At 41.2% G+C, this 72,089-nt stretch overlaps 2 protein-coding genes across 5 annotated transcripts in view; both read left to right on the forward strand.

Annotated features, from left to right (window-relative positions):
* The first annotated feature begins 2,460 nt into the window (after nt 1-2,460).
* On the forward strand, nt 2,461-50,647 carry vps36 (vacuolar protein sorting 36 homolog). 2 transcript variants are annotated; one of them, XM_067985877.1, is made up of 14 exons: nt 2,461-2,609; nt 5,443-5,511; nt 7,234-7,304; nt 16,670-16,784; nt 21,968-22,057; nt 26,332-26,418; nt 33,641-33,673; nt 35,267-35,344; nt 38,056-38,190; nt 41,233-41,298; nt 42,110-42,174; nt 47,411-47,495; nt 48,087-48,163; nt 48,249-50,647. In XM_067985877.1, the coding sequence occupies exons 1-14, from the start codon at nt 2,514-2,516 to the stop codon at nt 48,340-48,342; spliced, it is 1,161 nt and encodes a 386-aa protein (XP_067841978.1). In that variant the 5' UTR covers nt 2,461-2,513; the 3' UTR covers nt 48,343-50,647. The 2 variants fall into 2 exon arrangements, with proteins under 2 accessions (XP_067841978.1, XP_067841979.1); XM_067985878.1 differs by lacking the exon at nt 21,968-22,057.
* A 10,174-nt stretch (nt 50,648-60,821) lies between these two features.
* The window catches only part of LOC137322806 (thrombospondin type-1 domain-containing protein 1), a 20,625-nt gene continuing 9,357 nt past the window's right edge, over nt 60,822-72,089 (forward strand). Inside the window, exons 1-3 of one of the 3 annotated variants that reach the window (XM_067985879.1) lie at nt 60,822-61,654; nt 62,269-62,446; nt 67,905-68,861. In XM_067985879.1, the coding sequence (XP_067841980.1) occupies nt 62,377-62,446; nt 67,905-68,861 (1,027 nt within the window). In that variant the 5' untranslated portion in view covers nt 60,822-61,654; nt 62,269-62,376. Of the gene's footprint in view, nt 61,655-61,680; nt 62,077-62,268; nt 62,447-67,904; nt 68,862-72,089 lie in introns of those variants that run through there. The other 2 variants (XM_067985880.1, XM_067985881.1) reach the window with 2 other exon arrangements.

Genomic DNA, 72,089 nt, shown 5'->3' on the forward strand with positions numbered 1-72,089 from the left:
TTAGCATCACAAAGCAGCGTAGAATGGACTTGAAGACAATAGTCAGGATATCACATCGGCATCTGTGATATGATGCATAAACATCTACATAGGACATAAGACTTTAGGGTTTAATTTTCTCTGTGTTATTTTTAGCAGCCATTAACTTAGTGATGTTAAATTCTTGTCATTTGAATACAGTCAACTGTATTAAGCAGATTAATGACTAAATTGAAATAGTTCAAAGAGGGCTTTAATGCAAATGTGCTAGAATAGTGCACAGAGGAATGAAACCACATGTCTATAGTGTGTTATGTTGGTCAGTATAAATGTGGGGAGCTCTCCTTTCCCTGAGTAGACATTATAGCTCCACTCTGCTTGCTTCAAAAATGGGTCTGTATCACACCATTGTGAACAGTATACATCAGCATTAGAGAGTGAGACAAAGAAACAGAGAAAACACAACTGTTAAATTTTTTTAAAATACTTTTCCCTGAATTTTTGTCATGTTTTAGTGCTTTATCACATATTCATAAATAAAAAACATTAGTTGTTTTGCTTTATAAATCTTTGGTCTCTACAGTAATAACACAATTTCAGAGAATTTGATGGCATATAACAAGTCTATATTAAATCCAGCAGGCAGATTACTACTATTGATAGCCCCTCATTGACACATCTCCACAAGGACAGAGTATAGAAAGGGTCCAGATCACAGAGAACACGTTATGCTTATGGGATTCACTGTTAGACCATTGTTTAAAATAAAGAAAACTGTAACAATAATATTACAATATGTCTCAACGGCAGGGGCACTGCTGCATTGAAAGGATAGCACAGGTGTACCGACAGGCAAACTGAGAACAAAAACAATAACTTGCAATTATATAGCACCTTTAATGTTGTAAAATGTCCCAAGTTCCTTCACAGGTGCGTTATCAAACAAAATTTGACACTGAGCCACATTACGAGATATTAGGGTGGGTGACAAAGAGGTAGGTTTTAAGGAGCGTCTTAAAGGAAGAGAGAAAGTAGAGAGACAGAGAGGTTTAGGGAGGGAATTCCAGCACTTACGGCCTAGACAGGTGAAGGTATGGTGGAGTGATGAAAATTGGGGATGCGCAAGAGGCAAGAATTGGAGGAGCCCAGAGATCTCGGAGGGTTGTAGGGTCGGAGGAAGGGACAGAGATAGGGAAGGGCAAAGCCATGGAGGGATTTGAAAACAAGGATGAGAATTTTTAGAATTGAGGTGTTGCCAGACAGGGAGCCAATATAGGTCAGCAAGCATTGGATAGCACAGAACAGGATAGGGACATAGAGTTCAAAAGCATATGTAATGCTAAAGCTGTACACATCCTTGGTTAAGCCGTAGTTGGAATATTGGGGTAGATTTTTGTCCTTACGACCTGGTCATTAAGCATCATCTGGGTGAAACACAGAGAGGAAAATCTTGTAGGGAGGACTCGCATATCTCTTGCAGAACCCGCCAGATTTTCCTTCCATTTAAGTTAATGGAGCAAAATCAGGTGGGCTCTGTTAATAGTGTGTGATCCTCCTTGCAAGATTTTCCTCTCTGCACTCCAGTTAGGAAAGATGTTAAGGTCATTGAATGAGTAGAGAAGAGGTTTACCATGATATCATGGTTGAGAGGAGTTAGTTATGAGGAGACATTAAAGAAGCTGGGGCGCTTTCACCAGAATGGAGATGAAGGGGGGTTTTGGTATAGGCATTCAAAATTATGCAGGGACTAGTCAGTCAGTAACCAGAGGGCATAAATTTGTGAACACCAAACAAACCTAGTAAGAGATTAGAAGATAAAAACAGAAAATGCTGGAAAAGCTCAGCAAGAGAGGCAGCATCTGTGGAGAAAGAAGCAGAGTTAACGTTTCAGGTCAAAGACCTTTTGTCAGATGTTAGACATTTGACATCTTCCAGTTCTGATGAAAGGTCTTCGACCTGAAATGTTAACTCTGTTTCTTTCTCCACAAATGCTGCCTCACTTGCTGAGCTTTTCCAGCATTTTCTGTTTTTATTTCAGATTTCCAGCATCTGCATTATTTTGCTTTTGCAAGAGATTAGCAAAATTGACTTTGCACAGAGATTTGTTAGGATGTGGAGTGCCCTACCAGATACGGTGATAGAAAAAGAACCCATAGGGGCTTTTAAAATGGATAAATATTGAGAGAGAAAAAATAAAAAGACTATTTGGACAGGGGAATGTGACTAAGTGGTAACTCAGAGAGCTGGTGCACGCGTGGTGGGCACTTTCCTGTGCTGTAAAACTCCGTTAGTCTGTAAGAAACGCTGTTGCATCCAAAGAGGGAACAAGTTGAGGCAGTGTTGCAGCAACACTCTTACAGGAGCAGTGCTCTGCAATGATGATGGTTCTGTTGAAATGACGTTCCAGCAAGTGGCGGTGTTGTTGCTGTGAGGCGCACCATCCGGCAGGTGGTGGTGTCGTAGGCGTTGCTGGTACAGGAAGTGAGGCAGCCCTGCCTGGTTTGGGTCCGGGTTCGGGTCCTGGTCGGTCGGTGATGGACCGCTTCGTGTGGGCGAGCGGCCTGTTGGACATTAACGAGACTCTGGTGATACAGCAGCGCGGGGTCCGGTTGTACGACGGTGACGAAAAGGTAAAGTGAGCAGGGCTGTGCTGTGCTGTGCTCAGCGTGGCCCCCAGAGTACGCGAGTCCGGGGCAGAGTTAGGCCCGGTCCTTGAAACCTTCATCATCGTTTAATAACCCGGAGCCGTGTTATGAGGGAAATTAAAAAGATAATTTACAAAGACCACCAGCAGCTTCAAGGAAGATCTGATTCTCGTATGAATGAAATGTAATAAAAACATTAAAAATTTCACAAAACATTTAATTTAATCTGAACGTTTTGCTATTTAAAGGGTTCATTGCCATGACATTTGCCATATTCCCTAACGGCTATGCCTGGTGAAAATGTGGGATACTGTAACCTGGGGGCGGGGGGGAGATGCTCTCCAAGGCGAGGCAGTGTCGAAGGCATCAAATTAAAAGATGCTTTTATATTGTTTTTTGGTCATTGGCTCCAGCTACCTGATGAAGCTAAAACTGCCAGATTTGGTTAGATCTGTGGCCAGGGCGAACTGTTTTCCTGTAGCCCATCTACCTGTGCCTTGTAAAGGCACTGGTGGCAGTGCCAGCTAGGCACGTCCCCTCTTGATGTCATCATGGCACATACCCATGTCCCGTGTGCATTTTGTGTGTTGTAGCGTCATTAATTGCTTATGCATGTGTGCCAGTGGCCAATTCGTCCTGGCAACTTTGCACTTGTGCTCCACCTCTGCCGTCGATTCTCAGGGACGAAAATAAATTCTGGAGCGCGGTGTTACTAGGCCACCTTCCCTAGACCCGGCTTTTGATATAAAAAGCCCAATAAGCGCTGTTACCAGCTGCCATGTTTTCTATCGGTGGGAAAGGTGAGTGCTCAGCCTGTCCTTATGGGCCAGCAATGGGGTTTTCCCAAGCCAAACCAGCAGCTAGAAAATAAGATTGCTTTATACTGGTCTTAGAGTTATACTAGTGCTGCTGGCTCCCAAGACACAGGTCTTGTGCAGCCAGCAAGAACTCAAATATGAGCCTCCTGCATTTGCTAGTGGAAAGATTTTTTTAAAGCATTCCTCTAAGTTCAGTATAAAAGCTGCCGTAGCTGATTCTGTCTTTGTAGATACTTAAAGCATTTGTGGCAAGTAGGAGAGCCCATTATATTTGGTATGAAGGTCTCTATTTTTTCTAAGATATACAGGGTCTGGCTGGGCACTTCAAATTTTGTTGTTTGCTAGAACAGGAGAATCTATTCCCCCAGAAAGTTAAAAATACAGGTAACAAAATAACAAAAATTATTTTTTAAAAACAACTGAATAGGGCCCTTACCTCAAATTGCTGCTGTAAAGCAGTAGAGTGGTACTGCATACCCTCCCAGGCCTTGCACCTCCTAGATGCAGCCTTGGTATGGAATAAAATAAAAGTGTTTATGTCCCAGGATAACCTCTGCCGTGGAAGCATATATTACTTCTCTTTTTACCTCCCCTCACCAAACACCATTTTTCCCTCGAGAAGTTGTGAAAAGTAGCCTGCTCCTGGATCTCTGAAGATGCTGCAGTAGCCAGTCACTTGGAGATGTGTAAGAACATCCACGGGTGGTAGCTAGCATGGAAATGTGTTTTCTCCCTCCCTGCAGAAAAGTATTAAGCCTCTGCTTCGCACCCCTCCAGACAAGGTGGGAGTCGTTCTTTTAACATTTCAACTGCCCCACATTAAAGTTTTTTAAAAAAACATTGCAAAATAAAACACAAACCTGTCACCTTCAGGATTTCCTGCCCTGAAATTAGTGTTTTTAATTTATATATACTATTAAAAATCTAAGTTCTGTCATCTTTTCATTTAAAAGTACTGTCAACCTTGCCTACAGGTTTTTCAGTATTAATTGATCCAGTGATCCCTGCCCTATGGTACGATGCTTGTCATTTTTAATAGAATTTTCCATTAATGTGACAGCCTATGGCTGTTCCATGTTCTGGCCACCAGGTAGCATCATGGAACAGAATTGTCAACCTTTATATGAATATTTTTGATCTGCCATTTGATTACCTGAAATTTCTATTTCCAAAATAAGAGTTTAAACAAAATTAAAAATTCAAAAAATAACATGGTTTAATTTATCCATTGAATTGTATTTTTGTCTCTTTTAATACCTTCATTCTGGCCTCGGTCTGTCTCAAAAGCCCAGTCTTTGACTGGATATTTTAACCCACAGCAGTTAAGAGAGATCTTTCAAACACAATTGTGCATTCTGCGGTTTGCAGAAATTTCCAGAGTGAAATCTGCATATCAGGATTTGAGAGTTTCTTTGCTTTTTCCAAAAGACTTTGAAAGAAACAGAATTTTCAGAGCTTTTATTTCAGGCAAGTGATGTATTTATATAAATAAATTGTAATTGTGCTTTTCTGTTATGAACTCCTCAGAACAGAAGCAGCATGTGTGAACAGGAACAGATATTATGTGACAGACAGTAATGAGAATAAAAACAGCTGTTCGTTTTTTTTTGCTGGTTGGAAAGGAAAACAGAGATTGTTTACAGAGAATGACTTAAAAAAAATCCAATCATCTCTTTCGATTGTATATATCCAGTCAAAAAAATCTCTTCTGGACCCTTTTTGAGTTTGAATGATTTTTTAAAATAGAAATTGGAACCCTCTCCCAGAGCACCCAGACCCTGAGAGCCCACCTAAAATACTGCCAGACCCCATCCCAGTATTGCCAGATTCCAAAGTAATATTACCATTGTCCCTGGTAATACTACTTTGCATAACACCTGTCTTCATATAAAACCTCCAACGCACAATGAGCTATGCCATGGGATATCTGGTGTTGTGGAAAACATATCTATTGATGTCAATTCCTGTGCTGATAAAATGTAATTTTTTTTTTATTGCAGACAAAATTTGACTTAGGGACACTTCTTCTTAGTACACATAGATTACTTTGGAGAGACCAAAAAAAACATGTAAGTTTCTTGAAAATAGTTTCAATTGCAAGGCACTTGTTTGTCATTATGTGAAGTTAAAAGAATTATTATTTCCAATATTTTGCTAAAATAACCTATTTGACTTCTGAAAAGATTGCACACCATTTGAAACATCTATATATTTCAAATGTTGCCAATTTGACACAGGATTTAGCTGGCCTGTACAGCTCAGCTTTCACGTTGAAGGGGATAGGGTGACACTTCTGTGCAGAAGAAGTCAGGAGTACCCATTATTAGAAGGATCGGCCATAGGACTTTGCAATACTTGTACAGAACAATAACTAGAAACAAAAATTGTATTTCCACTGATCTCATCTCTCAGCGACAACGGGACATCAACAAAGCAGCTGACCATCACTATACAACTGAGAGGTTATACCTGTCAGGATAGAGTGAGCAGACTGGGGCTCTTTTCTCTAGAAAAGAGAAGACTGAGGGGCGACCTGATAGAGGTCTTCAAAATTATGAAAGGATTTGATAGGATAGACGTAGAGAAGATATTTCCACTTGTGGGGGAGACCAGAACTAGAGGCCATAAATATAAGATAGTCACTAATATAACCAATAAGGAATTCAGGAGAAACTTCTTTACCTAGAGAGTGGTTGGAATGTGGCACTCGCTACCACAAGGAGTAGTTGAGGATACTAGCATAGATGCATTTAAGGGGAAGCTAGATAAACACTTGAGGGAGAAAGGAATAGAAGGATATGCTGATAGGGTTAGATGAAGTAGGGAGGGAGGAGGCTCATGTGGAGCATTAACATCGACATAGACCATTTGGGCCGGATGCCCTGTTTCTGTGCTGTACATTCTACGTAATACTCGTGATTAGTTACTTGGTCCAACGCACTAGTGAAAATATTTATCATTTCATATGGAGGATCATGAACAGTTTTATTCATAATGCTTTATTTTTTTTCATTAGTGTAGAAAAAGATAATTTTAATGAATATTTCTAAGTTTTGTAGCCGAGGAAAATCAAGTATTGTGGACTGGGGGATATGGTTCACATTCAGCCTCAGCTGGCATAATTGTGCATCTCCTGCCTTCCACCCTCCCGCCCAGTAGTGAGTTGGTGATTTCACTTGGGTTGTCACAACACTGAATAAATGAGAAGCTTTTAGTGAATGGGAGGGACCGTTTTAACCCAGTACCCGATCTGGCTGAGAGCAAGAGTGTAGGAAGGATAGATAGCCTGAGAAAGTAGAATAAGTGGCATAAAATGTATTAAGAAAAATAAACTAAACTGACAAACGTATAAAAAAAAACTCGGTAAGAAGTGTTTGTCATTCCAGGGATGTTACTGTAAAATCTAGAATAATTTTGTTTTTTTATTATAAGTTACAGTAATCATAAGTGGGTTAAAATTCAAAAATAATATTCTCAAGCTTAACTAAAGTGAGACCGCCAGTGGGCATATTACAATGCTATTGAAAATTATAGTCACAACGTCAAAAAAAACACTGCCATCCTTCATTACTTTTTAATAGTACCTGTTCATTTTTTTTGTATGGGTTTATCTTTATCATTTGGTTGGTGCGCAGTGTGTTTTTAGCGTTTTGTTGTATAATTCTAAGTATTTTAATCTTTACTAAATTAAAATGCTGAAGATAAGTTGTTATCTACATTTTGCACTGTTCAAATTGAAAATGCTGAGGGGATTTAGCCACTAAACTACCTTCCTTTTGTTATTACTGTAGGAGTGCTGTATCACTTTACTGTTGTCGCAGATTGTTTTCTTTGAAGAACAGGCAGCTGGAATTGGAAAAAGGTCAGGCTTTACCAGCAAACGCTTCAGAAACATCACACTTCTATAAATCCATCTTCTATATCCTTTTCCCATGGTCCTGTAAAACTGATGTTCAAATCCAAACCACTGATTCTAATTCTTTATTTGATGTAATTTAAAACAAAATAGTGGGGGTGAAATTCCTCAGGTTGATAATTTTACTGGAAAAAAACAGCATTAGTACGAAACAGGAGAAATCCTAGTAAAATTATCAGAAGGCAGAATTTCATCCCAATTATACAGTACGTTAATGCTGCAATCTAATATGCCATAGAATGGTGGGATACGGGGAGTTTCAATGTCAGCTGCGCATGGGGTGGAGACGTTGGGTACTGGGAGGGGGGTGTTGTGTGGAGGTGAAGGATGAGAATGGGGAGAATGCAGAGCAAATTACACTGGGTTCTCACATAGCAGCCAGCATACTTAGCATTGGGAGAAGCCTGGGAACAATTCATTGGTCTGCATTATTGGATGGGGAATTGAGCATAATGTGGCAGGGCATCTCAATGCCAATTTCTGCAGCAAGTCCAAGAAATTCTGTAGTATGAGAATAGATTCTATTTTAAAATTTTCATCCTCATGTTCAAATCCCTCAATGGCCTCGCCCCTCCCTATCTCTGTAACCTCGTCCAGCCCGACAGTCCTCCAAGAACTCTGCATTCCTCCAACTCTCGCCTCTTGTGCATCCCCTACTTCCTTCACCCCACCATTGGTGGCCATGCCTTCAGCCATCTAGGCCCTAAACTCTGGAATTTCCTCCCCAAACCTCTTTGCCTTGGTACCTTTCTCTCCTCTTTTAAGACGCTGGCTTAAAACCTACCTCTTTAGCCAAACATTTGGTCACTTGTCCTAATGTCTCTTCCTTTGGCTCGGTGTCAATTTTTGTCTGATTCTGCTTCTGTGAAGTGCCATGGGATGTTTCTTACATTAAAGGTGCTATATAAATGTAAGTTGTTGTTGATTTGGGAACTTCTCAATCTCAGTGTAGATATTTTTAAAAATACTGTATAAAATTATACGTACAGGTGGCTGTTGTTTAGAAAATTGGGCAATTTCAAACTATCTGAAAGCATTTTACCATTTTAAGCCTTTGAGTCACCATGTAATGCTATTTGCATCAACCACTCCTTGCGGTAGCGCGTTCCACATTCTTACCACTCTGAGTAAAGAAATTTCTCCTGAATTCCCTATTGAATTTACTAGCGACGATTTTATATTTATAACCTCTAGTTTTGGACTCCCCCACAGGTGGAAACGTTTTCTCTATGTCTACCCTATCAAACCCTATCATTATCTTAAAGACCTCTATCAGGTCACCCCTCAGCCTTCTCTTTTCTAGAGAAAAGCGCCCCAGCCTGTTCAGCCTTTCCTGATGAGGATATCTTCTCAGTTATGGTATCATCCTTGAGAATCTTTTTTTGCACCCTCTCCAATGCCTCTACATCCTTTCCATAATATGGAGATCAGAACTGTGCACAATATTCCAAGTGTGGTCTAAACCAAGGTTGTATACATGTTTAACATAACTTCTTTGCTTTTCAATTCTATCCCTCTAGAAATGAACCCTTCTATTCCTTTCTCCCTCACATGTTTTTGTCTAGCTTCCCCTTAAATGCATCTATGCTATTCGCCTCAACTACTCCATGTGGTAGCAAGTTCCACATGCTAACCACTCTGGCTAAAGAAGTGCCTCCTGAATTCCTTATTGCATTTATTGGTGACTATTTTATATTTATGACCTCTAGTTTTGGACTCCCCCACAAGTGAAAATTATTTGTAATAAATATGTTGGTTAGAGAAATAAAACATAAATTACTCTCAAATGGAAAATGATAGGCAAAGTGAATTACAATATGTATGGATTGATTATTTGTTTGAAAGTTCATCCCTGTTATCGCTGTAATTCATCCTTAGTAAGGTTTTCCTTGTGAGTTCAAGCTTTTGTCTACAAATTGAAGATGAACTTTCTGGAGTTTCCTACACTCTAAGGAGTTGTATGATGTGATTGCTGCTAAGAAATATTTCATAATTCTCAATGAACATACATTCCATTGAGAAATAAAAACACCAGGGGAAAAGTGATCCATCCGTGACTAACTAAAGAAGTTAAGGCTAGTAATAGATTAAAAGAAGAGGCTTATAATGTTGCCAAGAAGAGTAGTAAGTCTGAGGATTGGGAAAGTTTTAGAAACCAGCAAAGGATGACCAAAAAATTGATGATAACGGAGAAAATAGAGTATGAGAGTAAACTAGCAAGAAATATAAAAACGGATTGTAAGAACTTCTACAAGTATACAAAAAGGAAGAGAGTAGCAAAAGTAAACGTGGGTCCTTTAGAGGCTGAAACAGGAGAAATTATAATGGGGAATAAAGAAATGGCAGAAAGGTAAACAAATATTTTGTATCTATCTTCACAGTAGAAGACACAAAAAGCATATTAGAAATAGTGGGGAGTTTTTTGAGGATGTAACTAGCAGGGTAGATAAAGGGGAACCAGTGGATGTATTATATTTGGATTTTTAAAAGGCATTCGATAAGGTGCCACACAAAAGGTTGTTACACAAGATAAGGGCTCATGGGGTCAGGGGTAACATATTAGCATGGATAGAGGATTGGTTAATGGACAGAAAGCAGAGAGTAGGAATAAACAGGTCATTTTCAGGTTGGCAGGCTGTAACTTTTTTTTATTCGTTCATGGGATGTGGGCATCGCTGGCGAGGCCAGCATTTATTGCCCATCCCTAATTGCCCTTGAGAAGGTGGTGGTGAGCCGCCTTCTTGAACCGCTGCAGTCCTGTGGTGAAGGTTCTCCCACAGTGCTGTTACGAAGGGAATTCCAGGATTTTGACCCAGCGACGATGAAGGAACGGCGATATATTTCCAAGTCGGGATGGCGTGTGACTTGGAGCGGAATGTGCAGGTGGTGTTGTTCCCATGTGCCTGCTGCTCTTGTCCTTCTAGGTGGTAGAGGTCGCAGGTTTGGGAGGTGCTGTCGAAGAAGCCTTGGCGAGTTGCTGCAGATCATCCTGTGGATGGTACACACTGCAGCCACAGTGCGCCGGTGGTGAAGGGAGTGAATGTTTAGGGTGGTGGATGGGGTGCCAATCAAGCGGGCTGCTTTGTCCTGGATGGTGTCGAGCTTCTTGAGTGTTGTTGGAGCTGCACTCATCCAGGCAAATGGAGAATATTCCATCACACTCCTGACTTGTGCCTTGTAGATGGTGGAAAGGCTTTGGGGAGTCAGGAGGTGAGTCACTCGCCGCAGAATGCCCAGCCTCTGACCTGCTCTTGTAGCCACAGTATTTATATGGCTGGTCCAGTTAAGTTTCTGGTCAATGGTGACCCCCAGGTTGTTGATGGTGGGGAAGTCAGCGATGGTAATGCCGTTGAATGTCAAGGGGAGGTAATTAGACTCTCTCTTGTTGGAGATGGTCATTGCTTGGCACTTGTCTGGCGCAAATGTTACTTGCCACTTAGCCCAAGCCTGGATGTTGTCCAGGTCTTGCTGCATGCAGGCTCGGACTGCATTATTTGAGGGGTTTCGAATGGAGCTGAACACTGTGCAATCATCAGCGAACATCCCCATTTATGACCTTATGATAGAGGGAAGGTCATTGATGAAGCAGCTGAAGATGGTTGGGCCTAGGACACTGCCCTGAGGAACTCCTGCAGCAATGTCCTGGGGCTGAGATGATTGGCCTCCAACAACCACTACCATCTTCCTTTGTGCTAGGTATGACTCCGACCATTGGAGAGTTTTCCCCCTGATTCCCATTGACTTCAATTTTACTAGGACTCCTTGATGCCACACTCGGTCAAATGCTGCCTCGATGTCAAGGGCAGTCACTCTCACCTCACCTCTGGAATTCAGCTCTTTTGTCCATGTTTGGACCAAGGCTGTAATGAGGTCTGGAGCCGAGTGATCCTGGCGGAACCCAAACTGAGCATCGGTGAGCAGGTTATTAGTGAGTAAGTGCCGCTTGATAGCACTGTCGACGACACGTTCCATCACTTTGCTGATGCTTGAGAGTAGACTGATGGGGCAGTAATTGGCCGAATTGGATTTGTCCTGCTTTTTGTGGACAGGACATACGTGGGCAATTTTCCACATTGTTGGGTAGATGCCAGTGTTGTAGCTGTACTGGAACAGCTTGGCTAGAGGCGCGGCTAGTTCTGGAGCACAAGTCTTTCAGCACTACAGCCGGGATGTGGTCGGGGCCCATAGCCTTTGCTGTATCCAGTGCACTCAGCCGTTTCTTGATATCACGTGGAGTGAATCGAATTGGCTGAAGACTGGCTTCTGTGATGGTGGGGATATCGGGAGGAGGCCGAGATGGATCATCCGCTCGACACTTCTGGCTGAAGATGGTTGCAAACGCTTCAGCCTAGTCTTTTGCACTCACATGCTGGACTCCACCATCATTGAGGATGGGGATGTTTACAGAGCCTCCTCCTCCCGTTAGTTGTTTAATTGTCCACCACCATTCACGACTGGATGTGGCAGGACTGCAGAGCTTTGATCTGATTCATTGGTTGTGGAATTGCTTAGCTCTGTCTATAGCATGTTGCTTCCACTGGTTAGCATGCATGTAGTCCTGAGTTGTAGCTTCACCAGGTTGGCACCTCATTTTTAGGTATGCCTGGTGCTGCTCCTGGCATGCTCTTTTACGCTCCTCATTGAACCAGGATTGATCCCCTGGCTTGTTGGTAATGGTAGAGTGAGGAATATGCCGGGCCATGAGGTTACAGATTGTGCTGTAATACAATTCTGCTGCTGCTGATGGCCCACAGCACCTCCTGGATGCCCAGTTTTGAGCTAGTGGGGTGCTGCAAGGATCAGTGCTTGGGCCTCAGCTATTTACAATCTATATTAATGACTTAGATGAGGGGATCTAGTGTAATGTATCCCAATTTTGCTGATGATACAAAGCTAGGTGGGAAAGTAAGCTGTGAGGAGGACACAAAGAGTCTGCAAAGGGATATAGACAGGTTACGTGAGTGGGCAAGAAGGTGGCAGATGGAGTGTAATGCAGGGAAATGTGAGGTTATTCACTTTGGTAGGAAGAATAGAAAATCAGAATATTTTTTAAATGGGGAGAAACTATTAAATGTTGGTGTTCAGAGAGATTTGGGTGTCCTTGTCCATGAAACACAGAAAATTAACATGCAGGTACAGCAAGCAATTAGGAAGGCAAATGGTATGTTGACCTTTATTGCAAGGGGGTTGGAGTACAAGAGTAAGGAAATCTTGCTACAATTGTACAGGGCTTTGGAGAGACCACACCTGGAGTACTGTGTGCAGTTTTGGTCTCCTTGCCTAAGGAAGACCCTTACTTGCCTTAGAGGCAGTGCAACGAAGGTTCACTAGATTGATTCCTGGGATGAGAGGGTTGTCCTTCGAGGAGAGATTGAGAAGAATGGGCCTATGGTTCGGTGTCAAATTTTGTTTGATAATGCTCCTGTGAAGTTTCTTGGGACATTTTACTACGTTAAAGGCGTCATATAAATGCAAGTAGTTGGAGTTTAGAAGAACGAGAGGTGATCTCATTGAAACAAATAAAATTCTTAGAGGGCTTGACAAGATAGATGCTGAGATGCTGTTTCCCCTGGCTGGAGAGTCTAGAACTAGAAGGGCCATAGTCTCAGGATAAGGGGTGGATGATTTAGGACTGAGATGAGGAGGAATTTCTTCACTCAGAGGATGGTAAATCTTTGGAATTCTCTAGCCCAGAGGGCTGTGGAGTCTCCGTTGTCGAGTATATTCAAGACTGAGATCGATAGATTTTTGGACCCAAGGGAATCAAGGGATATGGGGATCGGGCGGGAAAGTGGAGTTGAGGTTGAAGATCAGCCATGATCTTACTGAATGGCTCGAGGGGCCGTATGGCCTACTCCTGCCCCTATTTCTTATGCTCCTCTGCATGTGGAAAATCCACTCTCAGAAATGTGGTATTATTGTACTGGATGTATGGTCTGCTTCTTGTTTCTGGTTTTGCTAATTGGCACTTAGTTCTGTGGAATCAATGTGGCATTTAACTTTTATCTGAACTAATCTGACATCTGACTATATCTAGCCTCAAAGGGCCCATTTAAAAGTAATGGAAATTCCTGAAATTCATGAGAATTTCATAGTGAAATGATGAGGATAGAAATCAAAACCAGAAAAAGGCTGTCTTATTTTCAGACATATTATTTCCAATTTGGAATAGTAACTCAGGTAATATTTGTTTTTCTAAGAGATTCTATGTTTATATATTTGTCATATTTAAAAGGATAGTGTGGTGTGTTTCTCTTGGCAGTAGAAGGAACTGAAGCTTTTGTTTTGCTAGGAAGCGTGTGCTTTAACAAAGGTTTTACAGTAATTAATGAGTTTAGTTTATTATTCTTCTGGGAAGGGCCTGCAATCTTTTGGCAGTTGATCTTTTGGCTTTCCTAGATTAATGATGACTTTCTGGAACAGGAGGGAGAGATGAGGGAAAGTTGATAAAACACAGCATTGCAAAGTTGATAGTGCAGCAGGTGGTCAGCTTTGTTGTTCAAGTCTGGAATTGAGATATTTAATAATTTCCAGCGGAGTCAGATGTGAAGGATTTGTGGACAGCATCCCTATCTTTCCAGTATTTTAAAAATAATAGTCGTAACATCAACAACTGTTTGACATCAACCTAAATAAAGAGCACATTAAATATTAAAAAGCTACTTTATAGGTTTTCAATATTTGTGTTTTTAAAACAATCATAATAAAAGAGTTTTATTTGGTACAATTAAAAATGCGACACTCGGACTTGTCATTATTCTGTTGGGTTTGTACCCAATAAAGGAAGTAATTTTTAAACCTTTATTTTTGAACTTTAAGGGGCTTATAGATCGGGACATTGAAGGAAAGTTAACAGATAGAGAGTGATTGTAATGGCAGCTCAATAAACATGTAGTACAGATTTGTTTCACAAACAAGGCAGTCTACTACCTAAACCTGACCACACAACCAGAATTCAACAGCCAGGGTTCTGGTGGTATTAAAATTAATTATACACCACACTTTTCACCTATGCTTATACCTTATACTTTTCACCTATCTTTATGCCTTATACTGAGGAAAATAGCAGTTCACCTGTGCCCATCCCTGATCTCTGATATGGCAGTAAAACCCTCAATTGTAATGCTTCAGACAAGGTGTGGAGTAATGTTGTCGGGAGGTTTACCTACAACATCAAAGATGGGAATCAACGAGTGATTGCTAATGCTCCTGGATACATTATTAATCATCATTTAGAAAGGCACGGATTAAACAAGGACAGTTAGCATGGATTTGTTAAGAGGAGGTCGTGTCTGACTAACTTGATTGAATTCTTTGAGGAGGGTCGATGAGGGTAGTGCATTTGATGTAGCCTACGTGGATTTTAGCAAGGCTTTTGACAAGGTCCCAGATGGCAGACTGGTCAGAAAAGTAAAAGCCCATGGGATCCAAGGGAAAGTGGCAAGTTGGATCCAAAATTGGCTCAGTGGCAGGAAGCAAAGAATAATGGTCGGGTGTTTTTGTGACTGGAAGGCTGTTTCCAGTGGGGCTCCACAGGGCTCAATACTAAGTCCCTTGCTTTTTGTGGTATATATATCAATGATTTAGACTTAAATGTAGGGGGCATGATTAAGAAGTTTGCAGATGATACTAAAATTGGCTGTGTGGTTGATAGTGAGGAGGAAAGTTGTAGACTGCAAGAAAATATCAATGAACTGGTCAGGTGGGCAGAAAGGTGGCAAATGAAATTCAATCCAGAGAAGTATGAGGTCATGCATTTGGGGAGGGCAAACAAGGCAAGGGTGTACACAATAAATGGGGATGCTGAGAAGTGTAGAGGAAGAGAGGGACCTTGGAGTGCATGTCCACAGATCCCTGAAGATAGGGCAAGTAAATAAGGTGGTTAAGAAGGCATACGGGATATTTGCCTTTTTTAGCCGAGGTATAGAATATAAGAGCAGGGAGACTATGCTGGAACTGTATAAAACTCTAGTTAGGCCACAGCTAGAGTACTGCGTACAGTTCTGGTCACCACATTACAGGAAAGGTGTGATTGCACGAGAGGGGTACAGAGGAGATTTACAAGGATGTTGCCAGGACTGGAGAATTTTAGCTATGAGGAAAAATTGGCAGGCTGGGGTTGTTTTCTTTGGAACAGAGGAGCTGAGGGGAGATTTAATTGATGTGTATAAAATTATGAGGGGCGTAGATAGGTCCTTCCTATTCACTCTATTTCCCATAGCAAAGGGGTCAATAACCAGAGGGCATGGATTTAAAGTAATTGGTAGAAGGATTAGAGGGGAGCTGAGGAAAAATGTTTTTACTCAGAGGGCGGTAGGGGTCTGAAACTCACTGCCTGAAAGGGTGGTAGAGGCAGAAACCTTCATTGCATTTAAAAGGTGCTTGGTCTGTAACCTACAAGGCTACGGACCAAGAGCTGGAAAGTGGGATTAGGCTGGAATAGCTTTTTTAGCCGGCACAGACACAATAGGCAGAATGGCCTCCTCCTGTGCCGTAAATTTCTATGTTTCTATGGTTGGGAGACTGATCAGGTTTACTATGCCTGCTTTTGTGAATTTGGATTGAGAGAGACGTCAAAAGACATTTCTTTGTGCAGAGGACTGTTGGAGCAAGGAGTGAATTGACACAGGGAGTGGTTGAGGCAGACACCATTGCATCTTTTAAGGGAAAATTGGATAAATATTTTAAGCAGAGGAACATAGTGGGCTATAGGAAGGGAGGGGGACAGTGGGATTAGTTTTGGATTCATCTAGCAACGAGCGGGCACAGATAGGATCGGTTGACTGACCTTGTTCTGTGCTGTAAACTTCTATAGCTTATGGTTTGTGTGTTTTTTTTCCTGCTGCCACCAGGACCACACTGGAAGCAAAGGAATTCTCAGCTCTACATCCTTACTTTTCTCCTTTTAATTCATGGTTAATATCAGTTGTTCCCATCCCATGCCCCTTCTATGTCACATCCGTTCTATGCCGAGGAGAGTGGGCAAATAACATACTTCGAACACTCTTTCATTATCACCCTGTAACTACTTGTTACAAGGCTTGCAGTCTATTTTTTTCTTCCTTTTGGAGGAATGCCCAACATCATTGAGCATTTTTTGTTTCTAGAGACAACCAACACAGACTGAGGAATCAGAATTGGGGAAATTGTTCTTTAAGCCCTCATTGAATTATGTAATTTTCTGGCTAAATTTAGATGAAGGGATGTCATTGAGAACATCTGTTGTCTGTAGAGCATGTGCATTTATAACACTACACTTTGTACTTGATCAAGTGAATGTCTAAAATCAATCCCTTTTATTTTGTTTGCAGTGCCAAAATAGTCGTTCATCTTCAACCAGTTCCTCCCAACAAAGAACCTGGCCCATATCAGGGTAGCAAGTACTCTTACATCAAACTGTCTTTCAAGGAACATGGACAGATTGAGGTAACCATAACATTGACTGTTAAAATGTTGTGTAAAGCAATCCACTGATTTTTCATTTTGTATTTGTTCACGCTTTAAAGAGGGTTTCACCAATTAAATAAAAATATATTCTGTGGTTAGTGATCAAGCAGTCACTGGATGGTAGGGTTCAATTTCATAGACATGATTATCATGCATTGCAAATTCCAAATCTCTGTTGGGTTGTCAGACTGTAATGGTGAATCCCAGGGTGAGGGAGAAAAAGGTGAAAGAACAAGTCGCCCAAAAGCATGCTCATAAATTTCTTGGTGCATTGGCCAATTGGAAGTACGTCAGTCTCGTAAACTGAAAAGCGCTGGTTCAACCCCCGCCCCCCCCCCCTGCTGGTCCATGCCTGCTTTAAGCTTCAATCTTTAAAGAAATATTTTGTTTTTGGTTGCCCCAGTGTTTCATTGTTGGTTATTTTAGAAAAGGATCGTATACCACTTTGGTGGTTACAGACCAGCATTGTGAGAGGCTAGATTGTTGTTTCCATAGAAGAAATGGTTGTGCGGTTTCCAAAAGTGGAGGAGAAAAATATTTTTCAAGTCTGTGATTTGTATATTTTTCTGATTCCTTTTTACAATATTGTGTTTAAAAAATATACATAAAACCAGTTTCCATATCTATGAAGTGAAGATCACAAAAATGTCAAAGACAGTTCAGTCGTTAACAACTACAAAAGCCTGAAGGACTAGTTTAGTTTAAGATTAAGATTTTGAAATCCACCTGAGATTGTGCTTGTTTCCAGTTTGTAATTATTATCACTTAGAGTTAGTTATTTTCACCTAATCAGCACACCTAAGAACCTCATTTGGTAATTGTGGTATTTAGCGAGCAGTCCATCCACACAGCCAGACAGGATTTACGGCTCTTTTTATGTTTCATAATACTGTGCACTTCCTCTATCTGTAACACTTACATTCTAGAACACTTTTATGTCACATTAACTCTTCTGTGTTGCATATATTTCCATATTTCTTCCCAACCTCTTATTGTTCCCACATGACTGACTCACAGCCATGATCCTCCTAACTGTCTCCCCTTGCTCATGTTTTGCAATTGGTGCCTAACTGGCTCTCGTTTTTCAGTTACATTTCCATAGCTTGCATTTCTCAACTGCTGCATCTACCTGCCCTGCGTTTTTCAGCTGCGTCTAGCTGGCTTACTCTCCAGTGCTCTTTTTTAAGCTAGATGATTTTATAACCATATTTTAAAATTTCTAAACAACTCACTTGGGTCCAAACATCTCACTTGCCTGACACAACCTTGATTTCCCTGGAACTAATGGCCAGTTCTTGGCTGACTGCTAGGAAACTGCCTTCTAGCATTTTTCATTTCCTGTCCCCAATATCCCATTCAGGCTCACGATTCAGGCTTCTCTCTCTTTCCGAGCTCCTCAAATGCCAAAACTGGTCTAAAACCATCATCCTCCACCTCACCCTTCCTCTCAATCAGTCTTACTGCGCTTTTACTGTATTTTCCCACATACTTTCAGAGTGGTGAGAATGTGTAATTCACTGCCATATGGTTGAAGCAAATATCACTGATGGATTTAAGAGGGAGCTTGATACAAACGTGTCTAGAACTATTAAGAGGGTTGAGGTCTAGTGATATTAAAGGGGCAGAGGATCTGATAGTATAGAGTGGGAAGGGGAGTAGCAGAATCATTCCGTCCCCTTTCAGCTAATACTGTTGAAGTGTGCTGTGTTTTAATGAATTAACATTTGTTAGTTTATCAGTGAGCGGGGACGGAATGATTCTGCTACTCCCCTTCCCACTCTATACTATCAGATCCTCTGCCCCTTTAATATCACTAGACCTCAACCCTCTTAATAGTTCTAGACACATGTTTGTATCAAGCTTCCTCTTAAATCCATCAGTGATATTTGCTTCAACCACATGGCAGTGAATTACACATTCTCACCACTCTGTGTAAAGAAATTCCTTCTAAATTTGTTATTTGATCTGCTAGTGACTATCTTGTATTTATGCCACCTTATTCTGGCTTCGTCCGCAAGTGGAAACAGTTTCTCCACGTCCACTCTAGTGAACCCCTTCAAAATTTTAAAGACATCTATCAACTTTCCTCTTACTCTTCTCTTTTCCAGGGAAAAGAGCCCCCAGCCTGCTCAATCTTGCCTGAGAGTTCCATCCTCGCAACATCCCAGTAAATGTTCTCTGCACCCTCGTCGGTGCTTCAATGTCCTTTTTGTAGTATAGAGACCAGTACTCCCAAGTGTAGACTAACCAAGGTTCTATATACATTTAACATTACCTCCCTGCTTTCCTATTCTATTCCTCTAGAAATGGATCCTGCTTGACATTGACAGTGGCAACAGAAACCTCTTTTTTTTATGGGTCTTGTGAACTATCAACAGACTCGCTGCCTCTGCGCACCAGATGGAAAAAGTACATGGAGGGAGAGTGGCAGTGTAGCACAAATCCCAAAACTGGCATGGCAATATAAAAGCACAATTTGACAAGACTGTAGTGTGTTAAGCACAGGGAGCCTCTGTCTGCACTAATCTTCCTTTGACAGCAGAGTGTTTGAAGCTAATAGCGGAGTATACTTGTTATCTAGTGTACATTGCAAAGAGCTTTTTCTTTGCGGCTGATTTACCATATTACTCATTAGGAACAGTGTTCATTAGCTGTGGTTATAGGAATTCTTCTTCATTATAGGAGCAGTACTGTTTAATTTGCTGTTGAAATGAAACCTTGTAATCACTAAAGTTTTTCAACATATTTTTTTCTAATTATTGTGATGTTGGGCTACAAATATAATGTAATGACCATCACATGTCCAAAATTTCATTCTTTGTGCCCAGCAGAAGTGATGAAGGATTTGCCTTTCAGTTTCAATACAAAGGCATGCCGTTACACAAGTTATTATTTCTGATCTTGCCCCCACAAGAACCAAATTGTGTCTGGAAAGATCAAACAGAGATTAAAGGGTTGATTTTTAACACTGGGTGCGTGTGGGGGACAGGGCGGGAGGGACACTGTGGTGGAGACTTCAGCCTGAGGTCCAGGTCATTTTAACTCCTGGGCCTCATTTAAATAGCGCAACACTGTCTCCTAGCAGGAGTGACGTCGGATACGACACTCAATGATGCTGGGGACCCAAGTGAATGATCCCCAGCATGAAGTTAGTGTTGTGGGTGGGGGGGGGGACAGGATCCACAGGCAATGCCAGCACTAGGATGGAGAGGCAAGGCCGGGCCTGGGGAGGCTCATGGACTTGTTGTGAGCCTGGATGAGCACTCCCGGCCCACCAGGAATTCCTAGACAGTTAAACTTAAATAGTTACCATGGATTTTTCTGGCCTCTCCACTTAGTCCTGCTGTCTGGTTTGCCCCCATGTGGCCTCCAGAATTTTATAGTTAAAATGGCGTTGCGGTACCGATGCCATCATCAGGCCGCAACTTTTGAATAGAAAGTAGGTTTCCGCCTGCCTGGGCCTGTTCTGAGGTGAGTTAAGATCGGGGGGAGGCGGGAATGTGGCATGACCCCATTACCATCTGAAACTCCCTCCCCCGACCGCGCCATTCATAGAGTTATACAGCACGGATAGAGGCCCTTCGGCCCATCGTGTCCGCGCCGGCCATCAGCCCTGACTACTCTAATCCCATATTCCAGCATTTGGTCCGTAGCCTTGTATGCTATGGCATTTCAAGTGCTCATCCAAATGCTTCTTGAATGTTGTGAGGGTTCCTGCCTCCACAACCCTTTCAGGCAGTGAGTTCCAGACTCCAACCACCCTCTGGGTGAAAAAGTTCTTTCTCAAATCCCCTCTAAACCTCCCGCCTTTTACCTTGAATCTATGTCCCCTTGTTATAGTACCCTCAACGAAGGGAAAAAGCTCCTTAGTATCCATCCTATCTGTGCCCCTCATAATTTTGTACACCTCAATCATGTCCCCCCTCAGCCTCCTCTGCTCCAAGGAAAACAAACCCAATCTTCCCAGTCTCTCTTCATAGCTGAAGCGCTCCAGCCCTGGTAACATCCTGGTGGTATCGTTAAAATCGCCCCATATGTAATGATTTAAAATTGAAAGCAGATAAGAGAAACATAGGAACAGGAGTAGGCCATTCAGCTCCTCGAGCCTGTTATGTCATTGTATTGGATCATGGCTGATCTGTATTTCAACTCCATTTTCCCACCGATGTGTCATACCCCTTGGTAATCCTTAAAATTATACGTTTCTGATTTCTTATTTTTTGACATTTTTATTAGCCAGTACTGCACTTCTAAAACAGCACCACCCCAGCACAGTAATGGCAGACACTTGTATGAAAAATATTAAAACAACTAATGTAAGATTGTTTTCTGTCCCAGTTTGAAGTTCATATTGGAAATTAAAATCTGTTGGACAGCTGAGTCTCCGTTTGTTCTGATAGAATGAACCCTATTAAATTCAAGGTTCAAACTAGTGCTGGACAATGGTGGATAAGCTCGTGTGTGTGTGTGTGTGTGTGTGTGTGTGTGTGTGTGTGATTAATATTTTACTCTCCACAATTTTCTCTCTTTCTGGCATCCCATCCTGAATGTGCTGATTCTTGCCGGAATACAGTTAACTGATAGCTTCACTCCACCCATGTTGCCACTTTGTTTATATGTGAACTTGAACATAGGAACAGGAGTAGGCCATTCAGCCCCTCGTGCCTGCTCCGCCATTTGATAAGATCATGGCTGATCTGTGATCTAGCTCCATATACCTGTCTTTGGCCCATATCCCTTAAAGAGTGAGTATTAGCAGGCCATTTAACCATGGCGAAAAATCACTGCCAGCACCAATCCTGCCCTTACCCAGCATCCACACTCAGTCTCTTTCCAGCATAAGTTTAAAAAAAAAATCAGTTCTGTTGCACGGTGAGATTGACTAATACTGGGGATTAATCTGGGGAGCTCCTGGTGTGTATTTTGTTAATATTTCTGAATGGCTTTGTAAGGTATATTCAAACCTCCAAGTGCACTGTAATTTAAGTGTCTTGGGTTGCTTTACTATGTTAAAGGTGCTATATAAATGCAAGTTGTTGTTGTAATTGTGTTATAATAGTTCAAATTGAAAATTTTATGATTGCTATTGGATGTCTGAGAATAACATTAGCGAAGCTATGGATATGAACAGTGGTGTTCAATGTTTAACATTGATTTTAAAGTTTTACAGACGACTTTCAGAAGAATTGTTGCAAAAGCGTTGGGAGCGTATTTCAGTATCGCAGCCTATGCAGTCATCCAGTAGATCACAAGTAGGTATTAATGTGAGAACCTCTTCCTTGATTTATTGTGATCGTTCAAAAAGTTTAATGTAGCTAAATGTATGGGCTGTGATATAGATCTGCCTGAATCCACCATTGTCTAGTATTCCCCTGCTGTGCTACACCCATTCCCCATTTGTGCTACCTGCTTCTTTGCCCTTTTTTTGTAGCAGATTTTTTAAAAATGTTGGGGTGAGGGGTGGTGGTCGGGAAGGAGAGGAAACCCAGGGGTTTTTTTTGCTCATTGAACTGGCAAGTGTTGATCGATTTTGCACTTTTTGTGTCCATTATCAGCATGAAAGCATTCTCAGGTCTATGATAGCTTTGGCCAGATGCAACGTTAAAACTCTGTATACCCTGTTTCGATAGCGTACCTTCATTTCGACCTCAGATGACCCCTGTTTCAACACCAGTCATCCTTGTGAAATTGATAATTATAGATACTTCAGTTCTGTGTAGTCACATCCATTAGGAACTGGGTCATTTCAATTAGAGCCTTTTGCATCTGCAAGAGAAAGAACCTTTGTCCCATCTCTCTGGGCTAGGTTTGATCTAACTTCCTAAAAGTGAGAAAACAGTGCACCACCTACTTTCCCACCGCACGCTCTTTGATTTTGAACTGTAATGGTTGTGTGGAGCAGGGGTGTAAAATAATTGAAACTGGGGGAAAAGAACTACAAAACTGTTTTAAAAATGTTTACCAGTACTGTATTAATAGTTAAAGACAATTTAAACAGCATAGATGTCTTTTTATATATATATATATATTATATATATATATATATGCTGGGCTTGAGCAATTAATAATGATGGGTTAAATGACCCACTTAGATACACCCACTAGCAACCTGGTTGGAACTGCCCAATCTTATTTCAATTAGGACTTTTAAAGCTGTGAGAGAGGACCTTTTAAGATTTTAGTAAGTACATAATTGAAATTAATTGACATACATGTACAAATGTTTACATATGAATAGTTTATGTATAAATGTACACATTTTTTTCATATATAAATTATTTATTATAAATGCAGTTAGCCACATTTTTTATTTATGTATTAAAAGAATATTTAATGGTTCAGGCCATTTGGCAACAATAATAACTTGCATTTATGTAGCGCCTTTAACGTAGTAAAACGTCCCAAGTCCCAAGTGAAACATCCGTGTCGGCGTTTACCCTCCATCTGAGCAAATAGTTGCAATCACATTTGCCCACCCTGTTCCCATATCCCTTCAACCATTTTTCCTTCATCCACCCATCCAATCTAATCTTGAATGTTGATATAGTTTCTGCCTCAAGCGCTAACCCTGGAACTGATTCCCACAACCTCACAACTCTCTGTGTGAAGACTTTGTAGCATTAAAGGCAGGAAGCTTCAATTCAACAGAATAATGCATTGTGCATTACTTGGAATAACATTTCTGTAGTTATTAAACAGAATATCATCAGACTTATATAAAGTCTACAGTACAGAAACAGGGCATTTGGCCCAACCTGTCTATGATGACTTGGTATGAGCAATGCCACGGGAAGTAGCTATATGCTTAAAAAGGAAACATCTGCAGGGCTATGGGGCAAGAACAGGGGAGTGGGACTAATTGGATAGTTCTTTCAAAGTGCAGGCACAGGCATGATGGACCAAATGGCCTCCTTCCGTGCTGTAAGATTCCGTGTGCTGGTGTGCAAGCATATAGGCCTGGATTTTAATTCTACAACACCAGGTTATAGTCCAACAAATTTATTTTAAAATCACAAGCTTTCGGAGATTATCCCCTTCGTCAGATGAATGAGTGAAAAGGTTCTCAAATCGCATATCTTATACTATGTTGGGACAGCATCACACCAATCAAAAGGTGTCGTTGTTATTCAAACAGGCCAGTCACGGAGAACAGCACGTCCCAGTACACTGGATATACATTGTGTCGATTACACAGGCAGGCAGAAAGAAACTCAAAATGGCAGAGAGAGAGAGAGAGAGAATTTTAAAAAACATATAATTTTTTTCCCCCCTTTTTGCTGGTGGGGTTACGTGTAGCGTGACATGAACCCAAGATCCCGGTTGAGGCCGTCCTCATGGGTGCGGAACTTGGCTATCAACTTCTGCTCGACGATTTTGCGTTGTCGTGTGTCTCGAAGGCCGCCTTGGAGAACGCTTACCCGAAGATCGGTGGCTGAATGTCCTTGACTACTAAAGTGTTCCCCGACTGGGAGGGAACCCTCCTGTCTGGCGATTGTTGCGCGGTGTCCGTTCATCCGTTGTCGCAGTGTCTGCATGGTCTCGCCAATGTACCATGCTCCGGGGCATCCTTTCCTGCAACGTATGAGGTAGACAACGTTGGCCGAGTCACAGGAGTATGAACCATGTACCTGGTGGGTGGTGTCCTCTCGTGTGATGGTGGTATCCGTGTCGATGATCTGGCATGTCTTGCAGAGTTCCGCACCCATGAGGACGGCCTCAACCGGGATCTTGGGTTCATGTCACGCTACACGTAACCCCACCAGCAAAAAGGGGGAAAAAATTATATGTTTTTTAAAATTCTCTCTCTCTCTCTCTGCCATTTTGAGTTTCTTTCTGCCTGCCTGTGTAATCGACACAATGTATATCCAGTGTACTGGGACGTGCTGTTCTTCGTGACTGGCCTGTTTGAATAACAACGACACCTTTTGATTGGTGTGATGCTGTCCCAACATAGTATAAGATATGCGATTTGAGAACCTTTTCACTCATTCATCTGACGAAGGGGATAATCTCCGAAAGCTTGTGATTTTAAAATAAATTTGTTGGACTATAACCTGGTGTTGTAAGATTCCTTACATTTGTCCACCCCAGTCCATCACCGGCATCTCCACATCATGGATTTTAATTGGCAGCAGGTTTCCGGTGGGAAACTGCGCTGGCGAGTTAATTTCCCGCCCACAGCGGCAGAATGCCGATTTTAACAGCTGGGCCTAATTTAAATCCTGCCAGCCAACTTCCCGCTGGGCACAGATGAGAAGTGGCGGAAAATTGCGCGGCCTGGATATAGCCTGCCAGGGCCATCTCGTTTGGGTCTTGCATTCAGGAAGGGGAGGCCTAAGTTTTCCTTGTGGGGCCTGGATAAGCTCTCCTGCTCCTCCTGATCGCACAAGGAAAGTTTTTTTTTAAAGAAACATACCTGTTTGGGGCTCTTCTGGCCTCTGCTCCTCTTCCTGCTGTCTTCATCTTGCGGGAAAACTACAACGGCTTCCCTGCTCAAGCCACCAGTTAAAATTGCACTCAAGGCCCGATAACATGCGAATGTAAAGAAGTAACCTGACGGCTTTATGTAGGTGTCCTTGCCGCCTACTCAGTAGAGCAAGTTAAAATTTGTGAGTTCCTGGCAGCTTTCTGGCAGTTAAGTAACCTGGGCGATTTTAACATCCCAACCGCCTGGTTTTTGCCAGGTAGATAGGGTTAAAATCTCCCACATACAGTCTACTCCTCTTAATTCAAGTTATTTGATGATTCAAATTTTTAGTACAGAATTACCACTTTACTGTGTCATTTATGTTGCTTAGTTCAAATTATTGGATGATTCAATTTTTTTATTGCAAGAAAACAAAGTTATCAGGAGTAGACTGTATATTAAAAATGAAAACTTTTGAAATTTCATTCCATGCATAAGCCTTGTGTCTAAAAAGTATATTTGAAGCACCTCACTTTTCATGTGTAGTCTCAAGATGTCTGTCAGCAACTTTTTCTGTTAATGACCTGTGGTTGCTATTGAAAATTGCCCCTTTAAACTACTAGCCTTCTTAGTGCAATATTCATAATCTTGTCTGAACACTCGCACAACTTAGTGTCGATATGCTGCAATTCTGTTTGTCATATTGCTTTACACAGAATGAGTTCTTAATTTCAATTGTGCCAATGAGGAAAAATGCAAAGCATAGGTTTTGTACTTCCTTTAGGCAAGAAAAATCGCCTAGAGTCACTGACACAAGAGCAATGTTGCTGGAGGGTGAGGAGCAGTTTGCCTGTCAGCCCTCCCAGTCAGGGAATGGTGTGTAGCAGAAGGAAAGATGAATACATTTTAAAAAGGGACAAAAAAAGACAAAACAGCCAGACTGAGGTCTCAGCAACTGTTAGTAAAAATAACTGACTTCCCTTCAAAGTTCATTTCCTGTGGGACCTTTTAACAATCGTATGTAGTAGGAAGTATTTGTGTTTGCAAGAGAACAAAACAATTGAATATAAGATGCATCGCTTGTGGTGTGAAATTAACAAGAGCTTCCTATTTTTACAGGCAGGACGAGTGAGGGCTGTAGGAATTGTGGGTATTGAAAGGAAGCTGGAGGAAAAACGAAAGGAGACCGACAAAAACATCTCTGAAGTAAGTCATTCTAAATGTTCAAGGCCAGGCATCCGTCTGGATCCGCTGAGACAATTTCCTGTGAAATGCTGGTGTGAGTGCTGTGTCAAAACAGATCTCCGAGAGTGTTTCACCCTGACAAGCCAGGTTAGGTAGTTAGTATTTAGGAAGGAAATGTAATTTATATGCAGTACACTTTTTTAACGTTTACATTTTGTTTTATGAGTATTATAAAAGTGCAAACTAAGATAAATTTGTTGCTAACTGAGTTTGTGCATCCCTGATTTGAATATTATATTATACTATGGTACAGAGCTGTGGACAGTAAAATTAAGATACAGCTCTTTCAGTCCCTGAGACGTAGTAATTGGTGTATCTGCTTGTCCTGGATGTCTTCACATGATACTAAGGCTACAAGCAACATGAAGGTGATATTATGCATTCATAAAAAGGTACTTGCTGCACTATTTGGGCAGGGCAGCCTTGAGGAAGAGTTTATTGAGTGTATTAGGGATGGATTTCTTGAGCAGTATGTAACTGATCCTACAAGGGGGCAGGCAACCTTGGACCTGGTCCTGTGTAATGAGCCAGGATTAATTAATAATGTCCTAGTTAAGGATCCCCTTGGAATGAGTGACCATAACATGGTTACATTCCATATCCAATTAGAGGGTGAGAAGGTTGGTTCTCAAACAAGCGTACTGAGCTTGATTAAAGGAGACTATGATGGTATGAGAGCGGAATTGATTAAAGTGGACTGGGAAAATAGATTAAAGGGTAAGACAGTACATGAGCAGTGGTGTTCATTTAAGGAGTTATTTTACAACTTTCAAAAAATATATATTCCACTGAGGAAAAAAGGGTGTAAAAGAAATGACAGCCATCCATGGCTAAGTAAAGAAATTAAGGATAGTATCCGACTAAAAACAAGGACATATAAGGTAGCCAAACTTAGTGGGAGGATAGAAGATTGGGAAGTCTTCAAAAGACAGCAAGAAGTAACTAAGGGATTGATTAAGAAAGGGAAGATAGATTATGAAAATAAATTAGCAAAAAATATAAAAACAGATAGCAAGAGTTTCTATAGTTATATAAAAAGAAAAAGGGTGGCTAAGGCAAACGTAGGTCCCTTAGAGGATGAGACCGGAAAATTAATGGTGGGAAACATGGAGATGACAAAAATGCTGAACAAATATTTTGTTTCAGTCTTTACGGTAGAGGACACTAAGAATATCCCAAAACTGGACAAACAGGGGGCTCTAGGGGGGGAGGAGCTAAATACGATTAAAATCACTAAGGAATTGGTACTCAGTAAATTAATGGGACTCAAGGCAGATAAATCCCCTGGACCTGATGGCTTACATCCTAGGGTCTTGAGGGAAGTGGCAGTAGGGATTGTGGATGCTTTGGTGATAATTTTCCAAAATTCTCTGGACTCAGCAAAGGTCCCGGCAGATTGGAAAACTGCTAATGTAACACCCTTATTTAAAAAGGGTAGTAGGCAGAAGGCTGGAAATTATAGACCAGTTAGCCTGACATCTGTGGTGGGTAAAATTTTGGAGTCTATTATTGAGGAGACAGTAGCGGAGCATTTGGATAAACATAATTTAATAGGTCAAAGTCAGCATGGCTTTATGAAGGGGAAGTCATGTCTGACAAATTTGCTTGAGTTCTTTGAGGACATAACGTACAGGGTGGATAAAGGGGAACCAGTGGACGTAGTGTATTTAGACTTCCAGAAGGCACTCGACAAGGTGCCACATAAAAGATTATTGCTCAAGATAAAGAATCACTGGATTGGGGGTAATATTCTGGCATGGGTGGAGGATTGGTTATCTAACAGGAAGCTGAGAGTTGGGATAAATGGTTCATTCTCGGACTGGCAACCAGTAGCCAGTGGTGTTCCGCAGGGGTCGGTGCTGGGTCCCCAACTCTTTACAATCTATATTAACGATTTGGAGGAGGGGACCGAGTGTAACATATCAAAGTTTGCAGATGATACAAAGATGGGAGGGAAAGTAGAGAGTGAGGAGGACATAAAAAACCTACAAGGGGATATAGACAGGCTGGGTGAGTGGGCGGAGATTTGGCAGATGCAATACAATATTGGAAAATGTGAGGTTATGCACTTTGGCAGGAAAAATCAGAGAGCAAGTTATTATCTTAATGGCGAGAAACTGGAAAGTACTGCAGTACAAAGGGATCTGGGGGTCCGAGTGCAAGAAAATCAAAAAGTTAGTATGCAGGTGCAGCAGGTGATCAAGAAGCCCAACGGAATGTTGGCTTTTATTGCTAGGGGGATAGAATATAAAAACAGGGAGGTATTGCTGCAGTTATATAAGGTATTGGTGAGACCGCACCTGGAATACTGCATACAGTTTTGGTGTCCATACTTAAGAAAAGACATACTTGCTCTCGAGGCAGTACAAAGAAGGTTCACTCGGTTAATCCCGGGGATGAGGGGGTAGACATATGAGGAGAGGTTGAGTAGATTGGGACTCTCCTCATTGGAGTTCAGAAGAATGAGAGGCGATCTTATTGAAACATATAAGATTGTGAAGGGGCTTGATCGGGTGGATGCGGTAAGGATGTTCCCAAGGATGGGTGAAACTAGAACTAGGGGGCATAATCTTAGAATAAGGGGCTGCTCTTTCAAAACTGAGATGAGGAGAAACTTCTTCACTCAGAGGGTAGTAGGTCTGTGGAATTTGCTGCCCCAGGAAGCTCTGGAAGCTACATCATTAAATAAATTTAAAACAGAAATAGACCGTTTCCTAGAAGTAAAGGGAATTAGGGGTTACGGGGAGCGGGCAGGAAATTGGACATGAATTTAGATTTGAGGTTGGGATCAGATCAGCCATGATCTTATTGAATGGCGGAGCAGGCTCGAGGGGCCGATTGGCCTACTCCTGCTCCTATTTCTTATGTTCTTATGTTCTTACTATGCAGGTTGTCTTTAAGGAACTGACAAAGGTTTGCAAAGATTATGTTATTAAAAATATTTTATGGAAAGAAATATAATTTCTGGTTTATCACCCATACTATATTACAGAACTTAACACAACCAGGGAGACTTTCCAATATTACGGCAATACTACAGGTAAACCTGGGGTTAAAACAGGATGGTAAAGTGGCTCATGAGTGTCAGAGTGCTAATGCTAACTACTGTAGAGTGAATTGAGGGTAACCTGTTTTGTTCCCAATCTGCATTGAATAAAGGCCGTGGGATTTCCCTCAGAGAGGAGAGAGAGTCTCAAGGGAGGGTCAAACCTACTGATACCTACCAACTCCTGGCAGGTGGCTACAGTGGTCACTGGTAGCAGGCCAAAGTTCTACCCTTTAAGCAGCAGAGCTCTGCAGGCCAAGTGGACTTGAAAATGGAGAATAACTAGCATGGAAAGATAATAACTATATAAAAGAAAAAATAGGACTTGCTGAATCATGAATTCCAGTTATTTTTGTATTGTAAGAGATGCCAACATTTTTACGGAGTGTTTACAGAAATTGTAGAAACCATTACGGTCAGTCATAATTCTAGGTCTTATAGAAAAGGAATTGCTTAGTAGCAGAGTGCTACACTTTTAGAATTTATGCACAGGTAATGTAACATCTGTTCTTCTTTTCATGATTGAAGAGTCAGTTAACTCTTACATTCAGCACTTAGGTTACACAAGCTTGCAGAGCAAAAGGCAAATTACAATGCAAACCATGCATTGTCACATTAAAAACTTAATCCATATTTCTGTAATTTAATTTGAACTGGTATAAGCCCTTCACTGGAAGTGTTTTGGTTCTATTTTCTTTGGTTTTAAAGTGCTATAAACTCATTACTTGTTTCAGGAGTGCATAAAATTCATGCAACGCTGAAACCATAATGAGGTTGAATTCAGAAAAATAAATTGACATATTTCACTATATATTGGGACCATGTAGTCGTCTTTCCCCCTCTGCCCTCCTCAAAAACAAAACAAGTAAAACTTCAGTGCAAAAAATACTATTTTCTGAATTTCTTTTTAAGTCCTTTGGATATGACAAATTATTTTGATTTTACGGATGAATTATGTCATATTTAGTGACCCCAGGTTCTAGTAAAGGTTTCCTGCCAGCGCTGTTTGTCCCCGATAAGAATCCTGCAGTTCAATTCTGTTTATCACAGGAAGTTCCTGTTAGGTGTGTGCCCATTCCCTTTTGTTCCCAGAGTCTCTCTGAACAATTCCATCATTGGAGAAACAATGCTAAGTAGACTATTCTACTGGATGTTTTTAAAAAAAAAAGTCCTGGAATTTTCCACAGGCCCTTCAGCTTATCATCCCAAAGAGTTTTTAGTATTTTTATTTGTATTACTTTAGATCAAAAAATGTTTACACTCTACAGCACAATATGGAGTCAAAATTGGGTCTATTTAGCCACACCACTTAAAAATAGGGAAACCTTATGGCTTGTCACTATAGGTAAATGTTTTTAAAATATTAGTGTTATAGAAATATTAAGCACTGATCTTTTTCAGTGTGAGTGATTAGGAGTAATTATATCTCCAGATTACATTTACATTTTGTCTGCACTGCAACAATTTAAAGGTGCTTTTATATTGCAGTACATGTTTCGAAAGAGCTGTGCTACACTAGCCTCTCTGCACCACACTCCCCCATTTACTTTTCCATTTGCCACTGAAGTGGGACTGAGGGGATAGAGTGGTAGGGACTTCCGCCCAAAACTAACGCAAAGTGGGTGAGGCAACTGCCCCGCTCACTCAACTGTCATCAGGAGGCCCGAACCATTTTCAGGTTCAGACCTCATTTGAGTGCTGCAAGCGCCAAATGGGTGCCTTGCTGCAGCTCGCTGGTTGTTGGAGAGCGGGAAATCTGCCGACTCCCATGCTGAGCTGGCTGGCGGGTTGCGCCTGGGTGAAAGAAGCTGATTCCACAGGAGATCAAGCGTAGGCCGCAATATTTTTGTGGAACCATGAGGAGAACTCTTGCTCCTCCAGGCTCAACGAAAGTTGTTAAGAAAAATTTCTGGGCTTTTTCTTGAGCGGCTACCAGTAGTCCCTTTAAGGCCACTCACCGCCCGATACAAATGGGTGGACGGCTGTTGAAATCACCTCCATTGAGTGATGTCGTTCCTTGGTTTCATAGTGATTGTGCCCTGAAAGCCTCTTCAGCAATCATGGGTGAGAACAACTGGCAGTTCTACAGTGCAGCCAAAATATTTTTGTGATTGACATTCACAGATAGAGAAGCCAAATAGAGAAGTCCAGCATAAACCACAAGACCAATCATCTTATGGTGTCTATGGTAGCACTCTCGCCCCTGAGTCAGAAGGTTTGTATCAGGCGGTGAGTGGCTTTAAAGGGGCTACTGATAGCTGCTCAAGAAAAGGCCCAGAAATTTTTCTTAAGAACTTTTGTGGGTTCAAATCCCAATCCAGAGACTTGAACACATAATCTAGGCTGGCATTTCAGTGCAGTACTGTCGGGAGGTGCTGTCTTCTGAATGACAAGTTAAACCTAGGCCCTGTCTGCCCCCTCGGGTCGATATAAAAAATCCCATGACATTATTCGAAGAAGAGCAGGGGAGTACTTTAAATTTCCTGGCCAGCATTTATCCCTCAAACAACATCTCTAAAACAGATTTCTCTTCATTTGTCTAATTCTGTTTGTGGGACCTTGCTGTATGCAAATTGGCTGCTGCATTTCCTTACATTACAACAGTGACTACACTTCAAAAGTACTTCATTGGCTGTAAAGCCCTTTGGAATACAAGTTTTTTTATAAATGTATTTTTTTCTTTCATAATGCTTCATATTTTCAAAATGATTAGAGCGAATCACTTGAACGTCTCTCAAGTAGCAGAATTAGAGACAGTGGTACCTTGGGGAGAATTCTGTCTGAAACCTGTTAACACGAGCTCCTTGTTTCTTGTGGAAAGATGTAGATAGTTGGATATCTTCATATTCCAAATGGGATCTGATGTTTACTAATACAGTTGCTATTAACTGTCCTTATTCAAAAACTTCACACTTACAAACTTTACATTTCATCATTGCCATACTTCCTGCTGAATTGTAGGTGCTCATGTTTGTTTTTGTAATATAATTGTGAATATTAGTTCTTTGCTCCATAGTAGCACCAATTGTAAGTTCTTCCTGTTGGAGAAGCATAATGAAAGACACAGTTTCCCTCCAAATACTGTGCTTTGTTTTTGCTTACTAGGTGTTAAATGTAGAACAAAAAAATACATTTTTGGGGAAAATTTCACGATGTAATTGAAAATCTCCATATTTTTCTTTTTAAATCTAAATGATTTACCATGTGATTATGCAGCCCTATGTTTTACAAGTTTGTTTTTTTTGCACACAATTTTAAAACCAATGGTGTGCAAGAATGTGGCAAAAATCACCACTATTCAAGCATGTAAAAAGTAATTCTATCCCCAACATCTCCACATTTTTGATACATTGAGGTGGAAAGCCAATGTTTGCCCTTCTTCCAAATTTCACTAAATAATTTCCTGCAATTTGGAAACTGACAAGTGATGCCATAAGCAAAACATCACAAGCTACTTACAGATGGGGAAGCCCATTTTAATACATCCATCCAGAACAACCTTACACGTCCACTATTATTGCATCTAGTTGTTTCTTAATAGATTCCAAGGTGTTTGGCTCCATCATTCTGCCCAGATATCCATTTCAAGTATTGATCACTCTCTCTGTGAAGAGCCTCCTGGTATCAGTTATAAAGTTACCCTTTACTAGTTTAAACCTGTGCTCCATTGTCCTACTCCCATATTTATTTAAAAATAGAATTCCAAATTAACCTTTACCATGCTATTTACTATCTTATATCCCTCTATATGATCACCTCCAGGCTGCCTCCTCCAGTCTTTTTTCATAACTCAGACGTTTGACACTGGCATCAGCTCCATGGACTTTTCTCTGCAGTTTCCAGCATTTGAACCTCTCCCTTGTTTCTCAGCAACCAGAACTGGTCACATTACTCAAGGTGTTGTCTGACCCGAGCACAGTACAGTTTGATCGTTGCTTCCTCTGACTTGTATTCTACTGTTTTGGTTTTCTAGTTCAACATTCTATTGGTGCTGTATTAGCATTTTAATTTCAGATGTGTGTCTTTTAAGTTTTGTACAGTTAATTATGACAAAATAGACATGTATTTTTATAATTATGATTATTGCTGTATGCAGAATTGTAACTGTAAGCCTAATTTTGCCTCTTTGATTTCCAGGCCTTTGAAGACCTCAGTAAACTAATGGCAAAGGTGAGGTTCCACTAACTCTTCCTAAGCAGCTTATTGGATATTGTATGTTAGCTGAGATGATTTAAATAACTTGTATTTGATTTTAATGAATAAGCTGATAAGTGGTTCCTTCATATTCAATGAAAGCAAAGTGCACATTAATTGATAAAGGATGCCATATACAAATGGAAACTATTATTATTGTACCTCTATGTGAGGAAGAAAATATTTCCTTTTAATTTTAGAACTTGTACTGAAGTTGCCATCCTTTCGAAAAGCAGAAAACTCCCTAAAAAAAAACTATGAAATGTTTCTAAACCTCTACTTCTATTCTTGCAATTCTCTCAGCTGAGCAGCAGGCAGAGGCAGTGGCTAGCCACCAACCTAGAGATTATCTTCATCATCTTCCTTTCTCATGATGAGAACAGATGACACTGCAAGGCTCCCTCTATCATTGCAGTCTCCCTGCTGTTGTTACCTTTGTCACCTTAGCATTCAGTTTTGAGTTGCTTGTCTTTTTATGCCTTCTACATTCTGTCCAGATAAACAACTGTGAATTTATCCTCCTCCTACTGAAACTCCCAACTCTGCTTCCTTCACTACTAACTGATTTTCTCATCACATCCTCAGAATTTAAATTGAAGACAAGTCACTGTCATGAAGTTTCTGGTTCAAGAGGTAGACAATAACAACCACCAATTGCATTTCTATAGTGCCTTTAATGTGGATAAACATCCCATGACACTTCACAGAGATGTAATCAGATAAAAATTTCACTACATGCCTGGGATTAGATCACCTGTCTGACCTCTTGGTTGAAGATTGGTACATGGCATAGGGGCACCTAAGCCTCAGGACAAAGTATAGCAAGAAAAGGGGTTGGTTTAAAAAATAATGTTTCTTTAATTTTTTTTAAAAGTACATGTTCTTCCTAAGCCTCATTTTTGAGAATAATTTCCACCACAATGCAAAAGTTTTAAAAATGGTAAACATTGTTAGGCAGCAGCATCATCTACGTGTTGTGCCATAGAAATTGAGGATGGAAGTTTGATTTACCCTGTTGTGATGAGTTCCTGGTCACAGTGGTCCTGGTGAGTCCAGGGACCTCCCCTCAGAGGACAAGAACATTCAGACGCAGCTGTAGCATGGCTCCTGGTGGGTCCTGAGAACAGCATTCCCCGAGGCTTTGTCGGTTGTCGACTCACTTTTTTGGCAGCAAGTGGTGTACAGCTTGGGAAAGGGGGGATGTAAAGGATTTTTATAAGCTCATGAGAAATTACCCTTAAAAAAAACCTTAATAAACCTGGCAAAAAACTATAAATAACAAGAGACCAAATAAGCAACACAAGAGGCTGCACATTGCCTTTGCTTCGAGATGTGGCTTGGATGTGGATCACAGCAGCTCATACTGGCAATTGTTGATGGGTAGTTTGAAATAAAAGCTTGCTTGTGGTGATTATGATGCCAAATGGTCATCCAGCACTGCTCATGTCACTGCTAATTAATGATGGTCAATGCTTTAAACTCTATTAATGTAAGTCTTTTTTATTCTGGTTAATGAATTATACAATGTATTCAAAATGGACTAAGTGACCTGAGTGTGTTTTTTTTTAGGCTAAAGAGATGGTTGACTTGTCAAAATTAATAGCAAATAAAATCAAAGACAAGCAAGGTGACATTTCTGAGGATGAGGTAAGAAATATGTCTAGCAAATTTTTAGAATTTTAGTTGACCGCAAAGAAATAAAGAATACTTATAAAGCATGTTGCTCAGGAAGGTCATAAAGCTCTCCACAGACAGTATATTAACTTTGTAATGTGATTGCTGTTATGTAGATAGATACGGAAGCCATATTGCACACAGCAAGATCCCACAAACAGCAATGCAAAGAATGACAATTTAATTTGCTTTATATGGTGGTTGAGGGAGGAATGTTGGCTAAGACACCCTACTCTTCTTCAAATAGTGCCATGAGATCTTTATCGCCTACTTAAACAAGTGGAACAGGGAGATAGGATTTCGGTTTAACATCTCGTCTGAAGGGCAACACCTCTAACAATGCAGCAGTCCTTCGGAAGTGTTCTGAAGTGTCAGACTAGATTTTGTATTCATGTCGAGGATCAAATATTATGTATTAGAAATGATTGTATAAAATGAAAGCAAAAACTTTACTTAAGTTGGCAGTCCAATAGTCCAGCCAGGAAATCAATGCAGGTGCTTCTTTTGGTGACATAATCTACTCAGGCAACAAAGATCCAAGCAAAAAAAGCAGAAAAAAGTTCAGCAGTTTAGCTGATGTGCATGGAATAGAAGGGCAAACCTATATTTCTCTTGAAAGGAAGTCAGCTTTTAACATCAACCTCTGTTTATCACATGCTTTTTCCTTTTGGTCCTGCTTTATTGTGTTAACAATCATAACAGGGCTAGTCTCTGATAAGCATAACAACTTTAATAGCACCCCCAAATGTGCTATAAGAAGAGCTGACTTTTACTTTTGAGCGAAATGTATTTTTATTCAAATCAGCCGAACTGCTAAATGTATTTTTTCTGCTCATCTTGCTTGGATCATGTTGACTTAGTCTTTGCTAAATTGTGTAGTCGTGTTGGTACTACTTGTTGGTATACAAGATGTCACTATGGTTGGAGCCTGAAGAGGTGAATAAGATTCAGCTGGTATTTGATAATGTCCAAATCTCAATCAGGAGTGTTAAATAGAGGCAAGGCATTTTTCTCCCAGGGCAGAAAGAAAAACCTAGCATCGAGTTACAGGGGCCCAGGACCAGTTTTCCTGCCCACACTTTCATCTGGGGGCATAGACACAACCACCAACAAAGTAACCATCTGGAAACTTGGGCCTGTCTACATGCTTTCATTTAAGACTTGTTTGAGCCATTCTCAACAAATTTGAACAAAACTATTTGATTCAATGGTGCTCAAACTTTTCTGGGCTGGACCCCACCAAAAAAACACTGTCTTTGATGCCCCTCTAGCTATTGGTAGTGGTAAATCAACAAAAAAAATGTGTCTCCTCCTTCACTTTTATTTCTGTTGCTATCCTCCTTTACTTCAATTTTTCCCCTCTCCTTCGCAGTTAATTCTTTCTCTCTCTCCTCAACTCCTGTCTCATACTCTTCTTTTACTTTGTCTCGCTGTCCTTCTCTGTTTCGCTCGATCTCTGCCCTTCATTTGTTTCTTATTCTCTGCCTCACTTTCATCTCTCACTCTCCACTCTCGCCTCTCTTCCATTACTTTCCATCTCTCCTTCCTTAGTTTTTTCCTTCTTTCTTTTACTTTTCACTTTCCTCTTTTCTCCTCTTTGTTCCTTTTGCCTCTTCGACAGCTTTCTTCTCACTCTACTTCCTATAGCATTGGAGCTTCCACATGGGGAAATTGAGGGAGCAGGGTGGATGTCTCAATCAGCCCAAGGGTGGGACTTTAAAACAAGCAGGGGAAATGGACTTTGAAAAAGAACACTGAACAGCAGGACTTTAAAAAGAGATAGGGGTTTGGGCAATTGACAGGCTAAATGTTGGTTTGACATTATCTTGACCATTCTGGATGGTGGTTAAAAGAAGTGGAGGTTTAAGCCTTAAAAATAGATCAGTGAATAGCCATTCTGAGAGTTTCTGGCCATTTGTCTCACGTAAATCAGTGCGATGTTTACAGGAAAATGAAAATTATAGGCAGATACAACAATAAAGAGAAGAAAATCTATTTTCCTTTTAGTGTATATTTTTAAGTAAAATAGACTCCTTCATAAATAAGAAAATATGCAAGAAAAGGCATTTGGCCCAGCAGGCCTGCTCCTTCCACATATCATGTAAAATTTACCCTATGGTGGACTCCATCCCACCCATCTAGTTTTCAAGGAGAAATCTTTGCAGATATACTTCATTACCCTCAAAGGTAATTGAGCAAAACTTCAAAATACTCACCTATTTTCACGCCTTTACTATTCAATCCTGGCCTGCTGATCTTCACAGACAACACACAGTCACATTGGAGTGTAGTTGTCCTTTGTTTTTGCAAGGTGATGTGGTTTGGTTTGTTTGAATTTCATGATTATCAGGTCTCTGACTAAAAATTAAATGTCCTATTTCATAGGCAAATTTCAACTGTATGAGAATTGTTAGATTAATAAATGTGGGCTGGCATGAAATGACAAGGAGGTGAGTTTTACTCATAACCAGTATCTTACCAGCTCTCCAGCTCGGTTTTCAACTGTTTCTTATGTCAACTGAACCCCATAGCCACGGTTTTCTTTCCAGAAGTACATACTTTTAAAAAGTTTTATCCATTTGTACTGCTGATTTCATCCAGTCATGTTATGTGAAACAGCAGTTTAAAAATAATGTATTTTTTATATGTTGGGAAATTAAAGACGTGTATTCCCTGTTGCACAGACTATTCGTTTCAAGTCCTATTTGCTGAGCATGGGTATAGCTAATCCAGTTACCAGAGAAACGCATGGATCTGGAACACATTACCATATGCAGTTGGCTAAACAGCTGGCAGGAATGTTGCAAGCACCATTAGAGGTAAATAATTTCCCTTAGTTGCTTTTTCTCACCAATATTCTATACAGTAATTCCTGAATTTCAAATGAAAACATTGAGAGTTTGGACTAAACTAAAAATGTTGTCATCTGCAATTGTAAACTAGGCATATATCTATATTACAACAACAATAACTTGCATTTATATAGCGCCTTTAATGTAGTAAAATGTCCCAAGGAGCGTAATCAGTCAAAAAGTGACACCAAGCCGAAGAAGGAGATCTTGGTCAAAGAGGTAGCTTTTAAGGAACATCTTAAAGGAGGAGAGTGAGGCGAGAAGTTTATAGAGGGAATTCCAGAGCTTAGGGCCAAGGCAGCTGGAGGCACAGCCGTCATGTTGGGGCGAAGGAAGTGGGGGATGCACAGGAGGCCAGAGTTGGAGGAATGCAGAGTTCTCGGAGGGTTGCAGAACTGAAGGAGATTACACAGATAGAGAGGGGTGAGGCCATGGAGCAATTTGAACACGAGAATGAGAATTTTAAAATCAAGACATTGGTGGTACGGGAGCCAATGTAGGTCAGCGAGCACAGGGGTGATGGGTAAACGGGACTTGTTGCTACCTAGGATACGAGTAGCAGAGTTTTGATGAGTTCAAATTTAAGCAGGGTGGAAGATGGAAGGACGGCCAGAAGAGCATTAGAATAGTTAAGTGTGGAGGTATGCAAGCTTGGATGAGCTTGGTTTCAGCAGCAGATGGGATGAGGCAGGGGCAGAGACGGCAGTGTTACGCAGGTGGAAGTAAGTGGTCTTTGCGATGGAGCGATATGGGGTGGGAAGCTCAGCTTAGTCAAAAAAGACGCCACGGTTTCAAACAGTCTGGTTCATATTCTTATACACACAAGTATAATTTTATGTAAGTGCATTAAGTGTTTCAAAAAACTAAAATACGCTTCTCAACACAGCACTTCTCCGGAGTACTTCCTGGCCCTGGGACACCTCTACATACCAGGAGTTCCTTGTCAATTCTCCCAGACCCCAGGACCGCCTCAGTATTTCCAAATTCTGGGACCCCAGAATTATACCTGATGGCTGCACTACTCCTTCTCCCGCCCTCAGTATTGCCAGATCCCACTTCCCTTCCAGCACTGTCACACCCAACAACTGCACCCTCAGAGTTTCCAAACCCCAGTACCTCCTGTCAACTCAAGGTCCTCTTGCAATTCTGCAGAATCTCTCTACATCCCCCCAGTTCCAGTATCCACACCTCAATACGACCAAACCTAGGACCCCTCTACTTCTACCAAAACCCAGGCCCAACTCTAATGCTCCTAAATCCTGCCCTTTGCCCCCTCAAGAATGTTGCTTAACACCACATACTTACTTCGAAGATGCTATATCTTGCCTACCATTTTCCTGAGTATCCTGGGCTTCAGAAAAAGTAAGAGATAAAAATTAAATATGTATTAAAGCAACATATAAAAATCAAAGTGATGGATTTATAATTTTTATGGAAAAATGGAAGTTGTTGTGGAATTTCATCGTCTTCATATCCCAGAATACAATGCGATAAAAATGCAATTTGACTTATTCAATCACCATAAATCGGTGACACTGATGATGGTACATAGGATATTCTCCAACTCAAAATAGACAATCGTACGGGGGGTCCATTACAACTGTGTTGTCCAATACATTAGCCACTAGCCACATGTGGCTAATTGGGAATCCAGATGTGGCTAATTGCATTTCGGATTAGTAAATTTAAAAAATGAGTGATAGGTACCGTCGTTGAGCATATGATCTCAATACTCCTATCTGCATCGCATTTGCATGAATAATTTAACCTTTTTGTGGGTTTGTTGGTAAAATGGTAAGAAGAAAAGCAGAGTGTGTGAGTGTATTGATCATGGTGAATGCTTTACTTACACTTACCACCATCCAGTAACCAAGTATGTAAGGCATTTTTTACTAAAATTAATGCATGTGTCACCATAGCCATACCTGTGGCTAGTCAGCAATTTTTATTGGACAACACTGCACTACAACAACAACAGCTTGCAGTTATATAGTGTCTTTAATACAGAAAAATGTCCCGAGTTATTTCACAGAGATGTTTACCAAAACATTTATAAAAATTTTACTAATGTACACAATTTCTGACCTTCATGCTTCAGACGGTTCGGCACACTTCAGGTGTCTAAAGCAAGCTTCTGTGTTGCACTTGAAAACAGTATAAAGAAACAAAAGCAGTCATTTGAAACATAACAGAAAAAATCTTCCTCAATTGAAAATACTGTGGCCATAATGTCTCCAGGCTGATAACTGAGCCTGAATGTGAATTCACCCAGTGTTTAATTAACATTATTTAGACATTCTAGCCATCAGAGACACCGCATAAAATAGTGCATTGTGTTTTAATAGTGTAGTGTTGCTCTCCTGCTATGAAATATGCCATCTCATTTACCCATATATGTATAGTGTGTCCCTGAGCACTTTTCTGCCCTTGGTCACCTTAAATCCTCCAAAAATTCAGTGGGGATCAGGCAGAAAGTCCAGGCCTATATGCCTTGTGTATAGCATGCAGATACATAAAAAAGAAAAGAACCCTAGTTATTTCCTGTTGGTTTTTCTAACCTTGGATAGGAGCCAGGGATTTATAAATACTGCCATTCTACAGAGAAACAATTACCCTCTAATTTACCAGAGGATTTTCCTGTTTACAGCAATTTGACCTTAAACCTTAAAAGGACAGGTAAGGTTACACACAGTTCCATTTTAGTTGCAGAAAAATACATTGTACACAGTATAATGCTTCTCCTCTACTAAAGAGCATATCCTACTTACTGTGAGTGCCACGGAACATTGACTGGTATAATGAAATTTAATTTTGTGAATTTAAACTGTTATTGTTGAAAGAAAATATGTTTTATACATACCAAAACAGCTTTTTAAATTAGATGAAGATCACATTAACAAGAAAACTGGAGGCATTTTGCATTATCACTAACAGTATCATAAGAATAATATGCACAATTGTATTTTTTTTGTATGAAAATATTTTTACATCACTCTTAAACTTTGACAGGAACAAGGTGGAATGGTGGCACTGACAGATGTCTATTGCTTGACAAATCGAGCTCGAGGAATGGAGGTAATGACACAAAGTGCAAATAGCTTTCTAGTGTACACATAGATGTGAAACAGATCAAATTTAGCTTCTGGTCATAAAGTGGAACAGGCTAAAACTGGCAATAGCTTTTGGACATGAGTATTAATATTCAGGATTGATTGATTGCAGACTACAGTCCTTCCTCTGAAGCTGATTATAGGGCTGAAAAGAGACTGGGAAATGTGGCAAATGATTGCCAGTGAGATATTCTGAACCTATGACTGAGGGCATACACTTCCACTTCTCTCCATATTTCTTGCTCTTGCTGGTCTGCCAGCAGTGTGCTTAAATGATGAAAGACATGGGGTGGAACTTTCAACTTCAGTGGGAGTGTAAAACTGGCGGTATCAGATCGGCTGCCCGTCATACACCCGACCCGATTATCTTTTCCATTGAAGTCATTGGAAAGGAAAATCAGACAGGGTGTATAATGGGCGATCTAATTTACACGCCTACCGAAGTTGAAAGTTCTGCCCATAGTTTCCCTTCCTCCAGTCAACAAAGCACATTGCCTTTGCAAGGTGTATCTCCTGACATTATTGGGAATGCACCACCTGGAGAAAGTCGGGGAGGGCTGGTGCTTGGGTTAATTTAAGTTGGAAAACTATTTGAACTAGGTATCTAGAGAGTGCCAAATGCAATTGTTAAAACATCATTGACTATTGTGACTTAAAATAAGTTTAAAGAAATGTAATGTAAAAAGTGTTTTGTTTTACTTTTTTTTACAGCTGTTGCTATTTATAACAACTCCTTTACAAAGAAGCATATAATTATTATATTTTGTTTCCATTAGCTTCTCTCACCAGAAGATTTAGTGAATGCTTGCAAAATGTTTGAGGCACTGAGGTTACCGATGAGGCAAGTAGACATATAGGATTCATACCATTTTCTCACATGCATGCAAAAAGGGGCAAAAGACATGCAGTTGTTATAGGGGATTCAATAGTCGTGGATAGTCAGGCATTTCTGCAACCGCCGACATGAGTCCTGCATGGTGTGTTGCCTCTCTGGTGCCAGGGTAAAGCACATCACTGAGAGGGTGCAGAACACCTTGAGGGGGGGAAGGGGAACAGCCAGAAGTCGTGGTCCATGTGGGAACAAATGACATAGGAAGTAAAAGGGTCAAGGTCCTGCAGTCAGAGTTTCAAGAGCTAGGGAGGAACAACAACAACAACTTGCATTTATATAGCGCCTTTAAGGTATTAAAATGCCCCGAGGCGTTTCACAGGAGCATTATCAAAGAAAATTTGACACAGAGCCACATAAGGAGGAATTTGGACCGGTGACCAAAAGCTTGGTCAAAGAGGTAGGCTTTAAGAAGCGTCATAAAGGAGGAGAGAGTATGAGAATAGATTAGTGGCTAACATAAAAGGGAACCTAAAAGTCTTTTATAAACATATAAATAGTAAAAGGGTAGTCAAAGGAAGGATGGGACCGATGAGGGACAAAAAAGATCATCTTGTGGAGGCAGAGGGCATTACTGAGGTACTAAATGAATATTTGGTATCCATTTTCACTAGAGAAGAGGATGCTGGCATTATAGCAATAATGGAGGAGGTAGTAGCGATATTGGATAGGATAAAAATAGATAAAGAGGAGTTACTTAAAAGATTGGCAGTACTCAAAGTAGAAAAGTCAGCCGGTCCAGATGGGATGCATCCTAGGTTACTGAGGGAAGTAAGGGTGGAAATTGCTGAGGCTCTGGCTACAATCTCCTAATCCTCCTTGGATATGGGGACAGTGCCGGAGGACTGGAGGATTGCAAATGTTACACCCCTGTTCAAAAAAGGGGAGAGGGTTAAACCCGGCAATTACAGGCCAATCAGCCCAACTTCAGCGATGGGGAAAGTTTTAAAGACAATAATGGGACAAAATTAATTGGCACTTGGAAAAGTATGGGCTAATAAATGAAAGTCAGCACAGATTTATTAAAGGAAAATCGTGTTTGAATAACTTGATTGAGTTCTTTGATGAAGTAACAGAGAGGGTTGATGAGGGTAGTGCACTTGATATGTATATGGACTTTCAAAAGGTATTTGATAAAGTACCACATAATAGACTTGTTAGCAAAATTGAAGCCCATGGGATAAAGGGACAGTGGCAGCAAAGATACACAATTGGCTGAGGGACATAGAGCAGACTAGTGGTGAACGGTTGTTTTTCAGACTGGAGGAAGTATACAGTGGTGCTCCCCAGGGAACCATTAGGACCACTGCTCTTTTTTATATATAAATTAATGATCTGGACTTTGGTATAGAGGGTATAATTTCAAAGTTTTCAGATGACACGAAACTTGGAAATGTAGTAAGCAATGTGAAGGATAGTAACAGACTTCAGGAAGACATAGACTGGTGAAATGGGCAAACACATGGCAGATGAAATTTAATGCAGAGAAGTGTGAAGTGATGCATTTTGGTAGAAAGAATGAGAAGAAGCAATATAAACTAAATGGTACAATTTTAAAGGAGGTGCACAAACAGACAGACCTGGGGGTGCACATACACAAATCTTTGAAGGTGGCAGGACAAGTTGAGAAGGCTGTTAAAAATGCATATGGAATCTTGAGCTTTATTAATAGCGGCATAGAGTAGAAAAGCAAGGAAGTTATGCTAAACCTTTATAAAACACTGGTTAGGCCTCAGTTGGAGTATTGTGTTCAAATCTGTGCACCACATTTTAGGAAGGATGTGAAGGCATTAGAAAGGGTGCAGAAGAGATTTACTAGAATGGTACCAGGGATGAGGGATTTCAGTTATGAGGAGAGACTAGAGAAGCTGGAGTTATTCTTAGAACAGAGAAGGTTAAGGGGAGATTTGATAAAGGTGTTCAAAATCATGTTATTTGGCTCATCTGGTTTACTGTTCATACAATGACCATTTTGAAAATAGGGACATCTGCAAATAAAGGACACTTGATGCATGTCCCTTGGGTGTCCCTAATTTACAAGTTTCACTGTAGCACAAATTGAGAGTCTCATGTGAAGTATCTCAAAGAGTGGCTGGTGTGGGAAATGGAAATGTCACACTGCTACATTAGAGGTTGCTGTTTTAAAGCTGGAAGTGCAGTGAACAGTTTACCGTGAATTATCTTGTATTACATCTGAACCTGGGAGTGACTGATGCTCACACAAAAAGTGAAAAAATCTTCCAATATTGACTTCCCTCATCTTGAAAATAAATTTTCCTGACAATCCACTAATAGGCAATCTCTTGTTAAAGTCTCCTAATTATAATTTGTGTGTGTGTGTGTTGTGTATATAAAAAAAATGTTTTATGTGTGTCTGCATACATGCCAATCATCAGAGTTTCACACTTGGTCAGTGTTTTGATTTTGCTGTCTACTTGGCAGCATTTGCTGAGATTGCCCCATAATGCACTAGCCAAACCAATGATGCCATAGTATCGGAAGTTTGTAAGTCAGAGCCAACTTGGAAATTTGAAAACAATATTTCCGTCCTCTCACCGAGCACTCAGCTGTTGCATCCTTGTATCATTCACCTCCATGAGATCAGCGCTTATTTGACACTCCCAGGTATCTGTTGAAGCAAAAGAGCAGCAACAAACAAATCAACAGTAAATAACATGATTATCAATTACTACTTTCCGCTAATCGCCAAGCACCTTCGCCTCCTTCCTTTCGTTCAGACTGTTTTACAATTTTGTTTGATTTGCTCATTGCCTAATTGTTAGCAGGCTATTGAATGAAAAGGTAGCCCAAATTTTAAAAAAACAACATATTAAGAAAAATCACAAATTAAATCTGAGGCTACACTTTTGGATCACTTGGATGTTTGTTATTAAACTAAGTACACTCTTGCACCAAAGCAAGTTAGGTTTGGGTGCACATCAACGCAAGAAATGGCAGTATAATTTGGATATCAAGCCTCAATCTGATACCCCATCAGACTTAAGTGGTGTGAGACCCCTTGCAAAAGGTTGTCTGATAACACTTTGAGTCACACCCACAGCAGTATAAATCCTGTCTATTGTGAAGTCGCATTTTAAAAGTACACGGGCAGCCATATGAGATGTTTTTAATGCGGGGACACAAGCTCTTGCAGTGTACATTCATGTACACTTTTTAATCTCCTGGGAGGTGCAAATGAGTGCAGCTCCATACTCTGCTCCTCAGTCTCACTCTGATGTCCCGCTGCTGTGGGTGGGAATTCCCACAAGTTTTGTGAGATTGGAAATTTCAATCTTGTTAAATGCTGTAAGAGTTCTGTCCACTGCAGCATTCCTTCCCTTAGAGCAGCAGTAGGTAGATGCCCAGAGTGGTACTGAGAAGGCGAGCAGAAGATTGCCACCTAAAACTGAGAGAAGAGGGATGAAAAGAATGGTGCCAGTTTGAAATATGGGTTGAGAGGAAGAAAAGTTCCAAGATTAACAGCAAGTATGCTAGCATAGTGATTATGTTACTGAACTAGTAATCCAGAGGCCTGGACTAATAATCCAGAGAAAGTGAGTTTCAGTCCCACCATGGCAGTTTGAATTTGAATTATTTTTAAAAATGTATTTTAAAAAAAAAATCAGTAAAAGTGACCATGAAGCTATCGGATTGTTGTAAAAACCCAACGGAAACCTGCTGTCCTGACCCGGTCTGACCTATTTGTGACTCCAGTCCCATACCAACATGGCTGACTCTTAACTGCTCTCTGAAATGGCCTAGTAAACCATTCAGTTACAGGCAACTAGGGATAGGCAATAAATGCTGGCCTTTCCGGTGACGCCCACATCCCGAGAATGACTAATAAACTGAAGAATGAGAGGAATGCCTTTGTGAATTAAAGCGGAGAGGAAGAGAATAAACTGGAGAGAATGGGTGGAGAGTGTTATTGTGAACTGGAGGGTGTGCGAGAGAAGAACTGTACCTCAGTGAATTGGTGTTAGGGGGAGAATTATGCTTCCGTGCCACTGACGACCATATAAACAATCAGGTTAAATAACTGCCTGATTTCTCCCCAAGAAATTAGGGAAAATTCTGACAGTTTTTGCCACAGTCTTCCACTAATCAGTGCTAGAAATGTAGGGTGCTTCTGCAGTTTAGGCTACCATAAATCTGTTGTCCCACTGCACTTTCAGTGTAACTACAGGTCATCAGCCTATATTCAGGGATCTTTGAGTTGTCAGCTTTTTGAAACAATTGATCAGCTTTTGCATGTTTTTTTAGATTAATATGTAAGGACCTGTTAGTATTGTAATTTTTTTTGCAGCTTCATTTTTAACACTACTAATAAATATGGTATAATTTGGCACACCAGATTTAGTAATGTAGTGGTTATGGGAAGCAAACCTGCCAACTCTGTGTGACTCCAGTCCCACGCTACGTGGTTGACTTTTAATGCCCTAAGGGGAACTAAAGATGGGAAATAAATGTCAGTGTTACCCACATCCTGAGAATTAAAAAAATGAATCATATGATTGTAAATTCTGTACTCAACTGTTTACAACTTTTGTTTAACAACAGTATATAGCAATTAAATGCTTTGTGATGGAGCACTACGATAGTGAACTGGGTAAATGCATTATATGGTGCATTAGTAGACCACACGCCCAGCTTCGATGTCTGGTCTTTGTTAAGCCAGGATAGCAATTTGGTCTCAATGCCAAAGGTGGTGGGGGGAACAAAATAAGAATTCCTGCTCCTGATCACGGTCCAGTGACTCGTAATCGGAAGTCTGTATCTGGACAACTATTGAAAGTGCCCTTCATTGTTGAATAGGCTGCAGAAACTGACTGTCTAGGCTTACATGTGAAGAGTGGCGACTTGGGTGAGGGCTGCATGGAAGCCGAGTGCATCAAGAGTCTGCAACCTCAGAAGAGGGGAGAAAATGGGCAGGGGGTTGGTGGTGATGCTTGGTGAAGAGAGCTACTATAAAAGTTTGGGTTTTTCATACATTCATCTATGTTTTCATGTCCTCTAAATTTAAGGGGGGTGACTTCTTGGGATATATAGTTACTCCCCTATATTTATAGGACTTGAAACTATACATGAACGTGTGGGGGATACAGCAGATTTTATAGTGATTACTTGTGAGCATTTCTAAATTTAAAGGCCTGTTTCAATTCATAAAACAAATTAATTTTTCCTACAGATTGCGTATTTTTGATAGTGGAGTGATGGTAGTTCAGCTACAGTCACACAATGAAGATGAAATGATTGCTTCAGCGCTAGAGACTGTAAGTAATTTTCCTTTTAATAATCAATATACTAATGTTTAAACAACCTAAGGTTTAAATAATCAACGATAGGATATTCAATAGGGACAGTGATCTATCAAGAAATAAACCATCAGGCCTAATGACATGAATGACACCATAGAAGTAAACAGTAATGTGTTATATTAAAAAATGCATGAAAAAAATCATAAAGTTTAAAGAGCACCAGGTTTCTGAAGCATATTTTAAGATAGTATAACCCTTCCTTTCCATTTTACGTACCAGTCTCCAACTAGTAAGGCAAGCATGCAAGCTACTCCCAATCAGCTGGCTGTTAAGAGGCTGCAGGAAAAGCCCAAGACAACTTGTCTACTGATTTTATTTTTTTAATTGTTTTTCCTCCCTAGAGAGAAATATCTGGTGTCTGGATGTTCTTCCCTGATGACATGGTCAAATTCAGAAACATCTTGTATAGAGAACTGTCCCTACTGTGTGCACAGCACATTAATAAACCACCCGAGCATACTTATTTTGGCTCATTTTGTACTGCTGCAGCTAACTAGCTATCTAACAAATTGCAGGATATTTTTCATTTTTTCTTTCTATACACAGGTGTCAGAGAAAGGTTTCCTTAGTTCTGAAGAGTACGCTAAACTCGTGGGTATTTCAGTACTCCTGGCCAAAGAAAGGTAAATAATTATTACAGAATTGCACGTTTGAGTATTTTAACAAGCATTATTACATACTTACCTTTTCACTTTTTTTTAAACCCAGACTACTACTGGCAGAGAAATTTGGCCACCTTTGTCGTGATGATTCTGTTGAAAGCCTGCGATTTTACCCAAATTTGTTTTTGACACAAGACTGAAAATTCACCTGTGAAAATCTGTACTGTATTTTCCTTGGAGCCCAGTGACTGAGCTGTGCGTCGGTGTATCACAGAATTACTGGATGAACCTTCACCTCAGAATGTCACACATTTAAATTCAGGCACTTCAAAACCACTGTGTCATAGAAAGGTACAGCCAGTGATAACTAAATAATGTAAAGGACTCTGCTTTGTATGTATGTTCAGTGCATAAGCAAGTGCCCTGGTCCTAGCTGTACTTTTTCTTTGAGTTGCACCAGTTTTATTTTGTAGCATCATGCAACTAGTTTACTTCTGGATTCAAACCTGATGAAACAAAACTGATGAGGCCAAATTCAATCTTATAGTGCAGGACTTCTACATATTTGAATTCTTAATTTCCTGCATAAAAAGATTTTTTATTTTGCTTCTGCAATAAGAAAGGTCCATATTTCAGGTTCCAACAGTAACCATTGTCAAGGATTGTTTTAATTTTGATATATCAAAATTAATCTCTGATATTTTTTGAATTTTTATGGTTCTTGCCATCTTCAAAACGCTACTTTGCCTTTTCTGTTTTCACATTCTTTCAGGTTAGTGTTTTGTGTTTTCCTCCTTATTTTATTCTGACTTTGCTCAGTTTATAGTTTTCCTTGTCCTTTGTTTGTTGCCCTGCCTTTTTTGATTTATTCCCCTTTTTGTTTTCCATGCTTTCATCTTTTCTTTCTTCATAGGGTAGCACAAGTATAAAGAGAAGGCCAAGAAGTAGTCAGAAGGAAAACCGTAGAGGTGACAGAATCAACTGGGAAGCTGTGGGAGCAATGTTTGAGAGACTTGTAATCAAAGGAAGGGGAGGACCAATACAAAAAGGAAATGGTAGCGATATGCTTAAATCAAGCCAAAGCATGGGGATAGGGAGGGGACAAGATAAAAAAGGGGAACAGATACAGAAATAAAACAAGGCCAAGAGTGAGTGAAAGAGCAGTCTAGATCCAGCAGTTGAATTTCCCTTCTTTCCAAAATCCTGTATTAATGTCATTATTAAGCCTTTGCACAATAAAAAAACTGATTTATTCATCACTCTGCAATTTGTGAATAATCTTTTCAAACTGGCAGGGCATTATGGACTTTAGAGAATGGAATGGTATGGTATGACGAGGACTCAGGAACAAAATGTAGTTTTCTCTTATTCAAAAATTGGCCAGTTACTATCTCTAAATAACGTGAACGTTCCTATAGCTCTAATTTCTAACTGTTTGGTGCCTGATTTGCTATTATTAAGGAGCGTCTTAAAGGTCGGGGGGAGAGAGGCGGAGAGGTTTAGGGAGGGAATTCTGGAGCTTAGGGCCTAGGCAGCTGAAGGCATTGCTGCTAATGGTGGAGCAATTAAAATCGAGGATACGCAAAAAGCCAGAATTGGAGGAGCACAGAGTTCTCGGTGGGTTGTAGGGTTGAAGGAGATATGTGGGTGAGGCTAACTAAGTTGGGGTTCTGTAGGATCAGTGGGTAAATTATGTCAAATGGATAATGTAATTAAAGTAGGAATATTACACTGTCCATGATACACTAGGGCAGGCATATTTAATTTGCAGACCTAAGATCACGTGACCCCCCCCCCCCCCCCACCGAGCACTTGCAATCGATCCTCAAAGCCAGGCAATTCAATCCCTTTTCTTAGTTGCTAGTTTGTCCTGTTTGAATTTTGTGGGCCTGAAGCTTTGAAACGAGTTTTTAGCACTCATCAGAACACCAAGATCTGTTTATATCAGCAACTTGAGATATATGCTAATTAATGGGACATGGGTTTAAACTTTATAGATGGCTGCCAAGTTTCTGTGGCACATACCTAAGTCGCCATTGAAAAGTTTGGACAACCCTACTTATTAGAGGTAATTTTATGAGTCCATGCTGTCGGCAGGGAGTCTTGCCTGCTTGTCGTGCAGAATGGAAATTTGGGGGCACACTGCCCATGATTTTCCAATCAAATGCCAGTGCTAGCTGGAAATTCTGATATGTTCTCCCATCAGGGGATGTTCCCCACTGGCAGCGCGAACTCATAAATTTGAACCTATTGTACAAAATAAGTCCTCTAACACTCCCATTTTACTGTGATGCATTGTATTTATTGTGAAAAAAATAGATGGTGTGTGCAGCAACTGCAAATCAATTTGGATGTAACAGATTAGTTCCAAACATTTATTAGAGGTATATGCTGCTATGGGAAAAATGTGTAAAATTGAGAGCATATGTTTAAAACAGTTAGAGAACTTTTCTTGGGGGAGAGAGAGTTTATAGTTCCATAAAATAAAGATTTGTATTTACCTCAGTTTTCATTTGTGTGTTAATTATGCATTCCTTCAATACTCCTGTCTGGGAGCTCCCCAACTGTCTGAAACCTCGTCTGAAGCATTAAAGATCAGACCTCAGCCCACCTGAAAATTACATCAATAACCAAATGAAAGACCTACATGATTGACCGGTATCACATATGTTTTTCACACTGGTATAAAGCATGTCACCAAGTTTAGGGATATTGGTGCTATTTTTATCTTATTTGCAACTTTATTTTAGGTAGTAGTCACAGTTTACAACCATTAAATCGCCCTGCATTGGTACTTTTATGAGTGGGGCATTTGTATTAAGGAACAAAAGAGAAACAAAAAGAAGTTCTCTCAGCAGAATAAAATCATAATTTTCTGATGTATCTACAAAAAGGAGTTTAATTTTGTAAACAGACTATTTGACCTGAATTATAAGTGAGAAACTAGTGAAAGCAGATTCCAAATTAACAAACCTCAAATGAGATGATATTAGACCCCCTCCACGCATGAAGTAGTGGATATCTAGATACCCAATAAAAGCAAATGGTGTTGAGCTAATGTTTTGAAAAAGCTGGATAAATGTGTGAGTGGGAGCAGACATTAAAAGTTATAGGGATAAGTATAAACTGAGAACACATGAAAAAGGACAGGAAAAGACCAACTGGTCCATCCAACTTGTCCCATCAAAACATAGTGCAACCTTCACACACCATCAACTCATGTCCTCCCCAAATCATGCCATGAGAGAGGCAGAAAGCTCGTGGAAAAATTCTCAGGCCAATTTAGGAAAAAAACTGAGGAATTCCTTTCCATTCCCCAAAGGCAATCAAACAAGCTCCAGGCGATTGCAGTAACTGATAGTGCTTGTCACATCTAACCTGCCTACTTCCTATAACTTGAGATGTCTTCCACTTGAAAGGGAAGCTGGATGAGTTCCTTCAAGGCCTGTGGCAAATCCACACTCACTGCAGTCTGACAATCTATTCCAGAGGCCGTTGACTCTCTGTGAAAAGAAGTACTTCCTGGCATTTAACCTAATTCTGTTTCTTGTATTTTGTGTTGATGCCCAATAGAGAGGGTTAAGGGGAGATTTGATGAGAGTATTCAAAATCATGAATGGTTTTGACAGAGTAAATAAGGAGAAACTGTTTCCAGTGGCAGTAGGGTCGCTAACCAAAGGACACAGATTCAAGGTGACCGGCAAAAGAGCCAGAGGTGACATGAGGAAACATTTTTTTACACAGTGAGTTGCAATGATCAGGAATGCATTGCCTGAAAAGGTGGTGGAAGCAGATTCAATAGTAACTTTCAAAAGGGAATTGGATTAAAAATTGAAGGGAAAAAATTTACAGGGCTATGGGGAAATAGCAGGGGCGTTGGATAGTTCTTTCAAAAATCCGGCACAGGCACGATGGGCTGAATGGCCTCCTCCTGCGCTGTACCTACTACTATTGTTACTTGAGCCATTACAGTGCAGCACTGAAAGAGTGCTGTGCCGTCTTTGGGATGACACATTAAATTGAGGCCCCGTCTGCCCTATAAGGTGGACGTAAAAAATTTCAAAGAAGAGCTGGGGAGTTCTCACTGGTGTCCTGACCAATATTTATCCCTCCACCAACATCACTAAAACAGATGATCACATTGCTGTTTGTGAGACCTTGCTGTGCGCAAATTGGCTGCCGTGTATCCTACATTACAACTGTGACTACACTTCAAAAAGTACTTAATTGGCTTTAAAGGACGTATTGGGATATTCTGAGGTCGTGAAAAGCACTATATTAATGCAAATCTTTCTTTCTTTCATTATCATTTGAAAAAATGAATTTTGAAAAGGTAAGTTTAAAAAAGACAGTATATTGAAAATTAGAAACATTATTTCAATTTACTTCCGTTTCACAGCATGCTGCCATGACACTTTGGCTCACAATCCCGTAGAATGGTGAGATGTGGGCTTACGCCTGTGATCCCGACACAACTAAATCCCTAATCTCAACCATGTTTATATTGGGAAGTGCCAGGAAGTGATTTGCATTCTGTCTTTTGGGGGAAAGAGACAGTCGTCACTGAGCTGCTCGTATGGGCTGGAGAGATTAAAGTTCTGGGAAAAATTAATTCAAAAAAGGATGGGTTTGACCCTTTAATAAAAAGTAAAAGTTTCCATTAGGTATAATTTGAAATCTGGAAACCATGGAAAATCCTACTTTAGTACAATACCTGTCATTGTGATGTATAAGTTTCTATGGTTATGTATTTTAAAGAAAAGTCAAATGTACAATTTTGTTTTGCAAAGGATATTCTCAACAAGCTCCAAAATGTCTTGTCTGGAGAGATCTGAAGCACAAGGAAGCATGTTAATCATTTTACCACTTTTCTGTGGTGAAGACAGAAATAAGAAATACTTTCTTCAGCAAACCAACAATTTATTAGAATGAACTGCCTGAAAGTATAAGGTATAACTCATTTCAAGAATTCAAATTGGTTGCTAAAATTAGAATCAGATTCTTAACTACAGTCTACAGTTGTGAAGAGTGAGGATGCTGTTTAATCTCTTGAACCTTTTTAGCAAGTCGCTACTAGGATTAGATTTTTATAAATTACGTTTTTACATGTATTTTTTTTCAAAAAATATACTTTATTCATAAAATTTGCAACAATGCATGCAATACAGTTGTCATATCACATTCCAAACGTACACAATACAGATTATACAATTTGCAGGTTACATCAAGTACAGTTCATGACACTCTAGGGTGCCTCATTGCATTACACTCAATACAAATTATTGATTACTGGTACATTACAGATTCATTACAGGTACATTACATCAATTTGAATTTTACATTCTGCCCGAGGGGGTTTTTCCCTGATTGCAGCCCCTTGGAATACAATGGTGAGAAGGTTCTAAACGGTTGCCTTTCCCCACAGAGCCTTTGCAGCGGCTGCACCCAGCTTCGTGTCCTTGAGCACGTAATCCTGGTCCTTGGAATGTGCCAGTCTGCAACACTCAGTTGAGGACAGCTCCTTGCATTGGAAGACCAGCAAGTTTCGGGCAGACCAAAGGGTGTTTTTCACCGAGTTGATGGCTGTCTCAGTGTGTGTCCCTGGGAAAAGCCCGTAGAGCACAGAGTCCTGTGTTACGGAACTGCTCGGGATGAACCTGGACAGATACCACTGCATCTTTCTCCAGACCTTCTTTGCAAAGGCACATTCCAGAAGGAGATGGGTGATGGTCTCGTCTCCACCACAGCCTGCATTGCTTGAAATCTGAGGGATGAAATTCCTATCTTTGCTAATTATAGCAAAGCAGTGGTTGTGTATGAAGTAATAATATATCACTTTTAACTTAAGTATACTTTTTTTTACTAAATTATTAAGACAGAAATTTTGATTTCCCCCCCTCTCCCTATGTCAGTCCAGGGATAAATATTCTTGAACTAATAACAATGAAAAATAAAATGACAGCTATCACTTATGAAATAAATAAAATGTACCTTTTTTAAGTAAAACACTTTCCAGCGCTGCAACTTCCCCCAAGATCCAACAGGCGGTTCTCTCTCTCTGACATTGACTGTCATGGTTGTCTGCACAACTGAGATAATTTCTGAGACAAGTCACAGATACCAAAGATCTGAGCAACTAGGTGGCAAGAACAACAAAGAAAGTAACTTCACTTTTGGAAACATCCACAAGCAATTCATGAAAATTTTAAAAAGCAGCAAGGGTAAACATGCCTTTGTGATAGATTCCTTTAATCATTCTGGTCTGGGCTGGCTGGCTTTTCTCCTTCCGATCACAGTATTAAGAAAATTTCATAGAATCATAGAAAGGAAATAAATAAAATTTACAGCACAGAAGGGGGCCATTGGGCCCATTGAGTCCGGGCCGGCTCTGTGCAAGAGCAATCCAGCTAGTCCCACTCCCCCACTCTATCTCTGTAGCCCTGCAATTTTTTTCCTTTCAAGTACTTATCCAGCTCCCTTTTGAAGACCATGATTGAATCTGCCTCCATCACCCTCTCTGGCAGTGCATTCCAGATCCTAACCACTCGCTGTGTAAAAAAGATTTTCCTTATGTCACTCGGGGGTTGTGTAACTATTATTTAGTGTATTATTTTCACTGAACATTGATAATTACTTTGTCTTAAGTTAGAGGAAATAATTTTTAATTTAAAAAATCATTCCTTAACTACAGCTTTGTATAATAATAATGCATGAAATTTTGCACATACCAAGTGCTTTAACAATAGTTTGGGAGTGGTGTAGCAAGGAATTCAGACATTTTAATTGCAACTTCCAGTTCTCTGCGAATACTTCTTTTCCCCCCTCCAAGTCCCTCCACTTTTAATTCCCCTTCTGAAGGTAGTGACCTATGTTGAGATGTGCCAAAGCAGCTCTTTTCGATAAGCAAGCCTTGACAGCGAATGTTGCCGTGCTGTTTGACTGTGGGGGCATTGTAGCCCAACCAGATCCTGTCCTTGCCCTCCATCCACCCATGGACATTTCCAGCAGAAGTTGCTGATAACAACTGGGAGGATGAACCCTGACCCTATCCTGAGGACACTGAAACAAATTGTACCCCGATCACCACTCTGACTCAGCACAGATGAGAGTCTTGAACATTCCTGTTCATGTAGTGCAATTACCCACTGCACCATTGGGGAGCAAAGGCAGGTAAATGGAGTTGAAGTACAGATCATCCCTGGTCTAATTGAATGGCGGAGCAGACTGGAGGGGCTGAATGACCTCCTCCTGTTCCTACTGTTCCTCTGTTCCCATTCATCCTCTATCCCTCTTGCTGGTCCCTTCAGAGTCATGGACTTCATGTACCCAAAGCAGAAATATACAAGTTTTTTGTCTTCATGGGTGACGTAGCCACATACTATTGAGCCTCCTGGGCCACATGTAAGTTTAAATCCCTGTTCCTGTTAATGTGTGGTAAGTCTCAAGCTGTGAATCCTAACAACCCTGGTGTTTTGATTTAGGGTTTATCCGCCAACAGTGCCAAGAGCAGCCCTGTGCAAACCTCCAGATCCACAAAGTTCAAGCTGGGCAACAGCAAATGAGAAATGTAAGTGCAAATAGGACCGAGTTGTCTGGGCTTTGAGGGTCCAATTACCAGCACTCGGTGAGGGTTGACATTTGTCCATGAGCTGTCGTTTGGACACTAATGTTCAACGGGATGGGACAGGCAGCCTACTTCCTGACTACATGACAGGAGGCCCCCCCAACCCTGATCCCGGGACGCTGATAAGTTGAAAAGGCCGTTTTAAAAAAAGCATACGGGATCCTGGGTTTTATTAATAGAGGCATAGAGGGCAAAAGCAAAGAGGTTATGGTAAACCTTTATAAAACACTGGTTAGGCCTAACCTGGAGTATTGTGTTCCATTCTGGGCACCACACTTTAGGAAGGACATCAAGGCCTGAGAGGGTGCAGAAGAGATTTACTAGAATGGTTCCAGGGATGAGGGACTTCTGTTACATGGAGAGACTGGAGGAGCTGGGATTGTTCTCCGTAGAGCAGAGAAGGTTACGAGGAGATTCAATAGGGTGTTCAAACTCATGAAGGGTTTTGATAGAGAAAATAAGGAGAAACTGTTTCTAGAAGGGTCGGTAACCAGAGGACACAGATTTAAGGTGATTGGCGAAAGAACCGGAGGTGATATGAGGAAACATTTTTTTACGCAGCGAGTTGTTGTGATCTGGAACATGCTGCCTGAAAGGGCGGTGGAAGCAGATTCAATCGTAACTTTCAAAAGGGAATTGGATAAATACTTGAAGGGAAAACATTTACAGGGCTATGGGGAAAGAGCAAGGTGAGTCGGACTAATGGGATAGCTCTCGCAAAGAGCTGGCACAGGCACGATGGGCCAAATGGCCTCCTTCTGTGCTGTACCTACTATGATATATTTTCTAACCCTGAGTTTGTCCTTGTTATTCTGTCAAACTGCTGGTCTTGCTGTGTGCCAAGAACTGCATAATTCACAGGGGAATGGAGGCTGCAATTAAAACATCTGAATTTATTGCTACCAGTCCAAAACTCTGTTGTTAAAACACTTTATCCATTGAAAATGCAGTCTATTTTTATTATACAAAACTGTGGTTGAAGAATAATTCACAATCATTTCCTCTGTCCTAAAACAATGTTTCAGTGAAAATAATGCACTTCTTAGTACCCTGACTGGGAGGAGAAATGGTGGTCAGCCCAGAACAGAGAAATTCTATAATTGTTACACTACTCTAGGATCATCCTGAAATGCAAAGATGGCACCTGGCTTTTTTTCTCTACTACCAACTGTCTCCTTAAACCCCTCTCCCCTGTCCCCTCCACCCTCACCACTAACAACCAATGCAAGGAGTTCATGGACTTCTTTGTCACTAGGATTGAGACCTGCCTCTGCTGCATCCCTCCATCCCCCTTGCCCGCCAAGCCAAACTTCTGCCAAAGCTACCAGCTGCCTCACCCCTGAACCTGTGACATCCCCTAGCTTCCCTCCTATCTCCCCTCAAGCCCTCGCCAAGCTCATCTTGTCCATGAGACCCACCTCCTGTTCTCTCAGCCCCATTCCAGCTAAACTGCTTCCATCCAACTTCCCTGCCTAAACCCCATGTTAGCTGATATGGTAAATGGTTCCATCTCCTCGGGTACTGACCTCCTCCCTTTCAAAACTGCCCTCCACAAAAAAAACCACCCTCGACCCCTTTGTCTTTGCAAACTCCCTCCCAAATCCATGCCGATCTTTCCTGCAATTCCATGTTTGAATCTCTCCAATCAGGTCTTAATCCCTGCCACAGCACCGAAATGGTCATAATCAATGACACAAATGGCATCCTCTGTGAATGTGACCATGGTGCACTATCCCTTCTCATCCTTCTCAACCTCTCTGGAGCCTTTGATACAGTTGACCACACCATCCTCCTTCAATGCCTCTCTTCCGTTGTCAAGCTGAGTGAGTCTGCCCTCGCTTGGTTCCAGTCTCACCTATGCAATCATAGCCAGAGCATCTCCAGCAATGGTTCCTCTTCCTGCCCCAGCACCATTACCACTGGAGTTTCCCAAGGATCTATCTTGGGCCCCCTCCTCTTCCTCATCTGCATGCTCATGATATCATCCATAGCCATGGCATCAGGTTCCATATATACACTGCCAGTATCCAACTCAACCTTCCACCACATCTCTCAACCCCTCCACTGCCTCTGTGTTGTCAGCTTGCTTGTCCAACATCCAGTCGTGGATGAGCTGGATTTCCTCCAGTTAAAGGAGTGAAGATGGTGGCATACTCCGTACCCTGGCCACTGTCTCAGGTTCAAACCTACCGTTTGCAACCTCAGCATGCTATTTGACCCTGAGTTGAGCTTCCAACCCCATATCCTCTCCACCACAAAGACTGCCTACTTCCACCTCTGTAACATCGGCCATCTCTGCCCCTGCCTCTGTCCACCTGCTGTCGAAACCCTCATCCATGCCATTGTCACCTGCAGACTCGACTATTCCAATGCTCTCCCATCTTCCACCCTCCATAAACTTCCAAAACTCTGGTGCCTCTATCCTTTCCTACAGCAAGTCCCATTCAAAGTGGTGCAGTCTTTGGGATGAGATTTTAAACCAAGGTGCCCTCTCAGGTGGATGTAAAAGATCCTATGGCAGTATTCGAAGAAGAGCAGGGGAGTTCTCCTGGTATCCTGGCCAAAATTTATCTCTCAACCATCATCACTACAACAGGTAATCTGGTCATTATCTTGTTGCTGTTTATGGCAATTTGTGTGCAAATTGACTGCTGTATTTCCTTACATACTACAGTGACTACATTTCAAAATTACTTCATTGACTGTAAAGCGCTTTGGGGCATCCTGAGGTTCTGAAAGGCGCTATAAATGCAAGTTCTTTCTTTCACCCATCACCCCTGTGCTCACTGAACTACAGTGGTTCCAGGTCCCCCAACACTTCAAATAAAATCTCATACTCCTGTCCTACTCCCTTCATGACCTCACCTTCCCTGTCTCTGTAAACACCTCCAATCCTACAACCCTCTGAATGCTCTGCATTCCTCCAACTTTGACCTCTTATGTATCTCCCACTCTCTTCGCCCCACTATTGGCGGCCGTGCCTTCAGCTTTCCATGCCCAAAGTTCTGGAATTCCTTGTGCAAGCCTCTCCACCTCTCCTCTGATGGTACAAAATACATGAGGGTTAAATTCCAGTCATATTTGATATTGAACGAATTGGATGGCATAGACGGAGGCCATTAGGCCCATTGAGCCTGTGCCGGCTCTTTGTAAGAGCAATCCAGTTAGTCCCATTCCCCCACTCTTTCCCTGCAGATTTTTTGTTTTCAAATATTTACCCAATTCCTTTTTGAAAGCCACGATTGAATCTGCTTGCACCACCCTTTCAGGCAGTGCATTCCAGATCATAACTACTCGCAGCATAAAAAAGTTTTTCCTCATGTCGCCTTTGGTTCTTTTGCTAATCACCTTATATCAGTGTCCTCTGGTTCTCAACCCTTCTGCCTATGGGAACAATTTCTCTTTATTTACTTTATCTAAACCCGTCATGATTTTGAACACTTCTATCAAATCTCCTCTTAACCTTCTCTGCTCTAAGGAAAACAACCCCAGCTTCTCCAGTCTATCCATGTAACTTCCCTCGTCCCTGGAACCATTCTAGTAAATCTTTTCTACACCCTCTCTTAAGGCCTTCACATCCTTCTTAAAGTGTGGTGCCCAAAATTGGACACAATACTCCATTTGTAGCTGAACCAGTGTTTTATAAAGGTTCATCATAATTTCCTTGCCTTTGTACTCTATGCCTCTATTTATAAAGCCCAGGATCCCATATGCTTTTTAACCGCTTTCTCAACCTGTCCTGCCACCTTCAAAGATTTGTGCACATATACCCCCAGGTCTCTCTGTTCCATCACCCCCTTTAGAATTGTACCATTTAGTTTATATTGCCTCTCCTCATTCACTTCGCACTTCTCTGCATTAAATTTCATCTGCCATGTGTCCGCCCATTCCACCAGCCTGTCTATGTCCTCTTGAAGTCTATTACTATCCTCCTCACTGTTTATTACACTTCCAAATTTTGCTGACAAGCCTATCATGTGGCACTTGATCAATTGTCTTTTGAAAGTCCATATAAACAACATCAACCACCTTGCCCTCATTGACCCTTTCTGTTACCTCATCAAAGAACTCAATTAAGTTAGTTAAACATGATTTGCCTTTAACAAATCTGTACTGGTTTCCTTTATTAATCCACACTTGTCCAAGTGACTATTCATTTTGTCCCGGATTATCGTTTCTAAAAGCTTCCCCAACACTGAGGATAAACTGACTGGCCTGTAGTTGCTGGGTTTATCCTTACACATATTTTTGAACAAGTATGTAACATTTGCAATTCTCCAGTCCTCTGGCATCACCCCCATATCTATGGAGGATTGGAATATTTTGCCAGCATTTCTGCAATTTCCACCCTTACTTCCCTCAGCAACCTAGGATGCATCCCATCCAGACTGGGTGACTTATCTACTTTAAGTATGGCCAGCCTTTCTAGTATTTTTACTCTTAGATTGCTCCTTATCTTTTTCCATAATTAATCTAAACCTTTTGATACTGTGATCACTGTTCCCTAAATGTTCCCCCACTGGCACTTGCTCCATTTGACCCCCTCATTCCCCAGATCCAGCAATGCTTCCTTCCTGGTTGGGCCGGAAACATACCAATCAAGAAAGTTCTCCTGAACACACTTCAGAAATCCCTCCCCCTCTTTGCCCTTTACACTATTACTAGTGCGTATAGCACAGTCACACAATTTGTGACAGTCAGTCTGTTTCTGTTCTTCCTTTATAGAATATTGAGGAGTGGCTGGATTTCACACTTGGGTAATGTGAAAAACGTTTTTGCTTACTTGAAACAAAAATAAAAGTCGTGGGAAAGAATTAAAGAACAAATGGGAAAAGTTAAAGAAAGATCTTAAAAGGAAACTATATATAGTGTATATAAAGAAATCGCAACTCATTTCCAGCCATTATTTTGTGTTTTTTTTTACTTTGTTTCCACTTTCGTTATCTTATCATCTTTTTTATTGTTATCTACATGAGTTTAATATTTGTCATTCAGAAACAGAAGATGTTTAAAATCCGGAGACGTGGTAGTTTCTGGTTCCTTTACCTACAGACAGCTTTTACTGAACAGTGTCAGTGCTCCAGGATCACGAACCCCTCCTTATCCCATTAACTTCAGAACGGAAAGGCCCGCCAGGCTAATCCTGGCACCGCCCACCACCACAGTCCCGCTTTAAACAAAAAAAAAGTTTCCCCATGCTGAAGAACGGCAAAGCTGGCAACCTGCACTAGTCCGACTACACAGGGTAAGAGGGGCTGTGAGATCGGAACAGGCCGACAAATAGACGTGAGAGAGAGAGACCCAGAACCGGGCTGTCAGTCCGAGAGAGAGACTCGTACTGTCCGACACAGTGAGCAACCCAGAGAGAGAGAGAGAAGATCCGGACTGTCAGACACTGAGAGACCCAGAGAGAGAGAGAGAGAGATCCGGACTGTCCGACACTGAGAACCAGAGAGAGAGAGAGAGATCCGGACTGTCAGACACTGAGAGACCCAGAGAGAGAGAGAGAAGATCCGGACTGTCCGACACTGAGAGACCCAGAGAGAGAGAGAGAGAGATCCGGACTGTCAGACACTGAGAACCAGAGAGAGAGACCGGGACTGTCCGACACTGAGAGAAACCCAGGGAGAGAGACCGGGACTGTCCGACACAGAGAACCAGAGAGAAAATCCGGACTGTCCGACACTGAGAACCAGAGAGAGAGAAAATCCGGACTGTCCGACACTGAGAACCAGAGAGCGAGAGAGAGACCCAGACTGTCAGACTCAGAGACCCGGACTGTCAGACTCAAGAGACCCAGGGAGAGAGACCCGGACTGTCAGACTCAGAGACCCGGACTGTCAGAGTCCTACAGAGAGAAACAGAGAGACCCGGACCGTCCGACACAGGTGAGAGATCCAGAGAGCAACCTCGACTGTCAGACAGGGAGAGAGACCCAGACTGTCAGATACAGTGAGAGACCCAGAGAGAGACCCAGACTGTCAGATACAGTGAGAGACCCAGAGAGAGACCCAGACTGTCAGACAGGGAGAGACCCAGACTGTCAGATACAGTGAGAGACCCAGAGAGAGACCCAGACTGTCAGACAGGGAGAGACCCAGACTGTCAGATACAGTGAGAGACCCAGAGAGAGACCCAGACTGTCAGACAGGGAGAGACCCAGACTATTAGAAACCGAGACCCAGACTGTCAGATACAGAGACCCAGAGAGAGAGAGAGACCCCGACTGTCAGACTGGGAGAGAACCAGAAAGAGAGAGGGACCGGGACTGTTGGTGCCAAGTGGAAGTACGGTCCAAGTGACAAAATGGGTCCGAATTTTGAAAATACTGAATTATAAATAGATCATTTTACTATTTCGTGAGAGATTGACAGCACTTTTGAGCTGTCTTATATTACATTTCTGTTACTTATTTACACTTCTGTTCCGATTTAGTTATTATGGTATGTTTAACTCGATTTTTTTTTTAGTTAATCATTTTGTCCCGTTGTAATTTTCTTAGGGTTTTTTTGTGTGTGGAACGGATACCATTGCAAAAATCATGAGGCTTTGAAAATGAGAAAGGACATGACGAGTGAGGAGAATCCGAGTTCACACACCAGTGTTCGGAATGAAACACCCCCTGACCCGAAGTCTCTCAGGTTTTACACGCATGCTAGTGCTGGTACTTTGTGGATATGGTGAGTGCAAGAGAATCCAAGAAAGGATTACATGAATATTCGCTTTCGATGAACAGTTTAAACATTTTCAACAATATATAAAAAGTTGAAGCAAAGCAACTAAGACGACATTCGAGCAAGGTTAGAAAGTTGCCGTACAAAACCAGCAATTTGTATTCCCATTGTACTGCAATGTGTGCAAGTGGCCAGGATATCTGCTGTGTGGTTCACAATTAAGAAACATTGGCTTAGTTACTCTGTAGCTGTTTTATTATGGACAACTTTTACAGCGAGAATGAAAGACATGTCTTACATTCTCATCGTGTCATCGCTTTGTAACACTGTGCTCTTAACTGCTAATTTAGCTACAGCTAAGGTGTTACACTCATAGACGGATATTTGTTTTCAAGTTAAAAGCAAATGGACACAAAGCTACATTATTGTAGAAATCCCAATTTAAGATCAATATAACATATTCTTAACTGCTTTACGGATACCGCGTTTTTTGGACCTGCGAATTGAAGTTGTTGGTCCAGTTAAGAAGGTAGAATTAAAATTGGAATTAAAAATCAGTTTTTAAATAGCCGAATAAATAATAAGTGAATGTTCCCGGGTGGTCGAACAGGAAACCTTAAGGGATTTTCAAAAAGAAATAGACAATTTTCTGGGACTCGTGGTAAATGATCTAGAAATATCTCATGAAATAAAGGAATAATCGGACGGGTTTGCTCAATGGAGTAACGAGTTTCTATTCGAAATTCATCACCATATCATTATAAATCGTTCACATTTGATAGTAAATTCAAATTCAGAGTATGATGTTAGATATCTAAACTTCCATTTGTTAAAAATGTGCATTTCAGAAAAATCAGATTCTCAGCGCTTCAGATGTGACCGTAGCTCTCCCGCTTTACCTGCACTGCAGCATTTCCACTAATAAAACGGCCAAAATGCGGCCAAAATTGCATTGGTGCATTAACTAAATACAGTTTTAATACTGGAAATCACGATAAAATCCAATTGCAAAACCAGTTGACAATATCCTGATATTTTACTAGATCAAACGACTTTATATAAGAGAGTGAATGCATATGTACTTTGGAAAGCAAAACCTGAATTCGACTGCGTTAACAGATACTGTAGGCCCCCACAGACATAGTTTTGAGGAGTTGAGGGATTTCAGGAGAATATGTCATGCAGAAAAGGCAGTCATGTATCACTTTACACCATCCTTACTCATCTGTTACATAATGCATGGTTTTATGTGATTTAGTATAATGAACTATTGAACTAGTCATTTTAGCAACTGAATATACAACTTATTGTGGGGGAGACCAAAACTAGAAGCCATAAATATAAGATAGTCACCAATAAATCCAATAAAGAATGCAGGAGAAACTTCTTTACCCAGAGAGTATTAGAATGTGGAACTTACTATCACAAGGAGTAGTTGAGGTGAATAGCATAGATGCCTTTAAGGGGAAGCTAGATAAGTATAGGAGGGAGAAAGGAATAGAAGGTTATGCTGAAAGGGTTAGATGAAGTAGGGTGGGAGAAGACTCATGTGGAACATAAATACCAACAGACACCAGTTGGGCCAAATGGCCTGTTTCTGTGCTATAAATTCTATGTAATTCGATGATCATTAAAGAATATTTAACACACATTAAAATGATGGTTCAAATTGACCTTTAAAATGAAGATTCAAAGTGACCATTTTAATGTATGTGACATTTTTTATTATTCATAGAATCATAGAATGGTTACAGCACAGAAGGAGGACATTCAGCCTATCAAGTCCGTGCTGGCTCTTTGTAAGAGCAACACATTAGTCCCATTCCCCGCTCTTTCCCCATAACCCTGCAATTTTTTCTATTCAAGTATTTATCCAATTCCTTTTTGAAAGCCACGATTGAATCTGCCTCCACCACCCTTTCAGGCAGCACATTCCAGATCGTAACTACTTGCTGGGTAAAAAAGTTTTCCCTCATGTCACCTTTGGTTCGTCTGCAAATCACCTTAAATCAGCGACCTCTGGTTCTTGCAGCTTCCACCAATGGGAACAGTTTCTCTTTATTTATTTTATCTAAACCCATCATGATTTTGAACACTTCTATCAAATCTCCTCTTAACCTTCTCTGCTTTAAGGAGAACAACCCCAGCTTCTCCAGTCCATCCATGTAACTTCCCTCATTCCTGAAACCATTCTAGTAAATCTGTTCTGCACCCTCTCTAAGGCCTTCACATCCTTCCTCAAGTGTGGTGCCCAGAATTGGACACAATATTCCAGTTGTGGCCGAATCAGTGTTTTATAAAGGTTCAACATAACTTCTTTGCTTTTGTACTCTATGCCTCTATTTATAAAACCCAGGATCCTGTATGCTTTTTTAACCGCTTTCTCAACCTGTCCTGCCACCTTCAAAGATGTGTGCACATATAACCCCAGGTCTCTCTGTTCCTGCACCCCCTTTAGAATTGTAGCATTTAGTTAATACAGAAAATGCTGGAAAAGCTCAGCAAGTGAGGCAGCATCTGCGGAGAAAGAAGCAGAGTTAATGTTTCAGGTCAAAGACCTTTCGTCAGAACTGGGAATGTTAAATGTCTAACATCGGACGATAGGTCTTTGACCTGAAACGTTAACTCTGCTTCCTTCTTCACAGATGCTGCCTCACTTGCTGAGCTTTTCCAGTATTTTCTGTTTTTATTTCAGATTTCCAGCATCCGCAGTATTTCGCTTTTGACCATTTAGTTTATATTGCCTTGCCTCATTCTTCCTGCCAAAATGTATCACTTCACACTTTTCTGCATTAAATTTCATCTGACATGTGTCCTCCCATTCCACCAGCCTATCTACGTCCTCTTGAAGTCTATTACAATCCTCCTCACTGTTTACTGCACTTACAAGTTTCTGTCATCTGCAAATTTTGAAATTGTGTCCTGTACACCCAAGTCCAAGTAATTAATATATATCATAAAAAGCAGTGGTCCTAGTACCGACCCCAGGGGAACACCACTGTATACCTTCCTCTAGTCTGAAAAATAACCATTCACCACTACTCTCTGTTTCCTGTCGCTTAGTCAATTTCGTATCCATGCTGTCACTGCCCCTTTTATTCCATGGGCTTCAATTTTGCTGACAAGCCTATTATGTGGCACTTGATCAAATGCCTTTTGAAAGTCCATATACACAACATCAACTGCATTACCCTCATCAACCCTCTCTGTTATTTCATCAAAAAAACTCAATCTGTGAGTTAGACGATCAGCCACGATCATTTTGAATGGCGGAGCAGGCCCGAAGGGCCAAATGGCCTACTCTTGCTCCTATTTTCTATGTTTCTGTGTTTCTATGTTTCAATCAAGTTAGTTAAACACGATTTACCTTTAACAAATCCATGCTGGCTTTCCTTTACTAATCCACACTTGTCCAAGTGACTATTCATTTTGTCCCGGATTATCGTTTCTAAAAGCTTCCCCAACACTGAGGTTAAACTGACTGCCTGTAGTTGCCGTGTTTATCCTTACATGCATTTTTGAGCAACAGTTTAACATCTGCAATTCTCCAGTCCTCTGGCACCACCCCCATATCTATGGAGGATTGGAGGTTTATGGCCAGCACCTCTGCTATTTCCACCCTTATTTCCTTCAGCAACCTAGCATGCATCCCATCCGCTCGGGGTGACTTATCTACTTTAAGTATCGCCCAGGCTTTCTAGTACCTCCTCTTTCTCAATTTTCACCCCATCCAGTATCTCAACTACCTCCTCTTTAACTGTGACTTTGGCAGCATCTTTTCCCCTGGTAAAGACAGATGCAAAGTACCTCAGCCGTGCCCTCTGCCTTCATGCATAGATCTCCTTTTTGCTCCCTAATCAGCCCCACCCCTTCTCTTACGACCCATTTACTATTTATATGCCAAAGAAGACTTTTAGATTCCCTTTACGTTTATTCTCATACTCTCACTTTGCCCCTCTGATTTCCTTTTTCAGTTCTCCTCTGTAATTTCTATATTCAGCCTTGTTCTCTCTTGTATTATCAACCTGACATCTGTCATACGCCCCCTTTTTCTGCTTCATCTTACTCTCTCTCTCTCTTTCGTCATCCAGGGAGCTCTGGCTTTGGTTGTCCTACCTTTCCTCCTCGTGGGAATGTAACTAGACTGTACCCAAACCACCTCCTCTTTAAAGGTCGCCCATTGTTCGATTACAGTTTTGCCCGCCAATCTTTGAATATAATTAATCCGGGTCAAATCCGTTCTCAACCCACCATAATTGGCCCTCCTCCAATTAATCAGCTGTCTGTTTGAAAACGGCAAAGTTTCTCCTATAGCAATGTATTCATTTCACACCAGTTGAACACTCAGCTCAGTTGAATTGCATCTTCAATCAATGCCTCCTCTCTCTCTGTCCCCCTCTCTCACACTTTTCACTATCCTCACACGCTTCCTCCTGAATGAACTAACTTCCAGGTCTCCCATTAGTAGACTCTCCAATTCCAAATTCCTTCCTCTTTGCCCCTCTCCATCATGATACTGCTGCAGCTTGTGGTTTCTCAACAGATCTCTTAACTCTGTCTGAAATCTTCAACCCCTTCAAGTCCCTCAGTCTCCCTAACCCCGACCAGTCCCTCTGTTACAACTCCCCGCTTCACATCCTCAAGTTCAAAGGTCACGTGCGCAGCCTCGTCATCCACCACCAGACCTGGCTTCAGCACCTAAAGGACTGCTACATCTTGCTCTCCGCAACCAACTCTACAATGCTAGGATCATCCTGGGGCATAAGGAGAATCCCAGATTCCTTAGTTACAAACTGCTTTCTTTGATCCATTATCCCCATCCTCCATCCTCACCTCCATTCCCAAATGTGAGGAGTTTATAGACTTCTTTGTCCCTATGATTGAGACCTTCCACACAGCTGCCATGGCTGCCATCCCCTTCTCCTCTCCTGTCTCCTCCCAACTTCTGCCTTATCCCCTATATTGCTCTACAAATTCACCCCTTTCCCCCACAGCCCTCACCAGGTTCATCTCTTGTGTGACACCCTATTCCCTCAATCCCCTCAGCTCCTGAACACTCAATTGCATCTCCTTGCCCCAATGCTTGCTGGCATAAATGGCTCTCTTTGCTTGAGCAGTGTCATCACTTCCCTCCTCACAAAATCAACCTCAACCCCTCCATCCTTTACAACTAATGGCCTATATCTGACCTCCCTTTCTTCTCCAAGGTCCTCCGATGCGTTTTTCAACACCATGCCCACCTATCCCAAAATTTCCCCTTTGAATTCTTTTGCCCTGACCACAGTGCCAAGACCATGGTGTGTAATCCCTAAAGTGGAAGCAATGCAAGACCATCTCTGTCCTGCTGATCTGCCTATCTGACTAACGTGCATCCAAAGCCACTTCACTTGCAAACTGGTAGTATAATTGACCCATAAATTCAAGTATTTTGTGAAATAAATCTAAATCCTCTCTTTTATTGTAGCTGTTTTTGCCGAAGTCAAATATCGACTTTCAAGACAACCTTGGCATGTGGCTCTGAGCAGCCAGACTGTTTATGTGGACTTCAAAGAGCTGAACAACGCAAGCGTACAAAATTTAACTGTATCACTCGTAGATGTTAACAGAAACCAAACTATCGCCACAAAACTGGTCCTTGGAAACCGATCCCAGGGCTCCGTGGCGTTTGAGTGTTTTCATTTCAATTACGCTGGTAACTTTGAGTTTAGAGTGACAGATTTCACGAGCAACGGCACCGCCCAGTGGACAACTGACTTGCTGCAGGTTGAATGGCCAATCTTTCATACTGAAGTGGAAAGAAAAACCGATTCACAGAGCAACTTCCAGATCGGAGTATTTACTCGCGAGTATTTATGCCCATGGAAAGTTAATACGTTGAAGTTATTTCTGGACGTTACAAGGATTGATTCTAATGAACCTGGAACTTATAAAACCGACAGTGTGTTAAAGAAAACGATAAGTAAAGAAATCGAGCTGTCTAATTCTCAATGGGTGGGATTTGATTGCACTGATTTCAGCCAAGACCCAGTCATAAAGATTTCACTGAGATCTCCATGTACCAATTCAGTGATCTCATCAAAAGGACCGCTGGTATTTGCCCAAATCTTTGGGTATAAACTGCTTGTTGATCATTTGAGAACGGCTACATGTGAATCGTCCGCAGAGGTTGGTATAGTGACACCACCTTGCGCCCGTGCACAAGGCAAGATTTCTGTGTATAAAATCGGGAAAGGAACTTCGTTTAAAAGAGATAGTTCTGTAGCCGAAAAGTGGCTGCGCCCCAGGGATAACAAAACGGAATTTAACTGCTCTGTGTTTGACACTGGGAATAATAACTACTGCTTCGAGTATGTTAGCATTCTGAATCACAGCCACACTTCCACCAAAGCTTTAAATTGTGTCACACTTCAGAGACGCACAGGTTCGTATTATTCCGAGTGCTTCCGGATTTCCCTTTCTGTTACTTTACTGAACCACTTAATTTAATTTTTCTCCCCCCAAGAAACTACGACTGTTGCCAGGATATGGGAACATACTACACAGTAATACATGTTAAATAATTGATATAAATTTGATAGACTGTGTATACAAGTAATACAATTATATTCTATTTATCAATTCCATGGACCACCATATAACTGTAACACTTTGCTACACTGGTTTGATAACTGTTCCATCACTATCCAAAATAATTAACTGCAGAATGTTAATGTTGAAATACCGATTTTGAACAAAAACTGCCATGTTGCTGTCCTTCACTCAAAGTTAATGTTTGAAATAGATTGTGCTCCCTGGACTAGGAACACCTATAAAAAGGAATGAGGAATTCATTCTCCATTTCTGGCGTTTTCGAAAGTGTAACATCTCCAGCAATAATATTTGGGCAACACACATATCGATATTAACAAAATTTCGACTGAATGTTACAAGGATGCAACAATGATCTGCTTTTTCTCTATAACCCACGAATGGCAGTTAATAAATGATCAATGAATCAGTGTTTTAGAAACAATGAGTTTAAGAGGGACAGAAAGAAGTATTGATCAGAATTGAAAGAAATATGTAGCTACACTTCTTCATGTTGATTTTCTTTTTCTCCCGATGGCTCTGATTCTTACTGGAGTTCCATGGACCTTCCAGTACTTTGCCCAAGTGCCCATTCTTCATGTGTAAAGTTACACAGTGAGTAACAGCAGGTTAGTTGATGTCACAGCCAAGCAGGATCCTGTCCTCACCCATCATCCCACAAACACAAACTTCTCATCAGGGGAAGTGGATAATAACAGAAGTGGAGTCCTGACAATTTTTCCACTTCCTAACCTACAATTGCTGAGCCAGTTGTAGCGCCCGCTCTTCCTACACTTTCCCCATGCTATTGCAGTATAAACCTGGATATTAGTGCTGGTGATATTAATGGATGAACACCTAATGCATTGGCGCAATATTTCTTTGTGTGCTATTTTAGCAGAGGCAAGCATTAAAATAGCAGACAAAGAAATGTCATGAGAACACATTCATCTGCTAATATTGCCAGCATTAATTTCTATACTATCATGCAGTTGCATTGTTCCAACCCTCAAAAAGTGATGTTATGTTGTTAAATTCCACACCGTTAATATTGATTTTATCAGGTTACCAACATCCAGTATTAACAGATTATTATATTGCAATTATGTAATACTTTTTGCATAATTTAATTCAAATTGAAGTTGTGGAAAATGCAGTTGTGTTACTATACTTGTCACCATTGATTATTTTGGCTACTGTCCCGTTCCTAATGGATGTCAGTAATAATCTACTGGCATAAAGATTAGTTGCTGTCAACCACTCAATGAATGAAAGTAAAAGTTGAAGGACCCACTTCCTACCATCCTATTGGTAAAGTTTGGTAAACTAAATATTGGGAAGGCTGAAGCCATTGTCTTTGGTCCCTGCTACAAACTCCATTCCCTAGGCACTGACTCCATCCATCTCCCTGGCCACTGTCTGAGGCTGAACCAGATTGTATGCAACCTTGGCATCCTATTTGACCCTGAGATGAGCTTCCAACCACATATCCACTCCATCACCAAGACCACCTACTTCTACCTCCATAACATCTCCCGCTTCCGTCCCTGCCTCAGCTCATCTGCTGCTGAAACCCTCATCCATGCCTTTGTTATCTCTAGACTTGACTATTTCAATGTTCTCCTGGCCGGCCTCCCACCTTCCACCCTCCATAAACTTGAGCTCATCCAAAACTCTGCTGCCCATATCCTAACTCGCACCAAGTCCCGTTCACCCATCACCCCTGCGCTTGCTGACCTACATTGGCTCCCAGTCCGGGAACGCCTCGATTTTAAAATTTTCATCCTTGTTTTCAAATCCCTTCATGGCCTTGTCCCTCCCTATCTCTGTAACCTCCTGCAGCCCTACAACCGTCCGAGATCTGTGCACTCCTCCAATTCTTGCCTCTTGCGCATCCCCGATTTTAATCTCTCCACCATTGGCAGCCTTGCCTTCAGCTGCCTAAGCCCTAAGCTCTGGAATTCCCTCCCTAAACCTCTCTGCCTCTCTCCCTCTCTCTCCTCCTTTAAGATGCACCTTAAAACCCACCTCTTTGATCAAGCTTTAGGTCACCTGTCCTAATAGCTCCTTATGTGGCTCAGTGTCAAATTTTGTTTGAAAATCACTCCTGTGAAGTGTATTCGGACGTTTTACTTTGTTAAAGGTGCTATATAAATGCAAGTTGTTGTTGTTGTTTCTTAGTTCACCAACATGCTGTGCCAGCCACTGATAATTCACTGTATGGGCAACAGGGATGTCAGGGAAAGGTAATAAGCAGCGGTGTGGTGCTTTCCCAGAACTAGGGAGGAAAAACTGGAAGACAGGTCACCCCAGGCTGTTCTTTTGCACCTTTGAGCAACCAGCTCGACAGCAGTATTGGCGGAGGCCTGGGTACAGGTACCCAGCCCACTGAATTTGTGAGGGGATAGTATGTGACATGGAATACCTAAGTAGAGAAAAATGTAAAAATGAATTTGAGGCACCCGCGCAGGCCACCCCATAATGTTCCAGGCAATAGGTTTTTAGCATTGTACTTGTCATTGCACAATGAGTTATGATTATACTGGAATCACCTTCACTCAGCACCTATGCAAGACCATTACATACTGCTGGTTTAGTTTGTATCAATCCATGCAGTCCACAGTACTTAAACTTCCCCTTTTTAGACTCAATTGTGGCAGACATTGGCACAGCACCAGTCCCCAAAGTATAGTCTAACACAGGTATAAAGTGTGGAACACTACAGGTTTAAACTATTGCTTGTATAGCTAGTTCCAGTTACTACAACGGTCCAGTTTCATTGCAGTGTTGTGTCTCTTTAAAATGTAAACTTTTCAATGGTTGTCATTTGGTGTTACAAGTTTCCTAATGCCACTGCTCTGTACTTTTTCAAAAATTTAGTTTTGCGACATGCTTTTACCAACACTCTTGATGCCATTGTAAGTGTATCTCTTTTTTCATTACATCTCACCAATTCTTTCCCCTCTCCTGAAGACTTTAACTGGGGTACAGTTTCACAGGTGGGATCATACTCCAGCATCTCACCCAAGAGGTCATTATTCGTGCATGATCCTTGGTAGTGAGTGTTGGCAGGCTATTCAAC

Source organism: Heptranchias perlo, chromosome 6, assembly GCF_035084215.1.
Source record: "Heptranchias perlo isolate sHepPer1 chromosome 6, sHepPer1.hap1, whole genome shotgun sequence".
In the NCBI taxonomy this organism is placed as follows: Eukaryota; Metazoa; Chordata; class Chondrichthyes; order Hexanchiformes; family Hexanchidae; genus Heptranchias; species Heptranchias perlo.

Excerpts from the sequence above, each read along its gene's own strand:
- vps36 (XM_067985877.1), top strand. The coding sequence starts at position 2,514 with ATGGACCGCTTCGTGTGGGCGAGCGGCCTGTTGGACATTAACGAGACT. Across the intron at positions 2,610-5,442 it reads TGTACGACGGTGACGAAAAG|ACAAAATTTGACTTAGGGAC; the intron begins GTAAAGTGAGCA and ends TTTTTATTGCAG. Across the intron at positions 42,175-47,410 it reads GCACTGAGGTTACCGATGAG|ATTGCGTATTTTTGATAGTG; the intron begins GCAAGTAGACAT and ends TTTTTCCTACAG.